General features: G+C 42.8%; 1 protein-coding gene across 1 annotated transcript; it reads right to left on the bottom strand.

The window, feature by feature from the left end:
• Window positions 1–29,136: 29,136 nt before the first annotated feature.
• On the bottom strand, window positions 29,137–60,716 carry LOC147462623 (uncharacterized). Its single transcript, XM_086526831.1, has 6 exons — window positions 60,547–60,716; window positions 60,123–60,384; window positions 30,557–30,634; window positions 30,417–30,471; window positions 29,705–29,754; window positions 29,137–29,595 (listed from the first exon to the last, which is right to left on the bottom strand). The coding sequence occupies exons 1-6, from the start codon at window positions 60,632–60,634 to the stop codon at window positions 29,556–29,558; spliced, it is 573 nt and encodes a 190-aa protein (XP_086382957.1). The 5' UTR covers window positions 60,635–60,716; the 3' UTR covers window positions 29,137–29,555.
• Between the last annotated feature and the right edge of the window lie 11,373 nt (window positions 60,717–72,089).

Below are 72,089 nucleotides of genomic sequence, written 5' to 3'. Positions count from 1 at the left end.
GTGTGTTCGCAGCCAAATCGGTTGTTCCGACCTACTTTTGGTGGTCCAAACCTGGAGATACTCCATGGTTGCATTGCCCTCGATGTTGTTAAGCTTCCTGAGAAGTTTTGTGTCGTTTCGACAACTTTTTCTGTTTGTCTCTTGCAGGCTCTGTTGACCTAGGGTTTTTCCAGTCGTTCTTTCTCGAGCTTTGAGTGTTAGAAACCCATCTTCTATACTAGGGTAACCCACCTATAAGTTCTTGCAAGGTTTGGTTAGACGGTTGTGCCACTACCTAGCATTCTACCGCATTCCCCGTCTGCTCTTGTTTCTTGGTTTTGGTCAGTTTTCGCGACAAAAGTTAATGATAAGCATCAAAAGATTATGGCAACGAGTCTACCTCTCATGTCTGGTGTCCTCTGAGCTCTCGTAGCAGTCGTAGAAGGCTGTAGAAGGTTGGATGCTCCTGTGTGCTCTTTGCTCTCTCCAAGAAGGTAATAGTGGAAATGAGCTTGAAAGTGAAGTGAAAAATACTTAACTTCGGACTTCCCGGATCACTTGTTACCAAATTTGACATGTGCTCCTATCTCGTCGTGAAATGCACTTTAGGATTTGAAATTTCTCAATTTGGACTCCGTTTGACCTGTTTCTGAGAAATCTGTCCACTTTGCCAAAATTCTGTCATTTCGGGCTTTCTGCAACTTTTCCCGAATTGTACTCAATTTTTACCATGGGTTGCCCTTGTCATTAGGATCATCACCATCTATTCTTTTCTTTTTTCTGATCTCGTTTCACCTGCTTTTTTTTTCTTTTACTTTTATCAAGAAAATCATAAAAAATAAAGGAAAATAGCAAATTGAAGCCAAAAAATTCCAAACATACACAATAAATAGCTGGTAACTCTGTGTATATGAATATACAATTATTTGTGATTTCTGGACTTGGATTACTACTTTTTTCCACTTTTTAGCTCCAAACACACTCTTATTTAGTGATATTTACACGTTTAGAGACCCAAATTCATCATTTGATCTCTTCTTGTTGCAAAACAAGATATATAAGGGCATAAATATTATCAATATCCGCAATTAAACATAAAAATTGCAAAATCATGTAAGACACTGCCCTTGTAATATAATTTTTGTTTTTCTTTGTTTTTGTCGCTTGTAGCTGCTTTGTAGCTCCTGTATACCTGTATACCTCCCCCCCTCCTAGTCTGAGTCCTCCCGGACGACTATGAAGTGTCTGTGGGCGAAGCATTGTAGTTGTTTTGGTCATAAGTTCCCAATGCAATTGCAGAGCGATGATACAACAGTCTTTCCAATAAAGCTGCTCTTTGTTTGATTGAAGGATTGGTGGTCGGGTTTTGGGTTGGTTTTGGCACTTCGGTAGTAGAATCAGTAGACGGATTCTTCTTTACCTTGTTGTTCTTTTGCACAATCCAAATCTGCTTCCCCTTCGCTGGTGCTTGCCACAAACTCTTTGCGACCCAAACCTGCTTTGTTCTTTGTGTTGATTTCCTCGCCTTGAAATACCTAGGAGTTTCCTTTGATTGTACTGAAGGGAGTTCCTATTTACAAATCTTTGGGATCCAAATTTGCTTGCTATAGCTTTGTGCCGTCATGAACTTCTTTGGAATCCAGATCTGTTTCACTGTCCTTGATTGTCTGGAATCACTCTGTTGTCTGGTATTGAAGACTCTGTTTTCCACCTTTGTTTCCTCTGTCACAACCTTTTTTGGTCTCCATACCAACTTTGACTCCGTTTTTTCCCAAGGTTGAGCTGTTGTATTATTGCTTGTCTTCCTTATCCACTGTTGAGAGTTCCTCGTCGAAGAGCAATCCAGTTGTATAGAAACTTTTGGTCGCCATTGCTTCTTCTTTTTCTCTGGTTGTTGTTTACCTTTGTTCTTGGATTCTTCCTTTGGAGTTGGCTCTGCTTCTTTGGTGAACTTAACTGATTGGCTTTCACCTTCGTATTTGATAAGCACAGATTTAGAACTCCAGTCAATCATTGCATTGTATTGCTTCTGCCATGGTTGTCCTAGCAATAATGGATGTTGTGTAGCTTGGTCTTCAACCACGTAAAACATATGAGGATACACATACTGGTTAATCTGTATATGTAAAACTATGCATCCGACAGTTTTGATTGAATTCTCAGAGTAACTCTTTAACTCTTGCTTGGCAGTTTGTAATTTAGTGTCATTTGTCAATTGTCTATACAAACTGAGTGAAAGTAGGTTAGTTTGAGCTTCTGAATCCAATAGTGCTCTTGCTTTGATTTGGTTGGTTCCTACTTTGCATTCAATGATGGGTTCTTCTTTGTCATTATCCATTTCTGTTATACTGACTGCGTTTATTCGTATTGCTCCTTCATTGCGCTGTTTCTGACGCAGTAGTCTTCTTTTCTCCATTCTTTCCTTCGTCTCGGCTTGCGCTTCCTCCACAATCTTTTTCTTTTTCTGGACACGCAGCTTTTCTTGATGTATTTTGAGAAGCATGTCTTGGGTTAGCGGCAAAAGATACTTTTTCACTCTGCATCCACCAATCCAATTGGGCATTTCTTCTCCGTCTAATGTAGCAAGCTTGACGGCTCCACTTGGTGATAGATCTTTAATCACCAGAGGTCCCATCCCTCGCTTTTTAAGCTTCTTAGCATGCTGTTTCAGAGTGTAAACTAGGACATAGTCCCCAACCTTAAACTCTTTAGTCCGCACATGCTTATCAAAAAATTCTTTTTGTCGCCTTTTTTGAGCGTAGATAGAAGCTACTGCTTTTAGGTGAAGCTCGTCTAGCTTTTCCAGGTCATCTATTCTATCAGAAAGCTCGTGCCCTGTCCACTCTAGATCCTTAGCCACCCTTAAGGTTGAAATCAAGAATTCTATTGGTAAGATAGCATTTAGCCCAAAAACCATGTTATATGGGGTCGTTCCTATTGATGTTTTATATGCTACCCTATATGCCCATAATGTTGAATGCAACTTCTGGTCCCAGTCAGTTCTCGACTCAGATACAATCTTCGTGAGGACCGTGCATATGGTTTTGTTTGTTGCTTCAGCTTGTCCGTTTGCTTGTGGATGATACGGGGCTGATTTCCTATGGATTACCATGAATTCATCTAGAAGGATCTCTATCACTTCATTTATAAAATGTGTGCCTCGATCACTCACAATTTCTATTGGCAATCCATATCGTACAAAGACGTATTCATATAGAAATTGTGCCGTGGTCCTGGCATCTGCTTTTTGAGTTGCCTTTGCTTCGACCCACTTTGTTAGATAGTCTGTAGCCACAACGATGTATTGTGCATGAGTCTTATATGCAGGAGGTGAAATGGGTCCGACATAATCAATCCCCCATTTTGCAAAAGCTCTTGCCCCCATCATTGGTCTAAGCGGCATATCATCTCTTTTAAGTGGTACTTTGGTCCGCTGACAGTCATCACACCGTTTAACGTATTCCTCAGCGTCCATATGTAATGTTGGCCACCATATTCCTGCGGCTAAGACAAGTTTTGCTGTCTTATCACCTGAGAAATGGCCTCCACCTACTCCTCCATGAGCTTGCTCTAGTATTATCACATACTCAGTCTCTGATGCGCAAATCCTAAGCTGGTTGTCTTTACCTCTCTTATAGAGTTGATCTCCTATTAAAGCGTAATCTCTAGCTTCTGTCTCTACAAATTTCTGACGAGCTTTTGACGTTCCTTTTGGGAAAGTTCTATTTGTGAGATATTCAACAATATACTGACTCCATTCTGGAGCGATCATTATCTGATATAATGTCGAATACTCTGCTGGCGGTTTTGATGAACATACAATACATACAGTGACATATTCATGTACGCTTTCTTTCATTCCTGGCCAATAGACTCCCAATTGTAACAAATTCCTATATGTGTTCCTTCTTGAACAATGAAATGCACATTCCTGAACATGTGCTTCGCGAAGATATATATTATATTCCTCAGGATTGATGCATAGTCGTAAAACATGATCATTTCCCAATTGATACAACCTTCCTGCAACCAATTGAAGATTCTTGGATTGCTGAATAGCAATATGTTTCTGGTTGTATTCTCTTCTATCAAACTCTCCTCCATAGGTTAATAGGCTAACGACATTTTGAGACCACTTCGGTATCATTTCTATGTTGAACAAGTACGCGTCTGGCATGTCGTCATCTACTCCTATAGGGTCTTCCCATTCGTCAATCGCGAAAGATGATCAGCTCTAAGATGTGTTTTTCCTTTCTTTACTACTACCGTGAAGTCGAATTCCAGTAAGATAATGAACCATCTCACTATTCTCCCGGTATTGCATGGTTTATTCACTAGGTAGAGCAAGGCTTGGTGATCCGTAAAAAACACAAACTTGTTGGCTAGAAGATAATGCCGAAATTTCTTCACAGCATATATCATTCCTAATCCTTCTCGCTCTGTTGTGGTGTAATTCTTCTCTGCATTGTTGAGCTGTCGACTGGCGTAACAGATAGGAAAATCCATGTTTCCTTCTTCTGGCTGAGCCAGAATGCATCCTATTGCATATGCCAAAGCATCTATATGCACATGGAATATCTTCTCCCAATCTGGTGATTTCAAGACTGGAGCAGTAATGAGTGCCTCTTTCAATTTCTTGAACGATTCCTCACACTCCTCTGTCCATTCAAAGTTCACTATTAGCCTGTAAAGTGGTTGGCCTATTATAGCGTACATGTAAATGAATCGTCTATAATATCCGCAATGTCCCATAAAGCTCTGTACTTGTTTCGCATTGGTTGGTCTAGGCATATCCACTATAACTTTTATCTTCTCTAAATCCGTGGATATTCCGTTTTGTGAGACAATATGTCCCAGAATTCTGCCCTGTCGGACCATAAACACACATTTCTCAGGATTGAGACAAATGCGATATGTCCTACATTTCTCAAATACTTTTCTTAGGTGTTCTAGATGCTCATCTCTCAGAAGAGAATGTACACATAAGTCATCCATGTATATTTCTAGAAACAACCTTAAGTATTCTTTGAAAGCATGCGTCATCAGCCTCTGGAAGGTTGCGGGAGCATTGGTTAGACCAAAAGGCATAACCCGATAAGCATAAATTCCCCACTCCGTTGCAAAAGCTGTTTTATGTTGATCTTCCAGTGCTATGGCTAGCTGGTTATATCCTGAAAAACCATCAAGAAAGGAGTATGCTGTTTTCCCTGATACACGCTCTAGAACATGATCAGTTATCGGCAGGGGATAATTGTCCCTGATTGTTGCAGCATTCACTTTCTTTAAGTTGACACACACTCGGAGTTTTCCGTTCTTCTTGGGTACTACCACAATCGGAGATACCCAATCGGTGTGTTCAATCTCGTATATGAATTCAGCTTCCATTAGCTTATCTATCTCTTCTTTGATTCGCTTAGCAAATATATCATTATATGTGTATGGTCTCTGTCTGCTAGGCTTTGCGTCTTGTTTCAGTGGGATTGTGTGTTGGCATATCGATGGGTCAACTCCCTTTAAGTCCTTATAAGACCATGCAAACACATCCCTGTACTCTCTGAGAAGACTCAAAAGTCTCTCTTCCTCGCCTGGAGACAAATCTGTGGCTATGTACACCGGTCTAGGTGTCTCACCTGGAGCTGCTAAATCAACTTTTTTTGCATCCTCCGGTCCGTCATAAGATTCGTTCTCCCTTCTCTCTCGAATAGGTTGGGTTAATACCACCTTCCTATCCTCTATTGTGAATTTCCTGTAGTGAGAGGGAACATCCATGTTTTCCTTGATTTTGGCGTTTTCGTCCTCTCCACTCTCAATTTCTGTCGTCCAAACTTCTTTCAGAGTTTTCTTGAGCTCTCTGTACTTGTTTCTACGTTCTAACTTGGACTCCGTGTGTTCTCTGTTGCGCTTGTTCTTTTCTGATTTTTCTGTTTCAGTTTTCGTTCCATTCCTTTGAACTTGATTTCTTGAGCCTCTTTTGTCTTTTCGTAAGCTCTTTTGATCATTGCCTCTCATTCTTCTAAAATCTTGTCCTTAACACAATCTTCCGCCTTTACTAGCATTAGGAATTGATTTTTTCCTCTTATTCTAGGCATCGGATTGGTTCTAACCCCCTTTGTTTTTCTCTTTGCTCTATAGCGTTTCTGGCGTTGTTTAGTTTGGTTCGGAAAATCATAAAATCGGACATCCGTTATAGTTTCTTCGTTTCCGCTTGAATTGTCCGTTGACTCGTTGTCTGCTTCATTTCCCCACTCTGGATGATCGGGAATGTCGTGAAACACCTCTTCTTCATCTTCCTTTTCCAGTGTATCGTTCTTTTCAGTTTCTTTTTCGAGTACAGTTCTCAACATGAAGTACGGAACCACGTCGTACCCGTCCTTGTCGCAAAATTTCGTTGTGGGACCATCCGGAATTGCACAAACATCTAGGGTTGCTAGAATGTGTGTCCATTCTAATGGTTCAAGCGTGTCCTCTGGAAAGGGTTCTCCTATATAAGTTTCGTCTTCGATAGCCCTTTCTAAAACATATTCTTCTCGCCTCAGACTTCCACATTTCGAGGCTCCACACATCCATAACTCCTTGGGCTTACCTAACCAAGCTGGAAATTCGGATCCCGCCAAAGTAGCTGAATCAAACTCCTCTACCGGTGTTCGGTTCACATCTTTGTAGCTATGGTCTTTCAGGTTCACACGTGTAGTGGTTTCCATATTTCTCAGGTATATGTGATCGTAGCCCCAATCCTGGACCATTTTCAACTGTCTCATGAATGGTCTTCCCAGTATGATATCATAGTTATTCTCCTTGCCAAAATCGACAATAGCAAAAGTATGTTCGTATTCAATGCCGCAAGAAGTCACTACGACTTTCTCTAATAACCCCATAGGTTTCTCCATGTGTCCATCTGCTAATTGGAGTTTCAACCTAGTCTTCCTTATTGCTGGTTTCCCCCATTTTTTCCAGATTTCTTTTGTAGCAATGGCTACCCCAGCTCCGCTGTCTAGTATTGCCATCGTGTTCACTCCTTGGAATTCAACTGGTAAGGTTGTATTCCCCTCTTCACCTTCGCAATACTCTCCGACCTTGTTTAAGGGTACAGGCTTAGCGTTCTTTTGTGGTTTACTCAGCTCTTGTATACCCTCTTGCAGTCTCGATGTTGGGTCTTTTATCCCAAATTTCTCCAAGCATTTTCCTACAGTGGTCCACATATGTGGTCTTAGCCTCAAAAGCTCAGCTAGAGTGATAGTGCATGTCACTGGTGTTGACAAGATCTCTATCAATCCTTGCGAGTCCATGACTTTTTCTGATGAGATTCTTCGTGAGGGAAGTGCTCTAATCTCGGATTTTGCTTCATACTCTCCTAAGTATGAAGGTAAGGTATTCAGTGAGTGAGGTTTGCTCTCCATTGTTCTAACAGAGCCCCCATCTCCCCAGTAAGATTGCAGATCCAAGTCCACTTGAGATCCTGCCTCAAATTCCACTATGGGAGGATTCCTGATGTCCTTTTCCCAATTTGTCTGATTAGCTTGGCAACTTAGCTCGTTTGCAAAGTTTGCCTCTCTCACTTGTTTCCAAAATTCATTGTAATCCTCATCTCTTCCGTAAGACCTCTGTATGACTGGATGAAAACTCTCTATCTCCTGATCGGTTGTGTTCAATACTATGCGGTCATCCTTGTGTGTATTTTCAGGCTTTTGTGCACTGGGAGTCTTTTCAGCTACCCGTGAAACGATAATCTCTTGCTGAATTGGGTTTTCTGTTCCACAATTCATTGTTTCTTTTGGTGGTTCTAATAAGGCTTGTGCAGTCTCGATCATTCTCTGGCACATTTCAAGTCTCTGCTTTTCCAATTCCGCGTTTGGGTATGTCATCCATCTCTGTTCTTGTGTTTGGTTGTTCTTTAACCTAGCTTCGTAAGCTCTCATCAGTGCGTCCAATGGTTCGTGTACTTTGTCGACTAGCACTGATCCCCCTGAGCTTAAGCTCGTTGTTTCTTTGATACTCTTTTGTTTCGTTCTTTCCGGGCTCATCTCTCGTTTCCCGTTTTGACTCTCAAGTTTTTCTAATCTATCTTTAGTTTGCTTTAGTTCCTCAGCTAGAATAGCGTCTTCACGTTCTTTTCTCAACTTCATGCGTGCTTTTCTAGCTTTCCATGTGTTTCTTTGACTCCGCGGTCCTTGACTAACCACTTCAGTCGCTAACTTTCCATTCTCAGGTTCTCTAGTGGTTTTCTTAGCTTGAGCTCTAGTAACAACTTGCGTTGGTATCAGAGTTTCATTTTCAGACCCACTGCTGGTAGGAATAGTTTCTAGCATATTCAATGTCGTCTTTTGCACTTTGTTTGGATTCTTTGAACAATCCTCAATGAAGTGAGTAACCCCACACTCAGTGCAATAAGCGTTAATTCTAATGATTTCCGTATGTGGACAAACATTCATCAGATGGTCACCTCCACACTTGTAACAGGGTCCTAGTGCTGGTCTTGGTCCCACTTGATTCGTCCTTTGTGGATAGGATGGTCTTTGTCCTGTTAACCCTCCATGAGCTATGAACATCAATGTTCTTGCGTCCAAATTGTATCTCTCTTCATCAGAAGCACTTGTAATTGTTGGTGTTCCAACATTCCCAATCATGCCCCATGGTTCTGGTTGTTTGGGTTCTTCTGGTGGGTAATACACAGTTGGAGACATGTGTGCACCAGATTCTTCATAATAGGCTTGAGCAGGCACTAGGGGTTGTTCTTCCTGATTCTCTAAGGTTGGTGCATATCTAATGCGCACTGGTCTTGCTCCTGGTAAAGGTGGTTGTTGTCCCAATATCGGTTGCGGTCTTTCTATCCCCATAGATCCTGGTACATTTCCCGTTGGGTATCGAGGTACTGGATGTACCTAAGGTGGTGCTAATTGAGCAGGAGGTGCATACTGACGTTCCCTTACATACCCTTTGTTGTAATAGCACTCCTCTGTTGGATGGTTTTTCCATTTTTGTTCAATAGCACACCATTTCAGTGTTTTTGGCAATGGTTTTTGGTATGGTGCCATCCTTTTTAGAGCATCTTCTATCATTTGCTCTACATTTGGCATGGTTGTTGTTTGAACATTCTTTTTAGTGGTAGTCTCGCTCGCTACGGAGGAGGAGCTACTGGATGCAAAATCTGTATCCGCTGACACCTCTCCATAAACCGTACAGTTATCCACTAAGTACAATGCCTCTCTCGTTACTTGCTCGAAACTTGTACAAGCTTTCAAGTGCAAGTCCTTCTTGAGAGTGTCGTTTCTCAATCCTTCAATAAAGAGAACAGATAGTCTGTCATCTTGTGGTCGTTCACGTACCGGACATCTCTCAATGTATTGTTTGAAGCGAAGTGAAGCTTCCTTCACTTTTTCGTGTTCTCTCTGTTTGAAAGCATATATTTGTGAGACCGTATTGTGCTTAATCCCTCGTTTTGAGAATTCCTCAGCAAACTCTCTTAGCAAATGGTCAATGTCATGGAATCCCCCTATGTTCATTGGTTGAAACCATGTCAATGCAGTACCTTCTAGAGTAAGACCAAATCCCTCGTATTGTGTATGGAAATCTGTTATCTGCTCAGCTCTTAAGACTTGCTTAAAGAGTGACACATGTGCATACGGATCTCCTGAACCACCATACTTCTTTGGCATACACTTGGCTACTTGAGATGGTCTCATACGTCTATGGTCTGCTACCAATCTCATTGCTCCTGTGTCCCGGCTAAAGCTTTCTCTAGCATCATGGACTTCATGGGTTACCCTTGTCGGTTCCCCTGCCTGAATCTACTACTAGGAGGTAAATGTGATGGTTCCGCTTCGAACCTTGGACCTGGAGTGGTATACGTGGGGATTGGAACTGCACTACCTCGATTCGTATCCATTGACTCTCTGGAATGTAATGATCCCATTGGTCCGGGCTTCGAGTACTGAGGTTGACTGAAAGAGTCAGCAGCCTGAGTTCTTTGTCCTCCTGTCGTCATTGGGTTTTGCACTCCATTTGTTGGTGCTGGTCTTTGTGAGCTAGAAGTAACATAATACTGATGTAGTGGTCCCCCAAAGTATGTATATCCTTCTAATTCTTTCTTGCCCATTGTTGAGTATTGCCTCCCATACTTGTCGTAAGCGGCAATTTTCACTTCCGATCCCTCTGTGTAGGTAAAGACATAAAGTCTTTTTTGGTCTGTCAACTCTCCGGTGTAGGGTTCTTCACATCTATAATAGAGATCTTGCTCCCCATTATTATATTTGTATAGCCCCACATAGATGTTATCAGTGTTGATCCTTGTAGTTTCATTCTCTCTTCTTAACCTCGCATCAGGGAAGTTCATTATTGGTGCTTTCTCCTCGAGTTCTTCATCTACTTTGGCTTTGGTGCCCATCAATCCCCACTTGTCCACAATGTTAGGGTTTAGGACTACCAAGTACATGGTACCCTCGTCATCTAGATATCTATCTCCGCTATAGCTCACAGGCACTAAGTCCTTGAACTCACTAGGTCTCTCTCTATCTTTACACAATAGCGGTCCATTCCATCTTTGTAGATCTTGGCACCTTGCTCATTGTCGTACTGGTATTTTATGAACAATAGCTTCATTGTGGCGGAAGGGTTTGATGATCCTGCTGCCATATTTTCTCTGTTGTTCAGGTTCAAGTGTTCCAAGTGTTCGGTGAAAATCTCGTAAGATCTCTCCGAAGAAGTATCAGAAACACTTCCTTCAAAGATCGGCTCTAATGGTTGCACCCAACTTTGGTTTACACTTCCCTCGGTTGATATGACACTTGCTTGTTCCCCTTGTTTTGGTTGGTTATTCTGGAGATTCCTGCCCGATCTCAAATTCATCAATTCCCCTAAAGGACTTTAACTTTTCCGTCTCGGCAATTTGTTTTCCCCAAGTTTTTGTGGTCAGAATTGATCCAAACTGATTGATACTTGGTCAATTGTTTAATCTTGTCAGTTGGACAACTTCTGTTTCATCAAGTGAGAATTTTGTTGCAGTTATGCTGAAAAAGACATTATACGCGTATGATGTCTTTTTTCACAGATTTGGACTATTTTGGTTATGCTCACTCTCAGTAGCCCCCTTATGCTCTGTCCACTCACAAAATTCAGTTTGAACTCTGTTTGAGCAAGTTATGGCTAATTTAGGCTTTTCTTGGCAATTTTCCGCTTTTGACTTGTTTTGGGTCAATTGTGATCCAAATGGGATGAAACTTGAAATATAACCTCTAGACAGCTATTACAATGGATCTGTGTTGGCAAAGTATCAAAATATGTCCAAAATTAGGTCAAAGACATCATACGCGTATGATGTCTTTTTCATCAATTTGGGTCAAGACTTGATATTTATGCTTTCTACAGTGTTTGTAACAATCTTGTCAGGTCAGATATCAAAAATAAGCAGTGGATGTGCTAAAAGACATTATACGCGTATGATGTCTTTTGTCCCAGATTTTGACTATTTTGGTTTTAAGCCTTCTCCAATGTTTATAATTGAGTTTCAAGTGTTTTTGTCAGGTTTGAATGTAAAAACAAGATCTGAATCCAAAATTTCCTATTCTTTGCGTTTCTTGGACTCCGACTTGTCTTTTTGGGTTTCTTTGAGTGTTAATGCTCTTGTTTTAAGTTGAAATTAGGGTATAACCCCCCTTTTGAACACTCTGGTAAAGTCAAAATTTTTGTTTTGGTCTCTGTTTGGTCATTTAGACATCATACGCGTATGATGTCTAAAGTTGCAGATTTCCAGTTTTTTGGCACAGAAACCTTCCTAAAGCTTTCTCAAGTGCTCAGCAACTCCCAGATACACAGAAAATTTCTCTGACTTTTGTTTATTGCAAGTTTCACTACTAACTCGACGGTTTAGTGATCTAACATGCAATCAACCATATCAAGCAAATACTCCAATGATTACTAGCTCTAGATCAGGATCAAATGAAGTCCTACCTAAGCTATTCCTAATCATAAAATGGGTTTGGTAATTGTGATTTTAAAGAGATCCACTGTCACTCACGGACTAGCAAATTCTTCTTCTATCAACAACTACTCAACACCAACAAAACAACAAACAAATCTAAGCTAAACTAAAAATACTGTCAACACGGAAGACCCAGGAATACCCCACTTCCTAGTATCTCTCGAGATCTTCGGAGTCCACCACTCCTAGATCTTTTCTAACTAAAGTATACAAAGTAGTTTATACGACTCACCTCGTAGGATTAGTCTAAGGTCACCTACTTAGGGCTCTCGTCCCCGGCAACGGCGCCAAATGTTAAGGCGGTTACGCCGCTAGCGGAAGCTAAATAGCGAGAACTCAACCAACAACAGAATTTGTCAGACGAGGACGGAGCTTGACCCGCATGCGCATGGAAACAACTAGGTGGGTGTCAAATCACCTACTCGACCTTCTAACGACAATCACTACTAAGAAAATCAAATCTAAGTTCTAAAATACGCAAGTGACTGAAATCCGTACTACGAACGAATACTATATGAAACAGGATCTAGGATCATTGAATCGATCTCAAACTCAAGGGGAAGTCTATTCACTAAGTAAGAACAACACCCTAAAGACTTGAACTGCAAAATCAACCTATAACCACTCCGTGCGGTAAACGCGTATGAAGACAGGTCGAAAAATACAAGTGATCGAAACTTGACCCCGATGGTACCAATGTGTAGCTCTACTCATTGTGATTCTATAGATATGCTGCACGCTCCATTCCGACACACGAGTTGGAAGAAAACTCACACCGAAGCTCGTAGGAACTTACCACACATAGAAGCCGATAGCACGCACTCTTCGTATCTGTGCGTAGCTCTCGCCGTTGCTAACACAATGGCGGTGTCGCTTCTCCAATGGCGGCTCCGTAGCTCGCGTAGCAAGTAGATAAGACTCTCTCTCTCTCTCTCTCTCTCTCTCTCTCTCTCTCTCTCTCTCTCTCTCTCTCTCTCTCAGACACAGTCACGGCGCTCAAAAACTCACTTTGATTAATAATCCGAATCTCCTTAGGTTACAAAAACTTTGGCTTATATACCTCAGCCTTGGAGGTGAGAACATCTCTAACTAATTACATCAGCAAGTGAAATTACTTCGGGATTACAAGCTGGAAACTCAATTGAGTCCCGTTACCTAATGAATGGCTCAAATCAAAATCAATGTCGAAAAGACATTTATTACAATCAATGGTTACAATTGATGAGTGTGAGCAAAAATGTGGGTGTGATCCTCTGCTGGCTCAACAATGTGAGAGAGCCTTTGGAGATGTGAACAAGAACTTGGCTTGATCAAAGGTGTGATGGGCTACTAACATGCAAAGCAACAGTTTTTCTTATAGAGTATATGAAACGACTTTAAGTAAGGGAATGGAATTTGGTCTTTGTGTGATTTTTCTTTTGGTAAAAAGGTCATTGGTGTTGAGTGAGCTTTTAAGTTGGAAGGTAAGCAATTTGATAGCATTGAAAGGGATAAAAGTAGATTAGGACAAAAAATTATGTTTAAATATGGGCATTGATTTTGATGAAACTTTTGCTCTATCTTATTATATGACTACCATTCATACTATTTGTGCACTTGCAACTCAAATTGGTTGGAAATGTGCATCAATTAGACATAAAGACTATGTTTTCAAATGATGCCTTTCAAGAGGAAGTGTATGTAACAAAGCTTGTAGTTTACTTTGGACGTGTTTTTTTGGCAAGCACTTTTTGACAACCATTTTTGCAAATTGGGTGAGCAAATTTCAAAAATATTCTCGCCCTATCTCATGTTGTGTGGCATCAACATTGCTTATGCAACCTATTTTCCTCTCGATCTATTGCTTCATGTCTCTCCTTCTCTCATTCCCTTGGCATTGTCATTGCCCAAGCAAAACACTAATTTCTCTCTTCTCTCTCTCTCTCTCTCTCTCTCTCTCTATATATATATATATATATATATGGTGAGAAATTAACAAAATTAAGATGCTCTCTTACTCTCTTATGCCATTCTTAGGTCCTCTTCTCTCTCTCTCTCTCTCTCTCTCTCTCTCTCTCTCTCTCTCTCTCTGTGCACGGTTCATCTCTATCTCTATAACCCTAGCCCCAACAGAACTCTGCCTCTTCTCCATATCGGCAGCCTCCTTGGGGTGAGGGGAAACCTTGCAGGAGAGCCACTAGCACCCTCAGCTTCACCCCACCACCTTCTCCCATACCATACACACTCGGCATGTGCTCATAGTGCGCATCTCGACCCCAGCCAATGGTGCTTCTTCTGCATCTCGGATCTTTGAGCCTCATCAAAAGCCCGACTTTGACAACCCTGCTTCACTAACTATAATGCATAAGAACCCATTCAAACAACAATTGGCCCTTCAACCCTTAGTATAGGAGCCCCTTCCCATAAGAAAATAAAGCCTCCCATGAGCAGTTCCATAGGAAACCTCCTAAGTGGTGGGGCTTCTCCAACCTACGATGCAACATAGGGGCTCTCTCTCCCTGATCAAGCGGACATGTCTTTTTGTGCCCACACACAAGTGGATATGATGGACTGCCTTCACTCTCAAATTCAAGAACTCAAGGTTAGGAACATGGAGCTCAAGGCATGCGTTGCAGTCCTTGAGACAAACCTCTCCTCCCTGGAGTCTCAAAAGCAAGCTGATAATGAGCACCTTCTCGCCAAAGCAAAGGGGTCGACCACACCCTCATCGTGAGTGTGGCTAGCCTTGCCACCGAAGTTCAAGAAGCAACTGTCACCATCTCCTCCAAAGTAGAGGAATGCATGCAAGAGCATCATCGACGGGAAGGACTAGCACTCTCTGTCCGAATAGGTGGCTTGCCCTCTACTTGGTGGGGAGAGATCGAAGACTACACCTCGACACTAGTCAAGCTCAACCAAGCCATTCACCCAGCCGAGTTTGACCCCAACATAATTGAGAAGGTTCACCATGACAACCACACCAACCAAGGCGTCCTGGTCTTCAAGACTAACATAGCACTTCTACAACAAGCACGACTTCTCAAGGGCACCAAAGTATGGATCAACGAGGCCTTGACCCCCATCCAACTGAAAGTCAAGAAATAAGAACTCCAAAAGGTTCAAGAAGCACGGGCAACCAGCAAATGGCCCGTCTATTGAGGTGGTAAGGCCATCATCGAGGAATTTTGGACTCCAAAAACACCCAAGCCACCGTCCCCTTCCTCTTCTCCTTCTCCCCCCCCTAAGTGAAATATGTCACAATTTTGTCGTATCCACATTAGTTATGATTTCCCATGTACACTTCTAGTAAGAGGTCCAACCATGTATGCTTTCTTGGTCCCATAGGTCAAATTTGACCTCCGAGGATGATAATAAAATCTATCTATCATCTATATGTCTCTCATGTTCAGTACCACCAACACTGCCCATGCATGCGATTTTCCTCTCCCTATCTTGCTCTACATCTCTCCCTTTCTTCTCTAATTCCATTTTCCATCATCATTGCCCATGAAAGCTACCAACCTCTCTCTCTCTCTCTCTCTCTCTCTCTCTCTCATTTCTCATTGCCCCCAATGGAGGTTCCCTCTCTCTCCCCCTCTCCCTCCCCCTCCCCCCCTCTCCCTCTCCCTCTCGATAATGCTAAGTAATTTAGCAAAATGCAAGCCATTTCCCTCTCTCTCTCTCTCTCTCTCTCTCTCTCTCTCTCTCTCTCTCTCTCTCTCTCTCTCTCTCATCTATGTTCAATTCACCGGCATTGCCCAAATAGGCTATTTTACCCCTCCTTCTCTTGCTCTATGTATCTCATATCTTACAATCTCTTTCCATGTGCCACCACCATTGCCTCTTTTGCTCTATATTACTCATATTTTACACTCTCTTTCCATGTGCCACCCTCTCTCTCTCTCTCTCTCTCCACTTGCTAATGGTGAGTATTAGCAAATCAAGATGCTCTCATTATTTCTTATGCCATTGCAAGGTCCCTCTCTCTCTCTATCTCCATGTTGTTCTTTGGGATCTCTCTCTACATGCCCTTCTTTGGGATCCCCCTCCTTCCCAACATTACCAGCACAACCTTGATACAAAACATAAATGAACATCACTTTTCATACTAATATTTCAATTTTCTTCTTTCATATAGCTAATGTCTATGTATCAAGCAATAACAAGGAATAGCTAGAATAACTAACCATAGTACTATCCTGTTAAAAAAATATGTTATGTGTACATTGAAGACCATGAACCCATGAAAGAGATTAATTATCATGAATATTTCATCCTACACTGTTAGTTAATGCACTACTCTCTCTCTCTCTCTCTCTCTCTCTCTCTCTCTCTCTCTCTCTTTGCCCTTCATACAAGCTATCCCTCTCCCTTACTCTCCTTAGCTCACTCTTTCTCTCTTATGTACTTTCAAACAAAATAAATCGAACACTGCATTTAGCAACACCAACATAACCAACAAAACCTTTATACAAAATAAGTACATACAACACTCATTTTGGACTAATATTTCAGTTGAAATCTCCCAAATAGCCTGTTGGAATATCAAAATATATCAAGGAATGTGGCTAACAAGAAATACAAATAATTGTTAATTAGAGTGTGGCACTACTCTCTCTCTCTCTCTCTCTCTCTCTCTCTCTCTCTCTCTCATGCAACAAAATGTATATGAGGATCGCACTCTTATGCAACAAAATGTACGTCGCAAAGCATATGAGGAAAGAAGCAAGAAGGTTAAGGTATCACCTTAAGAAGAAAAGCCACTTAACGAGGATGCAAGTCCACCCAACAAATAGGGACACATGATCTATGAGACCAACTCACGCTTGCGAATAAGCTTTTGGAATTGTAACGGGTATCCATGGAATGCGGGAATTGGCATTGATGAGCTTACCAATGACTCCGATGTGATACTTCTTGTCGAAACATGGGAGCATGATGCGCAACGAATTCTTGGATTTGACAAATACGATGTGCATTCTTTGATGTGGGCCAAAAATGCAAAGCAATGAAGAGGCCAAGGAGGCGTAGCATGTATGACCAAAAAGGGTTTGAAAGATGTTTCCATTGTCAAAGAAGATAAGTATAAACGCTACTTATGGCTGAAAATCATCCCACCAAATGGTCAAGTCATGTTTGTGGCCGGTTGCTACATTCCTCACTATGACTCCAACTTTTATGCTTGCTTGAATATGGATAGAGATCAGCCCTTTGTTGAACTAGAGGAAGACATTGCTCATTACAAGGATCAAGGTGAAGTCATTGTTTTTGGAGACATGAATGCTCGCACAAATATGTTACAACACGACACACAACAAGTAGACATGCCGTATGTCTCAAGAAGAATGGATGACTCATACATGTATAATCGAAGTTCTAATGATGCAAAAGAAGTGGATCACTATGGAAAGTCACTTCTACATATGTGCAATAGTACCGGAATGCTCATTGCAAATGGTGTATCTCTATGGAAAGGCACCAATGACTTTACATGTAGAAAGCACAACGGTGCTAGCGTGATTGACTATATGTTGTTCTCAGAAGCCACTCTAGAATGCATACAAAGCTTTACACTTGGTGAATGGAATCCGGAATCGGATCATAGGATGTTATGTATTGACCTCAAGTGTGGTAAACGGCCCGAGCATGTAGCCTCCAATCATGATGTGAATCATTTGTACCTACGTCTAGACTTCAAACGAGCACTTATATATGCTGATATGGTGGACCAAATGTTAAGCATGATAGAGAATCAAGAGAGCCCAACATTAGAATGCAAGTGGAAAGTTTTCAAAGAAGTAATTTTCTCTTGTGCGAAGGAATGCTTTTCGGTGAAACACATGTCTTGCAAAAGGTCTAAGAAGGGGCTACCCAAGAAGAAATGGTTTGACATGGAATGTAGTCAAGCCCGAAAACACTTGCTAAGATTGGATGCAATCAAAGACAAGGAAGTTACTTGGAATGTTCACACACATACAAAGCACTTGTTCAAAAGAAGAGGAGAAGGTGGGAAGTCGAAAAACAACTTCTTTTAGCACAAGAGAAAGCACATGCATGTGGCAAGTTTTGGCAAAATCTAAAAGGCAAGCGCGTTGAGAGCTTTGGTGACTTGACTCTTGAGGATATGTATATGCATTGTAAGAACCTCTATGAGCAACCCAATGTTGATAAGATGGAGTGTTGTAGCTCCCTTCCGTTTATGTCTCCCTTCTTTACCATTGAAGATGTATGCCGCACGCTTGAGAAACTTGCTACTCGCAAGGCAGGTGACCTTCAAGGTGTCAAGGCTCAAATGATTAAATGGACAAGCAAGAAAACACGATATTGGATATGCGATATGTTTAACCTTGCACTTCAGTATGGCATGCCTCATGATTGGAGTGCAAATTGGATCAAACCTTTGCACAAAGGAGGAGATGTAAACAATGTGAACAACTATCGCACTATAATGGTTGGTTCTTTAATGGCAAAGTTATTTGGATGTATCATGGAGATGAAGATAAGTGAATGGGCTGAAAAGAATGGCAAACGTGCACTTGGCCAAGCAGGTTTTCGAAAGCATCATAGCACTATTGATCACCTTGTCACTCTTTGAGTTCTTATGGAAGCGTCTCGATTGAAAGGAAAAAAGTTGTATTGTTGCTTTGTGGATTTCAAGAAAGCTTTTGACATGGTACCGCGAGGAAATCTTTGGAGACGTATGCAAAGCCTTCAAGTGCAGAGAGAATTTATGCATGCAGTCTTTCGCATCTACCAAAAAGTGATATGTCGATTACGTATGGGAGATGGAATTTCAGAATTTTATCAATCACTATTGGTGTCAAACAAGGATGCCCACTTTCCCCAACCCTCTTTGGGCTACTCATTGCTGAATTGGAATGCATGGTTCTTGACTTTATGCAGCAAGAAGGCATAGAAGAGGTTAAGATTGGAAATGCGGTGATCATGCTTTTGCTTTATGCCGATGATGTAGTGCTCTTGGCACATACCTTAGAAGATGCACAAAAGATTATGAGTGTCTTGGAACGCTTTTGCCTACATAGCGGGCTGATCGTGAATGGATCAAAAACCAAGGTTATGCTTGTAAAGACCCTCAATGATGAAAATCCATGCATTGTATATAACAATGAGAAACTTGAAGTGGTAGATCACTTCAAGTACCTTGGCCTTGAGGTTCCATCCAATCATAAATGGAAGGATTGTGCAATGCGTCGCTTGGAAGCCGGAAAGAGGGCCTATTATGCATTTGAGAACATGTGCAATGTAGGAGAGATCAAGTGTTGGGCTCTCAAAAAGTACCTCTTTGACACATTGGTGACACCGGTGCTTCTTTATGGAGTGGAGGTGTGGGGTGGAAGCATCGGGAAGTCTACTTGGAAAGAGTTTGAGAATGTCCAAAAGCGTTTTCTCACCAACTTTCTCCAAGTCAAGACACAAACACCCTACATGCTCTTACTTCTTGAGTCCGGATTGCTTCCCATTGAGGTCTTGGGCATGCAAAGGGTTGTGGAGCACATGCGTAAGACACAACGTAGCCCTTTGCATCGACTTCCTAGAATCGCATATGAAGCAAATCAAATGGTTCAAAAGACATGCAAGAGCAAAATACTAAGTTCGGGGTGGATTCTTGATATCAAGAAACGGTTTGGAAGATGGGATGCATGTCACTTGGTCAAGGATGCGTCGATCGACTCCCAAGTTAATGAGGCCTTCTTACAACGCCAATGTATCACGGCTTGGGAGAAATCCGGAGGTTCTCACTTCAGCCATTACACCACACACGTTGCCCCAAACTACAAATCTCTCTTCTTCTCGGAACGAGGTAACCGAACCCATTCCTACATCCTTGAGCCCATCCCATTGAGTGCGATCCGCACCATTGCCTCCATTCGTCTTAGCTCCCATTCTCTACGCTGCGAGACAGGACGTTGGGGCACTGGCGAGGAGTGTCATCAACTTTGCACCTTATGCCCTCGTCAAGTGCGAGAGAGTGAGTACCACACACTACTTGAGTGCTCAGCTTTTGACCACATTAGGTCCTCTTTTCCCCATATATTCAGCCATGATCTCTCCCTACATACCTTCCTCTCCCAACCACGATGTGGACTCTCTATTGCGACGCTCATTTCAGCCATTTTTGAGCATCGAGAGTCACTTATGAACTCCACTCACACCACGTGACATGTTCATTTGGTCCCATAGGTCATATTTGACCTCCCAGGACGATAATAGAACTATCTATCTCTCTCTCTCTCTCTCTCTCTCTCTCTCTCTCTCTCTCTCGCCCCCCCTCCTCCCCGCAAAGACATCCACAATTGACCATGAAGAGAACAAATGATGAGTGCAAGAAAATTTATGTTGCATTCAAAAGCATGCATACAATGGCCTCAATGGTGAGGTGGAAGGGAGTAAGGAAACGGTGGAAACATCTATGATGGAATGCCATATGGTTATTGGTATAGGGAAAAACCTCCATATCCATGAAAAAATGGAAGGCATGGAATGCCAATTGATGAAGGTGAGAAGAAATTTCCAGCCATGTGGTTCTGAGATGCAAGTGCATACTCCAATTGAACGTCAAGTGGCATGGTGGACGTGGAGTGTATGCGACTCATGGAAGGATGGGCAACAGGAAACATGGGTGGATGGTTGGATAGGCATTATGCTCAAACAGGAACCAAATAGAGCAAACAACTCAAGATTTTCTAATCGTCCACCTCAACTAAATATACATCAATTACACATGAGGCGCATTAGTGATCAAAAGAGCAAAAACACATTGCTAAGAGTGATCAAAGCTATTGTATACAAGGATCAAAAGACTAGAAAGATGCTTACATTGCCGTAAGCATGCTACCAATTGAATAAAACGTCAAAAGTGATCACTAGTATCCAATGCTCAAGTTTCAAAGCATAACTGCTTCTCAATTGCTTGTATAACCATAAACTGATATCAATGCTCACACATAAAGAAAGCAAGAAAATCGCATGCATGCACAAACTTACTACGCAAAACCATGAGCAAAGTCTCTTGAAAATCCACAAGTATCATAAATTGACGATAGCATCAAAGTGCTCTAATATTGCATAAAGAGAGCAAGGCTTCACTGAGTGTACAATTTGGTTTCAATGCGCAAAATGCACCAAATGTTGTATCAAAACACTAACATATACAACAAGATCACGTGTACATTGAGAGCATAATCATAAGGAAAAAAAATTGCATCCAAAATGTCAATGTCAATCATAAATAGCTCATCACAAATGGCTCATATAAAGTAGCGCAATGTGCATAACTTATCACAAATGACTCATATAGAGCAGCACAACTATCGTACATATCGCCCATCGCAACATTTTTGAATGCTGGAATCCACATTTTATATCTTTTGCATGCAAATTCGACCACTTGTAGCACTTTCAAAACACTTGCACAATGCAAGAAACAAAACATCTTTTTTTTTTTGCACATAGTCAATGTGCAAATAGCTTCAAAATAATGTAGAATCTAAAGAAATTACATTCTACAAAGTTGTAGATCTCATTTGGGTGGGGTGCTTTTGTAGAATTCTTAGATCTGCATTCTATTAGGAAATATTTGACTTTCAAAAAAGTGATATTGCATGCACAGAGTTTTAAGACCACATGCACTTGCACACTTGCTCTCTACTGAGCTTCCACAATAGCATACATCTATCTAAATGGAGCTCTCAATATCCCATTTAATTCCTGCAAAGCTCTTAAGCTATGGTGACCTGCCTCCATGCCCAAGCTCTGACAACCAGGGTTATGGTACCACTCGATGCACTTATAGTGCATGCACAGAGAGAGAGAGAGAGAGAGAGAGAGAGAGAGAGAGAGAGAGAGAGAGGGGGGGGGGGGGGGGGGCGGGGGGGGGGAACACACACACAAAAATGGCAGAGCATGCCTTCACTTGTGTAATCTAAAGCAACTAGGCTTCATTGTGTGCTCCTTATTCACTTGTATAGAGATATGAATAATAGAATGGTTAGTGAGGTTAATAATGAGAGGGTGGTTGGACATGTCTAGCTCAACGACAAGGTCCCTTTACCCAACATTAAGATTGATATTGGGTTGGTAAATATGACACTTGTCCATTAGTGGTTTTTGTTTTATTCTTGGAAACTCATGCATAATGTGATTGAGCAGGAAGTAGCCTCCTCTAGCAACTTTTAATTGTGAGGCTAAGTACAAGGTAGCTTTCAGAGCTAAGATTGTGTTTTATATTAGATTCCTTTTGAATATTTAGGTGTTGGGTCACCACCATCTGCGCTAATAAAGTGCATTTTCCATGTGAGATATGGAGCCACATGCTTGCACCAAGCACACTTAGGTGCATTATTATTAGGCTAGGGGGAGACTTGACCTAGCATGTGCCAATAGTACCTTCCTTTGCTACCTTGTTTGACAGGACTCATTGGTGTGTATTCAAAATCCCCCTAGACTATTGCATCAACATCTAGGAAGGTCGTTAGGATACCCACATTTTGAGTTCTTAATCAAGATCCCCATGTTCTACTAAGGCGATCCTTCTATCAATGAAGATAAAGGATTGTCCTTGTTGGAGACCTTTATTATATGTAGTCTTAGACTTTAACTTAGATTTGGCTGACACAACCAACAAACTTAGGAGAAACTTCAACGAATTTAAAGTGGTCTAGAGAGTTGCATAGGAGGCTTTTATCCTTGAGAGGATCGGTGGAAGTAGCAAGTCCGTAGTCCACCACATTTTCTCAAATTAGCATATCAAGCCTTGTGCTGATCAAAACTAGTCCAATCGTGGGTTTCCAAAAGGAATCATTTTGACACCTTCAAACAATAAGAGCAACCCATGCAAGAGGTTGCCTCTACTATAGCGCTAAGCAAACATCTTATCTAAGAAGACACTGAACACCTAATGATACCACTTGTTTACTTCCATTTTTTTAGACCCTAAAATAGTATACATCCAAGGAACTCCTTTATTTCCTCTCCTAGCAATTTTCGTACACTTTCATGTATTGACCTCACGTGTTGTGTTCACATAATTAAAAGTGATTCTAGAAACGAGGAATGGACAATACACCTAGGACTCACACGATTGCCTTTCTATAGCCTAGGATACACACTACACCCCAATCCACTTGCAAACACACAGAAAACCACACAATCTCTCTCACTCCATATACAACTGCTCACAAATATACCATCCCACACTGCCAAACAATCACAATCCCTCCTCTGTTGGCTCAAATTCTCACAAATTCTCTGACACAATGTACCAACCCCCCCCCCCCCCCCCCCCCCCCCCCCCCCCCCCCCACACACACACACACACTCTTACACTTTTTTTGGTAAAGCTTTGGGATAAATTTACAAGTGGGAAACATCAAGGCAAGGAAAACCCATAGAAAGAGTAGATACAGAAGCGTGAACACAGAAGTGTTCATCTGTAAAAGAGGGCTAAAAGCATTCATAGGAAAGTTGATGCATGTCTGAAGTGATATCACCCACTTCCTAGGCAAAATGTAAAGATTGCCTAAGGGAAAGCTTGAAAGACGAAAAGGGATTTGCATCAGCATGAGAGAACATGCAGTTGTTGAGTTGACGCCACAGGGTCCAATAAGCCCAAAATCTGACCCCCTTAAAGAAAATTGTAAATCGCTGTGAGGAATGTGAGAGAATGCCAAATGCCCAAAACCTTTTGTGGAAAACCATTGAGGGGAATCGGAGCTGCATGCTAGCTGCTATACCATAAAGGAATTTGCTAGTAATGCAACAATCCAGAGGAGATGACTAACAGTCTCCTCCGAAGCCGAGCAATGAACACAATGGGAGGAGCAAATATGATCTGCACTGAGAAAAGAACCCACTGAAAGAAAGAACTCCAATCAAGCATTGCCAAAGGAACAATTGCTCCTTCAAAGGCAAATGGCTCTTCCAAAGGATAGAAAGTGCTTTCTCCCACCAAATATCAGACTTTTGCGACCATAGGGCACTACAATAATCAGCAATCCATAAAAGAAGAGCATAAACCTTACTAGCATACATATTTTCAAAGGGCTTGTCCCAGAGACATCAATCAGACATGCGATCCCCATCAAACAAAGGTGGAACATGCAAAAAGTCAATCAACATTTGTTGAATCTCTCTCCAAAACTGACAGTAATGCATATCCAATCCAAAGCAATGAGTAGCAAGGGGAAACTGGAAAGTGTACCCCGCGTCAGTGACCATGTCACCAACTACTCAAAAGCCATGACACGAGAGAAAGTAGGCCTGGCGAGGCAAGTGGTCGACCAAAATAAGAGAGAATATCCGAGTCCAATGAAGAGTCTCTAATCGAAGCGAGTTGCCCTCCTGTTTTTGCTGCCGACATGCCATGGTAAATGCATTGTAACTTTCCTTCCAATCAAAAATTGGGCTTGAGGTGATATGGCATCTAGGAATGTACCCTCCCATCTTGCCAAATACAACCTCCCAAAAAGCTGGCTACCAATGGCCAAAGAAGTAACAACATGCCGACACAATCAGACAAGCATAAGAGCCCACGACCGAGTTTGGTGCACGAGACTCGGCAACATCATAGCTTTTTGGGCAAGAACATGCTGGCGCAAGTCCAAAATATTAAGACCACCATAGCTCTTGGGAGTGCAAAGTTTCTCCATTGACATCAAACGCAAGCCTTTTTTGTGAGCATGAGTATGCCACAAATGAGACAAAATTGATGACATAAGTGAAGTGAGACAATGTTGAGGCCACACACACACACACACACACACACACACAAAATGAAAAAGAGGTCGAGAAAATCATAGAGACATTACTAGAGAGGAAAATTTGGGCTATGGAAAGCTTGATTCCATAGAGTGTATGTGTGCAAGGGTAGGGAAGTTCTCCTTGCTCCCAAGACTCTCTCTTTGTCCTCTCATTTCTCTTCCCATAGCTTGAAAAACTTCAGAACCAAAAAACTTAAATATCTCCTCCATTGCCCAACAAAACAGGTTGAGCATTTATGCTCAACCGTAGCCAAGCTTGTTGAAAAACAGTGTCAAACCTGGAAAAAAACCTACAAAGTAAAAAACACCAAAGACATGTACAAGAGTCTTATTGATAATTATCATCTGAGCCTGTAGCTAGGTGGATTGCCCACCCCCTTATATCACTTCCTGATATCCACCTGGATCAAATGGCCAGCTATTTGTAGCACACTATAAGCACCAAGACTCACCACCCATGTCAAAAGTAACACTCCTACTTTCCACAAGAAACATAGGCCTCCTCCTAGATCAAACAAGTAGCTCTGACTACATCCATACATCTACAAATCATCTTGTGCTACCTCATCCAAGCACCAACCTGTATCTTCAAGCTACCTCCTATCACAGCATTAGCTTGTACATCAATATATGAAAAACCGATACCTGACCCTCCTGCAGGGAAAAGATCTCCATGAAAAAAATCCCCTCAAAAGGGCCTTAAATTTATTACAAATACCCTTCAACAACTAATTCTGCATGCATAAACATAGTATCTAGCAATTGCTTTCCCAAAGGAACCTACATTTGTCAAGAGGCAAGTCTCGCTTAACCCGTATCTTGGCTAAAGCTTTATCAACAAGTACATATGATGCTTCATCCATGTCGACCATTGGGTCATCAAACCCCAAAAACCTCATCATCAATGCATGCATAATAAAAAAGAGTGTGCTTGTGGATTCACCTCATTGGTATAAGCATTTGGTACCCATTGAAGCTTAGAAATATATTGCCGAATGCCATAAAAAGTCATGCATAATATAATTCTTGCCAAAAGACTTTACACAACTCCTTTTTGCACTAAGGCCATTGAGAGCAAGAAATTAAGCCTCTCATCCATAACAAGAGCTTCACATGTTTCCATAGCATCCTAAGAACAAACCATATGTATTTGTGCTTGCTCAACTACTAGCACATCACAAGCACAAGAAGGTTTTCCAACCCCCTAGGGAATGGTCTCATCTTCTCCTTCATCTATAGATGTTGAGCAATAGTGCTTGGCCATTCTCTAGAAATTGCTTGGATGCACATGGCCTACCACCAAATCATCAAATCAATAAGGAAGGGATCCATCACACACCGGCTTGCCTCATACCAAAGAATCATCAGTCTTTGTTTGCCAGTCTGTGGATGTGGATTCATCTCCCAACTACCATCACTGTTTAGCTCCCAAAATCTTGAATGTATGTCCTCCTCATTGTAAGCTGATTTTGCATCTACATATTCATCTTTATGCTGACCTAGGTAGGCTTTTCCTCCCCCTTGGTATTTCACATAATCTTGTTCTCCTTGAAAGTCCATAGTTTTTGCAATCATTCTACAATATACTATGTTGGCATGCATAAAAACCATAGAAACAAGCTCTTCTGCCAGCTTTCCTACTTTCCATCTGCTTCTTCAATAGCCTCTATAAATTGCTTGGATGCCTTGGTGTCATCTACCGCTTGATGGACTTCACAATCCATCAGCATCTTGGAATCCATAGCATTTGCTACCTTCTTCACATGCATACCCTCTTTGATCAAGCCTTCATCTTCATTGATGAAATCATCTGCTTTGGAATGGATACATAGAAATCAAGAGATAGCATCTGCTACCTTCTGCATGCCCCTTGTGATAAAGCCTTCATCTTCATTGATGAAATCATCTGCTTCTAGATGGATACATAGAAATCAAGGGGCACCAATGACATAGAATAAGGAATACTGCTTACCCATGTCAACTTTTCAAGTTTAGCATGTTGGCAATCTAGAATCATTTCCTTGTTGCACCGCTTTGCAGAGGCAACATCGAAACAATGGCATAATCCTCATGCTTAAGCAAGACCATATCTAGTTTTTTCTTAACCTTTTTTCTCTTTACTTTGTCTAGGTAAACGACATCCACATAACTCTCTACACAACCAAACTCCACCTTTTCTTTGATCTTTGGATGTAGCAAACAAGCTAGAAATCCCTCCATCGTGAAGAAATCGTTGCTTTGTGATTGCATAGAAGCTTCCAAGTACCACCAAAGATCTTCAAATTGCTTTAGCAATGTTGCAAAAGCACTACTTAAATCTTGTTTCAAGACGTTTAGCTTCACGTCCAATTCTGGCAGGAGAATGTTTTCTTGAAATCTTGGATGAATCTTACGTGTACCATCTTCAAGTTGCTTTGGAAATATTGCAAAAATCACCACTTAAATCTTGTTTCAAGACCTTTAGCTTCACATCCAATTCTTTGAGAGAATCCTTTTCTCAAAATCTTGGATGAATCTCACCTGTACCATCTTCCATGATTGACGACCTATAATCTTCAAGTCGTGGAACCAACTCTTGGCCTTCCCTCACGTCACAAGCGGCACAACCTTCAATTTGGCTTTATTGATCACCATTCGCACTGACATCAGGCATAACTTTACGTCCAAAATCCATTCTTCAACGTCTTCGTCTCCTATGAACACGAGACGGTAATCCAACATCATCTTCGACCACGAACACATTACCAAAGATCAATTATATGCTCCTCAATGGGGCATCAAAATTTGCAATGAGGGAATGGAGAACATACCTAAAACACACACAAATACCTCTATATAGCCCAAGATACACATTACACCCAATCCACTTGCACATGTAGAACCACACAATTTCTCTTACCCCACACACAACCACTCATAGATATACCATCCCACATCATCAAACAACTACAATCCGTGCTATGTTGGCTCAAACTCTCTCTCCTTTGCACACACTGCACCAACACAAGGGAAGACACACACGCAGCCACGAACTCGCACAAAACTAAGAAAAAGATTGAGCAAACCATTTAATTGGTCAAGTACACACATGCACACAATGGAGATGGAGGTTGAAAATTGCTTCTTGTTCACTGCTCAAAATAATGGTAAGGTCTCCAAAACATAAGTGGGAAATACAACATAATAAGAGCCTATGTGCAACGTTCAATGTGAAGCCATTAGGGAGTGAGCTTATAAACGAAGTAGTCATCACTCACAATAGGTAGACCAAGTTGGAGAAGTCGATTTGCCGTACGATCATGTGTGCCTCTCATGTTTGCTACCTCGTGTTAGTGACAAACATGGGCAACAAGTCATCCACATGTACATTGTGTTGAGCTTGATATTTCAACAATACAAATTAATTGTTGGTGAATTTCAAAACGAATGTCCGAAATTTGGATAAGCAACAACTTCCATTTCCTTATTACTAGAACTAACTTCACCATTTGGTAGACCACTCCACCATATACTTATTACTCTCTTTCACAAACCCATCCCTCAAAATTTTTCTCACACAATTAGCTCAATTTACACACTCCAATCTCCCAAACACAACATCATCTACGATGATTAAATTCTTTTAACATGCCATTGTGATTCTTTACCTTTTTTTATCATCATGTAAATATGTATTTCTAGTAGTAACCATGCCACCAACACTTCTAATCTTACTTGCAAGCACACATACAAGCACGACAAGTCACTTACATGCATCCTAATCTTATACAGTTGGTTATTCTAAAATCAAAGTTTGTCAAATTTTAAGTTGTTGGCTTTCTCTATTTTTCCTCTTGGTTTCTACCCTCAACTAGGCCCCCTCTACATGTAGCCATGGCAAGACAACTCTCTATTTGCACAACGTTTGCACATTGCCATGTTTGAAAGATTGTTGATGATTGATTGTCAATAATCACTTGTGCCAGAAGCTTATTGTTTTCATTCTTTCAACTATTGCAAGCAGAGTTGTAGTCTCCAAGATACAAGTGGTTCTCTGCTATGTTATTTCAATTGCAACTTTGGTGGCACGAGATTTAAATTGTGGTATAAGTTTAAATAGTGGGTTGCTATGTTGCCCTGTCAATGAAAACTTGTCTTGACATCCCACAAACACTCTGCATTGCAACTATCTTTCCACATGTATCACTCTCCCAAAGTTGACGATCTCCTTCATCACCTTCATGGGGCAGTAGCAATAAAAATAAAACCTTCTCCAAAGCCATAGGTATATGTCTATCTCAATTTTAAACCATGAGTCATTGTCTTTGGACACCTCGACCTTCTTAGCTTATTAAGATAAAGCAAATCATTTTTCTGCTAGTGCTGTTGATTTCCTTAGACTATCCAGAATCCTTTTTTTTGCTATTGCTGTTAATTTCCTTAGACTATCCATGTAGTGGATACATATCAATCCACTTAGCGGATACAAAATAAACAATGATTAATGACAAATCAACATGCCAACCCAACTGCAAATCAGCGTCCATCAACATAGAGGTGTGCCAGAGCAAGGGGGTGAAGAATTCCAACAGAGGACTGCAGTCACAGATGGTCGTCGAAATGCTGCCACATGTTTGCATATAGGTGCACCTACATCACGATGTAGGTGTCCTACCATTTGGATGCATCAAATTAAGGCTTTTGATGACAATAGAGTGCAATGCAGAGCTCTAACTACCAAATCCGTATTGGTACAACTTCAAATCAGTTTAAAGGAGGAAGAGTTGAAAGAGAGATTTTCAGTAAATTTTAGGCTCTTGACGCTTCACACTCTTGTAACTAACTTGAAACTCCATCGAAGACATTCAATATGTATCGGACTTTGCCAAACGCAGGCCATGTAGACTGCACAAAATCAGAGAGAGAAGACATGTGATGAACTCATGGTGATCTCAACTTAGACCATGTCTGCGTGCATACAATAACCAATGTACCCCAGCGTTCAAGAACTTGCCTGTGTCCACAATGCAAGGAGCAGCAAGACAACAGCACTTTGAACCGAATCTGAAAGTAAGCTACAAGCTAGTAGAAATCATCACAATTCAACATGGTTCCAAAATGCCTTGCTGTCATGAATGTTTCCGCCCCATATGAATGCTTACATCTTTTACTTGCATGTCGTAGACCCACTAATCAGGACAGCCCCTTCAGGAGGTGGGTTACCCTCAGCATCCACCCACAGGCATGGGTACAATTTTGCCATGCATAATGCATATCATCGAATGTACTCAGATATCTAGAGTCAATGCCATTAATCAAAAACATGTGACAGGAATATTTGTACGACACTTTTTCGCTTCACAAGTGACCAGATGACTACTGTAAGACCCTACGGTATGCTGTGCAAGGGAAACCCTCACCTCTCCAACAAAGGCAAGCGCTGAACTATCTTCTGGTAATTAAATTCTTTTACAGTTGGAGCAGTTTCAATTGCAACCAGCTACTAGATGGGCACATCAAATAGGGAAAGCTCCAAGAAGAACTTGCACAATGTACATTGGGTAACTAGGTTATAACAAGAACTGTGACAGTACTCCATGAAAAAATTTGTCATGTATAAACAATCACTTTTTTAAGGGCTTGAATGTGTTGGCTGCATTATGACCATAGCACAAAGTGGAAAAACAATTCACCGAGATCTGAAAGGCCTATCTGGAGGTGGTTACCGGGATGGATGAATAGCAATCCAGACAGAAGGCCCGGTCATATCGCTCGTTGAAACTGGTGACACAGCCGTACACGTGTTAGTCCAACTCTTAACTTTAATCTAATCTAAACAATCTGGTCTGTGGTCTGCAGAGCTTACTCCAATATAGAACACACAGAACAAAATTCCTCTTCGCATTGAACACATTGTCGACGACACCTAGTGCATGTAATCCTCCTGCACTTCAAGAATATGCACACTTAACAGCTGTTCTGAACACATTAAAAAACAAACATTTTTTGTGTTTATCATGGCAAGCAGACTATAATTGCATGTCGTGTAGTCAAAACTCCGCAAAACAGATTGGCAAACTACTAGAAAACCAGCAAAGTTTGGAAACTGAAGGAAACTTTGGTACATATACCTCCTGCACAGGTCGACCCTGAAACATGTTTCAGTTTTGCTTCAAACACAATGCAGTTACAACGGCTGAAAGCTTTAGCCCATGCCCTACGGAGCTATGAAGCTAGCAGGAACAGAAATTCCAAGCTCCGGAAGCCCTAGAGCCCTTTCAAACATTCAAAAGCCGCTACAGAATTTCTGCAAAGATTCTGACATGTTTTCCCAGATCGAAAACTGACGTCAAAAAAGGCACTCTTAGTGACAGGAAGCACTCAGAAGTGGGTGAATGTGACGTAGCGGTGGGGATGTGGGTAAAAGACCCCCAACTGGCCGCTAGAGTCATTGCCTAGCATTCTCTCTCCAAGGGGGCACATGGAAACTTTGGCTACAGGAAATTTTGCATAGCCTAGAATTCAGGAAGTTACCGCGAGGGCCTCTTCACTTACAGGATTGTTAATTGAGAGAGAGAGAGAGAGAGAGAGAGAGAGAGAGAGAGATGAAATGAGATGTTATATTAACGTCTTCAAAAGGCCAAAGTGACCTATGAGACCAGAAAGTTACAATGTGGTGGATCTGATACAAAGTCAGAGTAACAAGATGACAAAATGAAATACTATGGAATCATGAATTGCTAGGTGTGAACTAAGCAGCTAAACAGCTAGCCGGGATAGCTAGATCACACGAGATCCAGCATCGGTCACTGGTGGATCTCATCAATCTCCTCCATGGTCAGTAGTCTGACCGGGCGTCGTGCATGTCGAGCCAAAGTGATCCGAATCCTCTAATGCAGCCTCCGTCGATGCTGTGTAGTCCTCCGCAGTCGTGGGCGTCTGGATTTCCCCAGCTCAGTCGCTCGGTCGATCAGTGTGCCTCTGGTGTGAGGCGACGAGCTCTGCCGTGGTGGTAACTCCTCCGGGTGTCCAGTGGCAGTTCTAAAGAAGTCTGTGATCCGTCTCTGAGACTAGCTGGCCTCTCCTCTCATTAGGCTCTCTCTGTGTCTGCGCAACTCGAGCAAAAACAAACCCAGGCATCTCTGATCCTTATACCGTATGACTCTAGAGAATGGTCCAAAGCCCTCTCTGAACAAGCAATGGAAGCGGCCTCGTATCTCGTAGTAGACGGGGCAGTGGCATGTGTAGTGCAACTCTGTCTCAGCATCGATGTCACACAGGGGGCATGTCCTAGCCTCTGCTGGTACTCCGCTGTATCTCCCAGTCTCAATCCGCAGCTGGTGTGAGGATGTGCGTATCTGGCCAATAGCACATCATATCCCATGAGACAAGTGGGTGTCCATGTATCTCGGCCTCGTCACAAAACCATCCTCCGTAAGCTGGAGGAGATGCTCTCTGTAGAAAGCCATCTTCATGCCCAGCTCCTGTGCCGGCTGTATCCATGTCCTCTTGGTGTCTAGCTGAGTCAAGTCCTGGCGAATGAGCCTGGTGATCTCGGACTGTGTAAGAGTCAGAGAGGGCACATCCAGAGAGTACTGGAAGGGAGGCAATCTGTCTATGCTGAACCCATGCACTTGAAACCATGATGCCATCTCCCCATACCAGCATGCTGTGTCTCCCTGCATGGCTAATTGTCGAGAGGACTCAAGTGCAAGGCGTGCATATCTGTCTCTAGGAAGTTCCCACATGCGGTGTATGAAGGAGACAGATCTGGTGAGCGCCTCAACCACTAGTGGGGGGGCAGCTAGCTCTGCTCGTACAATAGCACGTGGTACTGAAGCCTTGGCTCTAATAATGAGCCGCGAGATCATAGAGACCAGAGGCTTCTCCATGTTCCCCCAGCCATCACTGCGGCCTGTCCTCCCGTGATGATCCAATGAAGGTCCCCAAATCTCAGCTCCATAAAGCAATGCAGAAGCCACCAAAGTGTCAAAGAGCCAGAGCTTCGTCCAAAGCTCTTGAAACTGAACCTGTGAACATATCCTTTCCAATCTACCCAATGTTGCATGGGCTCTGGTCAATCTAGTCTCTGCTGCCCTCCTCAATGAAAATGTTGGCCCACTAAAAACCACTCCAAGGTAAGTGTAAGCATCTGTATACTCCACCTTCTCTTGGCCGTATGTGAATGCTGGCGCTGACCTGATCCACTATGGGGTGGTATTAAATACCATGACCTTGGTTTTACCAAGGTTGATGGACAAACCACTTTCCTGGGCAAACCGATGCAGAGCATCCAAGTGACGTTGTATCCCCTCCGGAGAGTCGGAGATCAACACAATATCATCAACATATAACAATAGTGGAATCCATGTCCCTGCCAGCTGTGCACCTCTATCACCATCTCTCTCAATGTAGTCAAAAACCTCATCCACATACATACCAAATATAGTAGGAGAGAGCGGGCAGCCTTGCTTCACCCCAATAGTGGAGTAAACCGGTGTGGATAGACCCTCTGGGGTGCGTACATGCCCTACTACTGACCTGTATAATGCCATGACCCCCCAGATGAGCTTTGTGGGTACTCCCATCTGCTGTAATCTGCGCATCAATCTATCTCTGGGAACTGTGACAAATGCTTTGCAAAAAACCACAAAGCTACAATAGATCCGTCTCCCACGCGATCTGCCCTCCTTAATGATGGTTCTGAGTGTCAAGATATGGTCAAGTGTAGAAAAACCCCTCCTGAAACCTGCTTGCCCGGCTGCGCGTATCCCGTCCCTCTTTGCCCATCTACTCAACTGCTGCTCAAGAATAGATGCGTACAACCGTGCCAATGTGTGTCCAATCATGATAGTGCGATAATTCCTTTAGGTTCCATAGGGTCCCCCGACTTGAAGATAGGTACAATAGTAGATAGGCTCCAAGTATCAGGCAAGCCCTCACACATGGCACGGTTAAACATAACTGCTAGAAGCTCTGCTAGTAAATCTCTGGCATGCGTGAAATGCTCAGCCACTAAGCCATCATGATCATATGCTCTCCCAGTCCTCATCCTGTCAATGGCCTTCCTCACCATCTCAGCGGTGAAAAAAGCACATGTGTGTGGGCATGGATCGGGGGGGCTGCTGAGGAACTGTGTACAGAGATGATGCATACTGGCCCCAGGCCTTTGTAGAAGTGATGGCAGGGGGGGGGGAGTGCTCATGAAAGAGCAGTCATGCCTCACGCGAGTCCTGACTCAAGAATAGCTGGTATAGATCCTGCTCTAGGCGAGCCACTAAAGACCCTAGCCAACCTGTAGATCCTGGCCAAGGGGCCTAAACCCTAGAAGAAGAACAAGAAGTCCTCACCAACTTATGGAACCCCGGCTGATGGGGGATAAAGTAAACCAAGCACACAAACACACACTTCCAACAATGCGTAATAAGTGATGACATGGCTTGTTGTACGAACGCCCACGATTTGCGTTGACATGCTGGCGTGGCAACTATATGAAAATCCATAAATTACGCTGACAATTGATGATGTGCTGCTGCTATATGGACAGCCCCTGAGGGAGCTAGCTTTTGGGGATCAGATGCTTTTAGAACCTATTGCTTTTCATATAACTGCTTTTGAATGGCCAAGGACCTTTGAATATGTACTATGACTCACTCTCTCGCATGCTACCCACGGAAGATAGAGAGCAAAGTCGCACGTGTTGAACCTTGTCGAAGCAATATAAAGAAATACCGAAAGGGGCGCCACAGTTTGGGGCCAATGCACTCTTGGTGGGGGGGACTATGGGACTCCGTGTCTCATGTGAAGGCTTTCTTTCGATTCAATTGTTTTGAAGTGCCTAAAAGTCTATTGAGTTTGTACTTTCAAGTTGGCAGGTGGTTCTCGTCCCATTACATTGGGCTTGCTGCCTCTCTGCCCACCCCATGCTTGTGGTCACTATCTAGTTGTCCTTGCCTTTACTTGTTCATGATTCGCAAGTGCTGCCCTCCCCCCTCCCCTTCTTTTTTCCATTGTCTGTGCTGTGTGTTGTGCTTCTTCTTGACTGCATATGTAGGTGTGTATTTTGCCTGAGTCCATGAGTATGTGTTGTGTCTGTTTGTGTTGTGTGTGCTTGCCTATGGAATATCTGTTTTGTGTGTGGTATGCACTATGCATATGTTGGGTGTGTTTGTGAAATGCCTTCTTAAGTTCTTTTGTCTTTTGTCTGTGTGCTTGTGTGAATGTTGAGTTGAGGGCATGTGTCAGTGTGTGAGAGTTGGATTGCTTGAGGGTCCCCTCCCCAACCCCCTCACTATCCCTCCTCTCGTCCTTTTAGTTTTTGTTACCTCCTCCTGTTTGCATGTGGTTTGTTTGGAAGCCTGTTTTTGTGTGCGGGGGATCCTCTTTCCCCTCTGCTGAGTACTCCTCGAAGCTTCTTCTCCAGTTGAGTCTTCAATTCTCTCTGCTACCTTCTTCGTTGAATTGCCCTCAACTTCTGCATTTTTCAACAACCACCTTTAGAGTTCAAGAATTCCTCCTTGGTTGTTCCTGTTTTGCACTTTCGGTGCCTTCTAGTAGTAGGGAGACCCAATTTTGGAAAAACACACTTAGACTCTCTCTCTCTCTCTCTCTCTCTCTCTCTCTCTCTCTCTCTCTCTGCCTCAGCCCACGCAGCCCCACCCCTCACGCTCTCTCTGCACACCCGCCGGCTGGTCAGAGGCTGGAAACAGGGTACGCAGGAGGCAGCAGAGACATTTGAGGGCGAAAGGAAGCATACACAGGAGCACCGCGGGCACTGCATGAGAATGCGCAGGCTGCAGAGGCTTATGCGCAGGGCTGCTCACTACTGAAAACCAGTAGCGCGCAGAGGAACGATTGCAGGGCTGAGGGCGTTGGCGACGAGGCGGAGGCTGCAGAGCAGAGCACGACAGGGCCTCTCTCAGCGCTGCCCTGAGACCTGCACGCACTGCCCTGCGTACTCCTGCTGAGGCCTACGCGAGAGTCCCGCGCTGTTCTACGCGTAGCACGTCCGACAGACCTACGCACGCCCCAGTTGTTCTACGCGTAGAAAGTCAATATCTCCTACACAATTTTATTTTAAGCCTTAAGGAAATTTTAAGATAAAAGAGATTTTAAGCCTTAAAGTTTAAAGGCCTTTAAGCTTTGAAATAAACTTTTAAAGTTTAAAGGTTTTTAAGCTTTTAAAATAAACTTTTAAGTTTGCCTTACTCTCAGTCCCTCACCCTAGTACCCTACCCCACATTTGTGGCTCGGGTCGATGGATCCGCCTACCGAAGGGGAAGGCCCGGGTGTAGATAGCTACACCACACCAAAAAAAACGACGGCTACTTTCAAACGGAGAAACAGAGATACTGTACTATCACCAGGATCCTTACGAGTCGGGAAAACCTCCAGGATACATGATGAGCTACTAATGGAGAAGGTCCAGGTGATGCTCAAATCAGAGCTAAACTATATGAGGGATGACATCAGGAAGGAAATGCACGCGACGCTGAGAGCTACAGGAACTCCATGTATGGAGACATGATGAGAGAACTAAGGAGAGAGATCCGGGGGATACAGAATGAGGAAATTCAAACCGTGAAAACGGAATTACGAAACCTAATCAAGGCCGAAGTAAATGTAACAGAATGCGTTATGCAAAAGAAACTCGATGAGGCAGTAGCAAGTTTTGAAGCATGGAAAACAAATATGGAAAAGCACATGGGGGGAAAAGATGCACTAATCGAGGAGCTAAAAGGAGAACTTGCGGCTTGCAAATCTGCAACTAAGGAGAAGGGAGACGACCAACCTTCGGTGCTAAAGGAGCTTGAGAACATGAAGGATCAGATGAAAGCTCTACGGGAAGGAGATGAACAGAAATCGAAAACGGCATCTTCATGGGCGGAACGTCTTGTTAAGACACAAGAAAAGGTTGATGAAGCAGAGAAATGGATTGAGGATGCGAAGAAAGGGAAGGCCCAGATGCCTGAGACCACACCTACCTCCACCATTATTAATATGACCATTGAGGAAGAGCAGAAAAGGAAGAATCGGGCTCTGTATGTGCGGGTCACAGGAGTCAAAGACAAAGAGAATGTAGATGAAGAAGTGAGGGAACTGCTACAACGCATGGGCATCACAGAGCCTACTCACACAAGTGCATGGAGAGTGGGCAAGAAAGGAATCGACGAGAAGGGAAACGTAAAGGATAGGGCACTTGTTCTCCGCTTCCCGAATATAGAAATAAGGAAAGAATTTCTAAAGAAGAGGCCAACTCTTAAGAAAACCGGTATTTTCCTGGGAGATGACCTTACATTGGCAAAAGTGGCACACATGCAAGAGTTGATGCCAGAGATCAGGGCAGCAAGAGAAAAGGGGAAAATTGCCTTTTATAGAGGAGGGAAAGTAGTGGTTCTGGAAAAGCGCTCATCATGACAGTGCGAGACCTATGGGGCGACGCTCCGGATAGCGGCGTGGAATTGTAATGGATCATATAGGCTAGATGTAGGTGCCTTTGAAGACAGCTTTAGGGACAGAGACATAGTTTTCTACTCAGAGACACACCAGATACCGGGACAACTTATGCCACACGTGAAGGGGTATTTATGGGAAACAGCTGGTCGACCAGACAAGAGATCTCTACAAGGTAGCCGGGGTTCAGGAGGAGTAGCAGTCTTATTTAAAGAGGAGCTGAGACCACTACTACAGATTATCAGGAAAGATGAACAAGCAAGGTATATGTGGGTGAGAATGAGAGCCGAGACAGGTAGATTTCTATATATCGCTATATGCTACTTCCCTCCAAGTACATCAGTCTACTCCTCACCTTAAGGACAGTCCCCTTTCTCCATATTGAATAATGACATATGGGAGTTCTCTAGAGATGGAGACATCGTTCTCTTAGGAGACTTTAATGCCAGAACGGCCAACTCTCAGGCAGTATTCTATGATACTTCTGAGGAAATGCTCAGAGAAGTGGATTTATCACAAGAGGGGCTTACTAGAAATTCACAGGATAAAGAACACACTGAATATGGGAGACATCTCATGGAGATGGCAACTACACATGGCTTGGCCATACTTAATGGTCTAGAGAATTTCCCTTTATCTGGGGGATTCACATGCTTCCCGCACAAGCATGGGGCCAGTACAGTGGATTATGTCATGACTTCACCAAGCTTTATTTCTAGTATCCAAGACTTTAAGGTGGGACCCAGACCGGTTGGGATTGCAGTGGATCATGCTCTCTTGACCTTATCAATCTCCTTCCAATACAATGCCTCTCAAGTACAAAGGAAGAAGACACACACAAGATATACTTTCACGCCAGAGACTAATGCAGTCTATGTGGAACAAATCTATAATAGGATGTGGGCAGCCGAGCCAGTATATACTGTAGAGGAGATTACTTCTCAGCTAACAGAGATACTACATGGAGCAGCACAAGAGGCATACCCACATACTCAACCTGATCAGAAGAGAGGATCTGGGAACATGCCTCAAAACAGTTGGTACGACGAGGAATGCAGAGAGACGAGAACCCACGTCCAGAAAGAGCTTACACTTGGGATCATCACATATAAGCAGTCTCGGATTGCTCTTCGGCGTATAGTACGTCGCAAGAGAAGGGCATTTTTAGCCAAACTGGAGAAGGATTTATATCAGCTCTTCTTGAGTCAGGACTCACATGAGGCCTGGCGTTTATTTCACGAGCACTCATCACCTCCGACAATTACTTCTCCTGAGATTTGGGGTCAATATGTAACATCATTATATACGGTATCTGGACAACCTCCATTACCAGATCCGCTAGAGCCATGCCCTGCTACTAGTACTTTCTTTACTGCGGAAATGGTGGAAAAAGCCATTGATAAGATGAAGACAAGAAGAGCATATGATCATGAGGGTTTAGTAGCAGAACATCTGATCCATGCAAGGGATCTACTTTCAGAAGTCCTTGCTCGTCTGTTTAATCGGGTCATGTGTGAAGGATTACCTGAATCTTGGAAATTATAAGTCAGGGGATCCTATGATACCCGGGAACTACCGTACCATTATGTGGGTCACACATTGACCCGACTGTACGCATCCATTCTGGAACAAAAATTGAGTAGATGGGTAGAGAATGAGGGCATAAGGGCAACAGGACAAGCTGGATTCAGGAGGGGTTATTCCACTTTAGATCACATTCTTACGCTCAGAGACATTATTGAGGAAGGAAGAGCAAGCGGGAGAAGGATGTATTGTTGCTTTGTGGATTTTCGGAAAGCTTTTGATACAGTACCAAGGGCCAGATTGCTGCGCAGAATGCAAGAGTTAGGGGTCCCCAAAGAGATTATCTGGGGGATCATGGCCTTATACGGGTCAGTAACTGGTTATGTACGTACTCCAGAAGGGGATTCCGACATTGTTCATTCCACCGTTGAAGTAAAGCAGGGATGCCCACTGTCCCCTACTTTATTAGGTATGTATATAGATGAGGTATCTGATTACATTGATAGAGAGGGTGACAGAGGTGCTCAACTTGCAGGGTCATGGATCCCTTTGTTGTTGTATGCAGATGATATTGTATTGATAGCAGAATCACCAGATGGAATGCAGAGGCAGTTAGATGCATTACATAAATTCGCGGAGGACAGCGGACTGTCGGTAAATTTGGGTAAAACAAAAGTTATGGTGTTTAACACCACACTGCAGTGGGTTAGGAGATCGGCACCTACATTTGCATATGGCCAGGATACAGTAGAGTACACAGATGCATACACATACCTTGGTGTGGTATTTCCAGGATCGAAGTTTACTCTTAAGAAAGCAGCGGATGCTAGATTGTCCAGAGCCTCTGCGGCCTTGGGAGGGTTGGAGAGGATGTATTCACAAGTGCAGTTTCAGGAACCACGAACAAAACTTTGGCTCTTTGATACTGTGGTGGCTTCGGCTATGCTTTATGGGTGTCCAGATTTGGGGACCATCTGTGGATCAGGATAATTGGAAGTCAATGGAGAGACCTTTGGAATCTATGATTTCCCGAATGATTAGAGCCAAGGCCTCCGTACCACACGCGATTACCCGAGCGGAACTAGCTGCCCCTCCAATAGAAATTGAAGCTCTTACCAGATCAGTGTCCTTTATACATGGTTTATGGGATACAAATAATTGCCGATATACTAGATTGGCCCTCGAATCCTCTCGACAGTTAGCAATGAAAGGAGATCCATCATGCTGGTATGCGCAACTGTCCTCGTGGTTTCAGAGACACGGGTTCAGTATGGAAAGATTACCCCCCTTCCAATACTCTCTTGAGGCTCCATCACTGGCAATCACACGAACGGAGATTAATAAAATCATCCGCCAGGATCTTATACAGTTGGACACTAAGAGGACATGGGTAGACCCTACACAAGAATTGGGCACGAAGATGGCCGACTACAAAGAAAACTTCCTACAGCTATCTGAAGATGGCTTTGTGATTCGCCCGAGCTACATGGATACCCACTTGTCTCATGGTTTGAGATGTGCTATTGGTCAGATTCGTACATCCTCACACCAGTTGGAAATTGAATTTGGCAAATTTAGGGGAATCCCACTTGAGAGCAGAATTTGCAAGTTATGCGGAATGGAGCCGGAGACAGAATTACACTACATATGCCACTGCACCGTATACTATGAGATACGTGGGCGTTTCCATTGCCTATTTAAAGAAGGCTTTGGACCTCTAGATAGAGTCATGCAATACCAAGATCAAAGGTGCTTAGGCCTGTACCTACTGGAACTACATCGGCACAGGGATAATCTAATGAGAAGACAAAGAGCACTACAGCCTCAGAGGCAGATCACAGATTTCTTCGGATCGAGAGAAGCAGGAATGGAAGGAGAAGCCAGAGGCCAGAAGCGAGCACAAAGGAGTACCCACATTCATACCAAAGGCACCCTCATTGATAGGGCAATTGAGCTTAGGAAATCGAGACGACCACGACCGAGATGCAGAAGCACACTTCACCGGAGGAGACTACAACAAAGGATTAGAAGCATTCTAGCCAGACACCCAGAATGCTCCTAAGAAGTTTATCTAATACTTTGTATTTAGTTTTTCGCATTTATTTTCACATTTTCACACTTTTCAGACATTGTAACAGACTCACCACTTTTGTATCAGTTTGGTCTCATAGGTCACTCTGGCCTTTTGAAGACGTTAATATAACATTTCATTTCATTTCATTTCTCTCTCTCTCTCTCTCTCTCTCTCTCTCTCTCTCTCTCTCTCTCTCTCTCTCTCTCTCTCTCACACACACACACACACACACACACACACACAGCTTTCTACAACACCTCAAAGGAAATGAGAGAAATGGATGTCAATGATATGGGATTGGCCAGGTGTTCGCAGGATGAGGAGCACACTGGATATGGAGGATATCTGACACATATGGGGAATGCACATGGGCTGGCCATCTTAAATGGCCTCCAAAGATTTCCATGTTGATGTAGCGCTCTCTAGCAGAGGCAGATTAGCCGATTCGGCACTAATGGATCTTGTTCTTGCAAAGAACTTAAAAATTGGGGCATGATCAGAGAGCACCGTAGCAGGCTAGATTGTAACTATCCCACCATGAGATGATGCCCAGAAATGTAATCTATCTAGTCACTCTAGAAAATGACCTGACTGCCTCTTGAAACCTCACGAAAACAACAACGACTGTGGAGTGCAAGTCACAGATGGGATATGCCGGGCATCTATACCAGAAACTGTAGAAAGGAATCTGCCACAAACGGTATAGATGGAGACTGAACGGCTCACCAATCCTCAAAAGTCTTTACATTGTTGATATCACCTCCAACAACCCACGAATCCACAATAGGCAATACATTCACAATATGTGCCAATACTCCGCTCTCCTGAGCTGAAGTGGATACATAGATACACATCACACCAATCAGAGAGTTCCTGTACGTGGCTGTGACAACCGCTAACTTTAGTTGTTGGGTTCTTTCCCTTGATTTTTATTTAATTTTTGGGACCCTCTTGTTGAAGTCACAAATGGCCGAAAATTGTATGGCCAGTGTGAAACGATCGATGGCCGAGACTTTCACTCGCAACAGTGAAGGCCAAGTAGTCACGAGATGGTTGGGCCGATCAGCACTGGAATCCGAGTAGTAAAAAGGTGGCTAGGCTCAGTTCAAAGTCATTTAGGCCCCACGCGACACTTTATAAGTTGATGGGTACTCGGAATTTAACTCATATGGGCATAAAGGACACTTGGTGGCTCCACATTGAATCTGCAAGACACCTCAGCTGCAAGGGGGCGCCCAAATCGATTTGGGGCTACCCTCTTCCTCATTGTGAGCCTAAAATGTTTGTGAGTGTGTGTGAGTAGTGGGTGCAAGTTTACAGCTTCAATGGAAAGCTTGCCTACTCTTCTTACTTATGTAGCACGATGTTTTTGGCTCTCGTGCACCTCTCTCCCCTCTTGAATACAAAATCGTGATGTCAGGTGCAACGGAAGTGTTTAAGCATTTAGCTCGGATCTAGTACTCTGCACAAACACAAGGTTACTTTACTTCACTTGAAAAGAGAAATTGAACTGAACACAATGAAAGAGAGAGATGCAGAGAGAGAAAAGAGAGACGACATGAAATGTCGGGTCCCCACCACTCTCAACGGCCTCCTTGCTTTGTTGCCAAAGCAAGTACTTGCTTTATTACTTGCACAAATACTGATACAATGACTAAATGTTGAGGTACTAACGGGTACTTGATGCTACTGATGCTGGGTACTGCTGAGGTACTAACGGGTACTACGGTAGATGCTGAGGGGTATTGCGGTGGGTGCTTGGTACTTGAGAGGCTAAGTGCTGGGTACTGCTGGGGACTTAAGGTGCTTAGTATTGCGGTGTTGCTAAGGTGCTAATGGGTGCTGCTAGAGATGCTTGGTACTGTGACGACGACGAGGTGTACTTCGACGACGATACTAGGTAGAGATGCTTGTACAGCAAGGCTATGGCTGATTGCTGAAAACGCTAGGGACTGATGGCCTGGATCTGCAAATGCTAAGGGCTGAAGATGCTGATCTGCTGCCGATCATAGGGCTGAAAATGTTGGTGGATGACAAGGCTGTGAGGATTAGTGATGCTAATCCTATAATTAAGACTTAAAAATTCATACTTAAGATCAAACTGAGACTCAAGAGACTGAATGTGTGTTTGATTGATTGAATGAATGCTTGAAAACTGAGTACAATAGGCTCCTTATATAGGAGACAAAGAGACACAAATGAAAAGACACGTCTCATGGTGAAGAGACGCGACTTTAGACATAAAGACGCATCCTTTCGGCGAAGAGCTGCAACCTTTGGACGAAGAGTTGCAAACGTAGAGCGAAGGGGTGTGACCAATCGTCGAAGGAGTGTGGAAGAGGCACGTCTCTTGAGCGAAGGGTCGTGACCATCCAAGCGTAGGGGTTCTCCTTGGCATGGCACTTTGCGTATCTGCAACTAGGAGTAGATGTAATACTGTAACATAGTCACAATCGTGACATTCCCTCCCATTTAAAATGAGAGCCTTGGTTAAAGGAACAACTTCTGATTTTGATAGAATTCTGAAAAAGCATTGAATCTTCGAAAATCTTCAGTCTTTAAGTTATCAGAAACCTTTGTCTTGAACCTTTGCTTCTTGCAAAACCTTTTTGCTTTGACTGCTAAATCCCATGTCATTGCATTATTCAAAGACTTTTAGAGAAATCTGGCATAATCAAGTTGACTGCAACAAGAGATTTATCTTCAAAATCCTTCACGTGATGTAAGATTTATGGTTGAAGATCTTCCAATAACTGCGAAATATTTGCCGAAGAGGAAATCTTCTCAAGACATTCTTCAAAGGGTAACTTCATCTTTACAAATCACTGGAGAGGAATTTTGATTGAGACTGAAATCATCTTCCAATAATGAATCCCAAAAGTCTTCAGAATCGTCTTTAGAAATTGCCACTTCATGACTTGCAATTGGCACATCATCATCCAACAAAGAATCAAAGAAAGCATAATCGTCTTTGGACTCAGAATTTGCAACTTTATCTTCATCTTTGTCTGGTAACAAAGTATCACTTGGAAAAACTTCTTGCTCGAAATCAACTTTGCCTTTCTCAATTGAATTAGGAGAAGTTAACGTATTTGCTTCATAATCCACTCTATCATGTCGTTTGACTAGTACACGTGAGGCTTGAATCACTCGTTCCGCATGATAAAGCCCGTGTAAAATCAGTTCACGTCCATCTTTGAACAAGTTGATAGTCTGTCCTTGAAAGCTAATAGCAGGATCATATTGGAATAACCAATGCTGACCAAGAATCATGTCGTAGTAAGATAAAGGCATGACTTCAAAATCCCATTGATCTGCATAAGTTTGAATCTTGAACTGCAACTGTCGAACTATCTCATCACAAGTTAAAACCGATCCATCTGCAAATTCCACATTATATAAGTGAGATGTCTTCTGAGTTGGCAAGCCAAGCTGTCGAACTATCTGAGTGCTGACAAAATTATTCGAGCATCCGCTGTCCACTAAAACATTGATGGAGCAACCATTGAGAGTTCCAAGAAGGCTTAGAACTTGCTTTGAGAGAGGCTCCAAAACTCAAGAATTAAACTGAGCATCCTTCATAAAAATAGTCATATCCTCTGTGAGACAAATTATGTTGACCACAGATTTTCCTTTATCTTGAGCAGAATTTGATAATGTTTCCGCAGTAGAATTTCTTTTCAAACTAGACGGATTTGGTTTCTTTGGACATTGATACCATCTATAGTCACCACCGCAAATTGTACATAATCCATCCTTCTTTGAGGTCGAAGAGGCATTTGACGAAGAGCCTTGCTGAGTATTGGAACGCCGATCTTGAGAAAATCACGGCCTTTACCACAATCAAGTGGAGCATTTGAAGAAGATTTGCTTTGAGATTGTCGATCTTGAGAATAAAACCTAGAAGTTGAATAAGGCTCCATTACTCGCTGTTTGAATTGAGATTGTTGCTGTTGACTTTGGCTATAGCTTTCTCTGCGATCAAGCAGTGAAAAGCGAGCATCGTTTGAAGATCTGTCACCAGGGAGAAAATTCCATGTAGGACACCGATTTTCGCCAAGACGCTCCACATAGGCAATTGCAACATCCAAGGTGGTAGGCTTGTTGTAAGGTGCAACGGAATGAATGTTGTTCTTTCTCAAGATGAGTGATCCATATTTGCTCAAGGTTCCTTTTAGTTCTTATGGAAGGGAGAGCCTTCCATTCTTAATGGAGAGTGCTATGATCAAGAACAAAGTGAGTGGACACTGTGCGTGCAAGTGTATGAGACTGAGAGATAGAGAGAAGAGAGAGATGACACCAGAGACGTTGTAAAACCCTCCTCCGAAGGCCCCACTCTCGTCGGCGAGAGTGGTCTACTAATGATTGCACAAAGTGGTACAATGTTGATGCATATAACTGATGCAAGTCTAGGCTATGTCGACGATGACGACGGGGATGACAAGGCGGACAAAGGGGCTGAAAACTGAAAGCTTTTGACGGCTGTCCAAAAATGCTCAAAGCTAAAATCTGCTACAAATCAAAAACGCTGAGAGTGGGGCTGATCTCTGCTGCTGAAAACGCTGATCTGGCAGTTAAAAAACGCTGATTGGTCTGCTGCGTTTTGCGGCTGAAAACGCTAGGTGACTGCTGACGATGGGGAGATCTGGAAACGCTGAGTGACTGCTGGTAATGCCGAGGTTGTGTCTGCTGAAAAACGCCAAGGCAAGGGGAGGAAAAACGCTAATGGTTCTGCAGAGGGAAATCGCCCAAGTGCTTGGGGAGTCTTGCTGAGAGAGGGGGGAACCTTTCGCCAATGGCCTGCTGTTCTCCTTGCTCATCTGCCATTTAGTGCTAGCTTTGGTTTGCTTATATATTTTCTTACCCAAATTGCCCTACCTACTTTTGTTGGGAAGTCACTTAAATTAATAAGTGAAAAATGTCAAAAATAGGAAAAATAGGCTGAAATCACTAGAAAATTCCCCTGACTGATTCTGATGGATTCTGATGGGAATGCTTATGATCATGCTGTGTGCAACCAGAGGATATGCATCTATACTAAGTGACTGGGCATGCACGGTCTACGAATAGACTCACAAAAAGTGCCAGATCACTTCTAATCTAGAGACTCTTCTAATCTAGAGACTGGACCGACTGAACCTTGATCATGCTGTAGCTTGTCTACGGACACATAGGGTTGGATGTGTCACGTGACACTTGTATTTGTGCACATCGTCCTTCAGGGTTGGTTCAAGCTCGTCAATGAAACTGTGTAGTTTATCAGAGGGGCTGAGATCCTCTATCTCTAGAGTCAATCTCTGAAACTCTGTGATATACGCGGCCAAGGAACCTGTTTGGCTTAGGCGGCGAAGAGAGGACTGGGCATGAAAATCCGCATTGGCAAGTTCGAACGCCTTGCGAATAGCACGCCGGAATTTGTCCCAAGAAGTGTGTGTTTACCATCAGCAACCCGTCGTTGCGACCAAAGAAATGTCGTCTCCTTGAGCAGAGAACTAGCAAGTGCAACTTTTTTTCTTTCTACTAAGTCCGTGTTGGACAAGTAGACCTCCATTTTGAATAGCCATTGATCCGGCACGTGCTTGTCGCGGCGGCCATTATACGGCTCGGACAGTTAGACATCCAGTTTCTTCTTCTATGTAGTAGCATTAAAAATTTTATAAAGTAATTGAAGTTCGCGATTGACTACTGTATTTAAGAATCATCTTTCAACGTACTTGATTTTTCCACATGCTGTTTCATATAATTGTCAGTCAAACTTATCTATGTTAGATAAAGAAAGGTCAGCATTTTTGCGAGAGTTTAGTGACTATTTTTCTGACTCATTACCGTCTCGGTTGCCGTCGGAGAGGCCTGAGGATCATACAATAGATTTGGTGCCACGTTGTAGCCCACCAAATAGACCTCCCTACAAGGTTAGTGCGGCCCAACAGAAAAAGATTATGAGCCAAGTAGAGGAACTGTTAGAAAAAGGGTTAATTCAACCTAGTTCTTGACCCTTTTTCTCCCCAGGGCTTCTAGTGCAGAAGAAGGATGGCTCTTGGCACTGTGTATTGATTACAATGCGTTGAATAATAATACCATCAAGAACAAGTTTCCTATTCCTAGGATTGATGATATTCTTGATCATTTAGAGGGTGCTTGAATTTTCAGAAGGATAGACCTTAAGAGTGGTACCATTACATTCGTATTATGCTAGAGATTGTGCACAAGTCTACGTTTAGAACGACATTTGGTCTATATGAGTTTCTAGTGATGCCATTTGGTCTTACAAATGCTTCCACTACATTCAATAGGATGATGGATCGGATCTTCCACCCACAGCAAAAGTTTGTTGGCACATTCTTTGATGACAAAGATAGTCTATTCGAAGAATGAAGAGGAGCATAGGCGTCACTTGACCATTGTGTTCAAAGAGTTGCGCAGTCATAGGTTGCTCATCAACCCCAAGAAAAGTGAATTCTTCTTGGAAGAGATCCACTTTCTAGGTCACATAGTGTCAAAGGATGGTGTCCGAATGGATCCTGCCAAGGTTGAAGCAATCAAGACATGGCCACACTTGAAGACTGTGCATAATGTCCGTAGCTTCTTGGGATTATATTGTTACTACAAAAGGTCCTTTGTCGAGATTGCTTCACCCCCACATGCTCTGCAAAAAGAAGAGGTCACTTTCAAATGGACACAAAAAGAGATTTCAGCTTTTAATTTCTTAAAGGAAAAGATGACTTCGGATCAAGTAATTGTTTTGCCAGATCTCAGGAAGTCATTTGTGGTCCAGTGTGATGCGTGGCAATAGTATTGGGGCAATGTTAATGCAAGACAGTCGGGTCGTAGACTATGAAAGCAAAATCTTGCAAGGGCCAGAAAAGACTATGCAAATCTATGAGAAGGAGCTACTGGCTGTGATTCATGCGCTTTCAAGTTGGAAACACTACCTACTAGGTGTTGCTGTTGTTGTCGAGACAGATCATCAGACCTTGCAATACTTCTTGACTGGGCAAACATTCTCTCTATGTTTCATTTTCAGATTGTGCATGTGGAAGGCAAGAAGAATGTTGTGGCTGATTCGTTATCAAGAAAGCCACAAATTCAGCTGTGTCAATTCCTTACCATCATGAGCATGATGACATGAAGGAACAGTATGCTACTGATGAAGATTTTGCAAGAATCTCATTGGAATTCATGCAAAGCAAACATGATCAGGCTTCCAAAGCTTGGGCAAGCCAATAACTGTATCTCTAAGATGTGCAAAGCCGCAACGGGGACATGAGATGCAAGTTATCATGTACCTGGTAAAACATTGCCTGTAGTGCCTTAGCACATACATCCAAACTGATTGCTAAGGAAGCAGCCTTTCAGAGTCTTACTAGTATACCAAGAAATTTTTTCACATCAACGAGTTTGTAATTCTTAAAATCAAGTATAAAATAACAATTCCTCTACGTAAATTACGAAAGGAGAACTACTACTAAAGATTAATGAAAAAATTTCGTCTACGTAAGGTACCAAAGCGAGAGTGCCAAAGGACACTCTCATCGTCTATGATAAGTGTTTCAAATTTGAAGAACAACTAATGCAAATGTGACTCCTACAACTACAAACTAGACGGGAGAATGTATACAATGAAAGCCGCCTTCTCGATAACCATAAGCCATTCCTTCTATCAATTACTTCAATACCTTTATCATAAAAATAGACTCCGGGACCTTTATGTAAAAGCCGACGATAGTGAAAGCGTAGAGACCAAGGAGAGAGAGAGAGAGAGAGAGAGAGAGAGAGAGAGAGTCTCCTGAACCAATCGACCTTGGCAATGAATAACTGAATGTGTATACAATAAGAATGGTAACTCTTCTAGCCCATCTTCCTCTAATCCTTCGGAAAAGAACTCTCAAAATGAATCTAAGGGTAAAACTAAAGCACCTGCAAAACCTAAGCTAACCCCGGGTGAAAAAGCCGCACAAGGAATTATAGGAGGATACATAACGGCTAAAGAACGAGTGATTTATGCTAAGAAAGGTAGATATTATCAATGTCACGTCAAGGGTCACATTAAGAAGGCTTGTCCTAAGACAACCCCACCTAAAGAACCTAAGGCACCCACAGCAACCACAAGCACTTTAATGAACTAAGCTGAATCTTCTCATGTCACTGACACACACATTGATGAGTCTCTCATGAAGTGTTATGGTTATGTAAAGGGTCAACGTTTTATCATATTGTTTGATCCAGGCAGTATGCATGATGTGATTAGTGCCTCTCTTGTTGAGAGAGCCAGCCTAGAGATTAGTCAGAAATCTCCTCTCGAGGTGTCTGGCTTTGCTCCCGGTATGGACTCTCTCATCACGAAAGAGTGCCTTGATTTGTTGTTTACAGTTCAACAAGCTGCTTTCCGTAGGAAATTTCTCGTGTCTCCTCTTTCAGGATGTGATATGCTTTTAAGCATTAGATAGTTTAGGGAGCATAACCCTCTCATTGATTGGGAGACCAACATTCTCACATTAAATTCCAAGAGTGACTCTCCCATGATCATTCGTGCTGAGGAGGGTCTGCATTCTTTGCCTCTCATTTCTCATGTGCAGGTAAAGCGTGAATTACAACGAGGAGCACAAGCAACATTCATCTATGCTGCTCCAGTTTCCCAGAGCATACAGGCTCCAGAAGGGTATTCAGCTTTATTTACCAAGTTTAAGCATCTCTTTTTGCAGGATGATCTTCCACCCCGCCTCCCACCCGAGCGGCCGGAGGACCATCGCATCGAGCTTACGAAGGGGGCACAGCCTGTCAGTAAGGCTCACGAAGTTGGTGGCTAGAGGATTCATACGTCTGAGTGTAAGTGCTTTTGCTGCTCCTATTTTGTTTGTCCACAAGAAAGATGGTTCGTCTCGTTTGTGTGTTGATTACAGGGCACCGTCAAGAACAAGTTTTTGATGCCTCGCATAGAGTATATCCTTGATAGACTCAATGGGGCAAAGGTTTTTAGTGAGGTCGATCTCAAGAGTGGATACCATTTTGTTGGGAAACTGGGTAGGGCAAATGAGCCAAGCAAATATAAAAGAAAACCTAGTGCTAGTAGAATCTGGCAGGAGAGGAAGAAGTGCACAGGCAAGTTGCTTGCAACAGGCATCTCTCCGTCTCTCAAAAGCAAGAACCCCTGGCGTTTTTCATCAAGCAAAGCCAGCGTTTTTTCAGCAGCCATCCCATCGCCAAGAGCCCCTCAGATCAGCGTTTTTAAGGCCAACAAATCAGCGCTTCCACAGTCAGACCTGCTTGATAGCGTTTTTTCAGCCAGCATACCAACGTTTTTCCATGCAGCAGATCAGCGTTTTGACAAACAGCAGATCAACGTTTTTGCACCAGCAGGTTCAGCGTTTTTCAGCAGCGAACTCAGCAATAGATTCAACGTTTTCAGCAGATAAAGAACAGCCCGAAAAGAGCGAATTCAGCTAGCCGTCGTCGTCGCCGCTCTCGTCGTCTCCAACCTAGACACACATTGCATCATAAGCTTCACGAGTTTGCATCAAAATCTTTGTACCAGTTTTGTGCAATCAATAGCATAAACTTCTCTCGCCACCGAGAAAAGGGCCTTCGGAGGAGGGTTTGACAACTTGTCTGGTGTCGTATTCTTCTCTCTCTATCTCTTAGTCTCAGCACCTTCATTCACAGTGTTTATCCACTTGTTTGTGATCATTTGCACTCTCTCATTAAAGGAACGGAAGACTCTCCCTTTCGTAAGTAAAAGGAACCTTGAGCACAGTTCGGAGCACTCATCTTGAGCAAAGTTCAACATTCACTTCCGCTGCACCTTACACTCATCCATAGTGTTTTAGATATGTCTGATTGGTTCCCTACCAGATGCATGTGCCTTGGAACTCCAACCTACGGGTTCAAACACCAATAACTTGAACTCCACCACAAGGGTCCAAATTAATTATAGGGAGCATTGCTTGCCCCTCACTGCCACTCACAAGCCTCTCTCTGGCTAAAGCTAGTGGTGGCAACTACCCTTTGACTAGAAATCTAACGTCGAGGCCACTGTGACTGCCGCCACATGTGCCATGCCGATCTCATCTGTCAAATCTTTATTACCGTAATCTCTATCTAGCTTGCCTTTGTCTTTGTCTATCTATGAATTCTTGCTTTTGCCTTTGGCTTCAAATTCCCAAGCCAAACAAGCGTCAAGTCACATTTATAACAATTGTGGTCGGACCTCGTGGGTACCGAGGCAGCTAACTGAGTACTGGTACCGTCATCCTTGTCAAGCTTGCCTTTGCCTTTGTCCTCTAGCAAACTCGTTCGTTTGCTTTTGGCTTCACAATCTCGAGCCAAACAATTTGCCGGTTTCCTTGAGAACTGTGTCGATGCATAGGCCGCTAACTGGATGGTGGTTGATCTGTTATCCATAGCCGATAGTTGGTTTTGGTTGTGGTCACGAGTGCTCGAGCAAGGGAGGGCCATGATGAAGTTGCGAGATTTGGAATTCGGGAAAACCTTCTCGCACTCCAAGGGCGGCCGCACTAACCAAGCCGCAAATATAACCAAGTGGATCCACTCCTTTGCCCTAACCAAGCCGAAAAAATAACCAAGCGGATACTGTCCTACTCTTCATCTCCCAAGACGATAGCTTCACTCCTTCGCTTCCAAGCCGAACACCAAGAAACTTCTTCAAAAGAATAGCCACATGGTTGGCTCAAAGCCACTCCCTTGAACCATGATCTCCTTTGTCCTTCTCGTGCCCACACTGCTTGGTTCCCTCTTTCAAGCCACTATTTTTATTCCCAAAGCCTTTTAAGCTCTGGCCTTTAAAAACGCAGCAAGAGAAAAGGGGAAGGGGTTGGTGCAGCATTTCAGCACGCAGGGGTAAGGGGACGAGATAAATGAGGTCGGCAAGGGCTTCTCTTGCGAGCGTTTTAGAACGCAGTCGGGTTTCGGGGGGGGGGGGGGGGGGGGGGGGGGGCGGGCGCCGTCAGCAGGGGGTTAAACGCTTGCAGGAGGCAACGTTTCAAAACGTTGTGGGAGGGCAACGACGACGGCTTGGAGAAACCTGCTAGGCTGCGTTTTAGGCAGAGACAGAGGCTGGAGACGAGACACCGGCAGGGCTGTGTTTTGAAACGCAAGGGAGCAGCAAAGGGTTGAACGCCGATCACAAGATGGTCTTCTCCAACTCTGCAATGCAGCTCCGTCTCCACCAAGATTCTTCAAGCATGACACGGCTCTGATACCATGTCAAAGTCAATGATGTGGAAGCGTAGAGAGAGAGAGTCTCTTGAACCAATCAACCCTGGCAATGAATAACTGAATGTGTATACAATGGAGGCAAGGGGTTGCTTATACAGTAACCTCACTAAATTGCCCTACCCAGACTTTGACAAATAAGTAAAATAAATACCTAAAAGCCAAACTAAATAATGGGATCACAAATTGGGCAATTCACTTGAGATGCCAAAACTCTTAACACTTTAGAGGTTGCCTTTGAGATAGAACAGAGGTCATCGAAAGATTGAGTGCATGTGGCACATCATTCACTATAAAGGATCAACTAACTAAATTCTAATAAAAGGACCAAGACAAAAATAATGGACCAAAATGGGCTAAAATGCATACGCAGGGCCAATCTGGCCATACAACCATGAGAAGCAAACTAGGATGCCACCATCTAATGATGACATATCTCCAACAATACAAAGTTCATACCTTGGAGGTGTAGATCCGCAAGAACCACTTTGCGTGCGGTGTATCCATCACAAACACGTACCAGATCCGACCTTTCTCTCTCTTACCACTATTTAAGCGACCTCTCTCGAGGCTAGGGACCGGATTCAGAAATGTGTATAGTTGTCGATGTAGCGACAGCTGGTCATAGGGTTTCCGAGAGGTTGATCATGAAAAATCTGGAGGCATTGTCACAAAGTGATGACGTGGCGGACAACAGAAACCCTAATTTCTGTCAGAAACCCTAAAATTCCTGCAAACCCTAATTTTTGCCAAAAACCCTAAATTCCGGAAATCGCGGAGGCGGATTATTAAAAATAAAAAATAATTTTTTATTTTATTTTATTTTTTTTTGGAAAATGATGAGCGACGCGAATTTTGCTTTTGCTTTTTTTTATTAAAAAAAAAAGAGAAAAGACTCTCTAAGAGAGAGAGAGAACTGATGCTTTTGATTTTAAAAGCTTTTGGGGCTCTGCTTTTGGGCATCCCTTGTAACCTTTAAATTAGTGGTGAGGGCCTCACTTCTCAGAGCATCTGGACGCAGAGTCTGAGAGTGAAACCCTAACCGCTCTCTTGTACTTTGATGATTGATTAATACAAAAAGAAATACCGAAAGGGGCGCCAGTCTTTGGGGCCAATATCTCTAGGCACGGAACTCCGCCGGGCCAGTGCAAATCTATTGTGATCTGTGAATTGTTTTGAAGTGGTTATTTGGTGCTGTCGCGGTTGATTCTTGACTTGGAGTGTCCAAGTTTGTTACAGTGGTATCAGAGCACGACCGATTTCTCTTCTACGGGAAATCCGATCCCCGAATTTTTTTTTTTTCCGCGGCACCTATGGCTTCAGGCAATGATCAGTCGACTCCCTCTGCATCTGGAGATGCGGGCTGGGATCACAACGAAGATTCAGACAGAGAGTATGGCCCGCCTCGGCCTACTCAGGCGGAGCAAACAGAGATGGAGCGTCGTCAATTGATTGGCGATGCAACAAAGATGATGCTCAATTTTGCCAAGGACCCGAAGATGGTAAAATATATGAACCAGACCTCTTTGAAAGAGGTACAGATGGAGTGGCAGAGAACCACAACACCACTCCCGAAACCCGCTCTCAAGAAACCTTCTACCTCCAAGAAATATACGGAGAAGGAACTGGAGAACGTGGTTGATGCACGGATTGCTCAGCTTTTCGACGTGCAAAAGAAAGGCAAAAAGCACGGCAAAAAGCACGGCAAAAAGCAGAACAAAGGTACTGACTTCCCGGGATATTTGGGTCGTCAGTCGACATTCGACAAAGCAAAGAAACGGAAGAAGCGTGTTCGATTTGAAGGAGTACCCAGTTCTTCTTCTTCTTCTTCTGACAGTTCTTCTAGCTCCTCGGATTAGAGCGAAGAAGACAGAAAAAAAGCAAAAAGCGAAGCAAGACACAAAGCTTCGGAACGGGCAAGAAAAAGGCAAAGAAGGCTACATCTCGCCCAGAGACTGACAGTTCTACTGAGGACTCGTCTACAGACAGCTCAGATTCCGATGACGGAAAGTTTTATGCGAACAAGAAGAATTTTTACAAAGCCAACCAGTATGACTTTCTCGAAGATAACAGCAAGAAAGTCCGAGAGTTTAAGGAAGGTGGCCACTCGATCAAGTTTGATACTTTTCAGGATACTCAGATGCTTCGAAGGCTTTGTCTCTTATACAGCAGTTTGACATCGCTTTCGCGGGAGGACGCTATTCAGAGCACTCCAAGATTCAGAGAGCTGCCTCTTACTCTGAGGGGAATGCTCGTACTTGGTGGTCCACGCTTCTATTAAGCAAGACTGTGCCAGTTACATGGCTGAAATTCAAGAGGCTTTTTATTTCTTCTTGGTTGACTCAAGAGTTTGAGCGAGATATACGAGCTGCTTGGAACCATCTCCGGATGACCAAGAGCGATACAGTGAATTCTTATTGTGAAAGATTCTGGAGCTCTTTTCTACCCGCCTCTTCATTCAAGAAGATCTCGTTCAGAGAACAAATTGAGCGGTTTACCTTGGGTCTACCTACAGAGATCCGAGATCACTGCTTGGAACAGAAGTCAGCTTCTATTCAGGAGTTGATGAGTCATGCGAAGCGGGGCTTTGCCATTCACTCTGGCAGTCTGACCTACCCCACAGATGAGGCCATGACACAACGAGCCAAACAGACTTCTGGGAATGAAAGTAGAATGAAAAAGAGCAACCCAGAGAAAAAAAAAAGGATGCACGACCCAAGCTTACTCCTGAGGAGAGAGCTCGCTTCATCAGAGAGGGGAAGTGCTTTGGATGCGGGAAACATGGACATATTTCCGCAAAGTGCCCTGATAAGGCACAGAAAGAACAGAATGATAAAGACGACGACAGGTCTGAGAGTTCGAGAGCAGCTGAGGAATGTGGCAGAAAAGGCAGATAGAAAAGCAGAACTGGTACCACATGGCGTGGGACTTGCACCGAATCAAATGAATGAAAGTACAAACTTTGCCGTTTTTTTTTTGGGGCAAAGTGAAGGATCAAGAAGCTCTTTTGAAGGAGCCAAGGCCAACTTCTTTTCACTTGGAATTGGCGGCTCGATTTGGAACTGCGCCCGACAGACTGACGCCACTGGCGGAGGTAGTTCGACTGGCACCCGGATGGGATGTTGCCATTACACCGAGCATTGGCAAACTTCGTTTGCAATGACAGGGGTGTTCAGGGCACGTGAGTGACGTTCTACTCGGGATCCCTTGGTACCACAAGAACTACGCCGTGGTTGACTACCGGGCCGAGAAAGCGACTTTGATAAATGAAGGGCTTAGAGATTGTACTTGATGAACTTCAGTTTTCTTACTCATTCTTTTGGGAGAACTGAACCATGGATAAAAGTTGAATATGTTTTGACCTGAAGAAAAGAACGCCAAGATTTTTTTCTCCACGCTCATGCCGATTGCTTTTGAGAGGGCCTGAAGATCATACCATTGATCTGATATCTGGAAGCACACCACCGAATCGGCCACCTTATTGTGTGAGCCGAGTACAGAATGAAAAGATTATGAACTCAGTGAAAGACCTCTTGGAAAAGGGTCTTGTCCAGCTTAGTACTTCACCGTATTGCTCTCCAGTGTTGTTGATTTTGAAGAAAGACAGATCTTGGAGAATGTGCATCGATTATAGCACTCTCAACGAAATCACCATCAAGAACAGATTTCCGATTCCTAGGATCGATGATATACTCGACAGGTTACAGGGATCCTCGTGCTTTAGCAGGATTGACTTGAAGAGTGGATATCATCAGATCAGGATAGCGCCTGGAGATGTCTACAAGACAGCTTTTCGGACGACTTTTGGGTTATTTGAGTTTTTGGTGATGCCTTTTGGCTTAACCAATGCTCCTGCGACATTTAACCGGATGATGGACAGGATTTTTCGAGAGTACAGGCTATTTGTTGGCACTTTCTTTGACGACATCATTGTTTTCTAGAAGAATGAGGCAGAACACAGAGATCATCTGCTTCAAGTCTTTTAGGCATTACGAGATCACACGCTAGTGATTAATGCAAAGAAAAGTGAATTTTTTCCTACCATGGATACACTTTTTGGGACACATTGTGTCAGCAACACAACAGGAGTGCAAATGGACCCGGCCAAGATAGAGACTATCCGTGATTGGCCCGATTTGAGGAATGTCCATGAAGTTAGAAGCTTCTTGGGACTATGTTCATACTACAGGCGGTTCATACGAAAGTTTGCAGAGGTTGCTTCCCCTTTGCATATCTTGACACAGAAAGGAGTACCTTTTTCGTGGGGACCCACAGAGGTGACTGCCTTTCAGACATTGAAAGAGAAATTGACTACGGGACCTATTTTGACTTTGCCGGACTTGCAGAAGTCATTCGAAGTATATTGTGATGCTTGTGGTCGTAGTCTGGGTGCGGTCTTGATGCAAGAAGGCCATGTCATAGCTTACGAGAGCCGTTTGTTCTCTAGGCCGGAGATGACAGCACAGATTTATGAGAAAGAGCTTTTGGCGGTTATCCATGCTCTTACTCAGTGGCGGCATTACCTACTCGGAGCGGATTTTATTGTCTTTACAGACCATCAGAGTTTGCGCTACTTCTTGTCACAGAAGCAGCTTTCGGAAAAGCAGATGCGGTGGGCGAACATCTTGTCACAGTTTCACTTCCAGATTGTCCATGTGCAGGGACAGAAGAATGTGGTGGCAGATGCTTTGTCTCGGAAACCGTTGGTTCTGGCTATTTCCGCGATACATCATAGGAGCTTCGAGGATATGGTCGATCAGTGTGCCACAGATACAGATTTTGCAGATATTTTCACACGGATACGGGATGGGGAGACAGTACCTGGATACTCCCTTCGGGAAGGCTACTTGATGAAAAAGACTATGTTGTGCGTTACACAGCCGTTGAGGGAAAAGGTTATGACTGATTGCCACTGTCCACCTTTTACGGGTCACCGCAGCATTGCTACCACCATGAAAGGGGTAGAGAGAGATTTCTTTTGGCGGAGACTGAAGAAGGATGTGGAAGAGTTTGTGCGCAGTTGCTTGGTATGCTAGAAGGTCAAGTTTGACAGGCATAAGGCACAGGGATTGTTACAGCCTTTACCCATACCCACCCACCCGCCCCTGGGAAAATATTGAAATGGATTTCATTTTTTTTTATCTCCCGAGAATACAGAATGATCACGATGATTTTCCGATTACATGGCACGCCTGAGACGATTGTCTCCGACAGAGACCCCAGATTTATGAGTTTGTTTTGGAAGGCAATTTGGGAGAACATTGGGACGCGGTTGCAGTTCTCGTCATCGTTCCACTTGCAGACTGACGGGCAATTTGAGATTGCCAATTCAGTGATTTTAGATTTATTGAAGTCTTGTATCTCGCATCAGAAGACTCAATGGGAAAAGAACTTACCTTTGGTGGAATTTGCCTACAATAACACGATACACTCTTCGACGGGGAAGACGCCATGAGAGATTGTTGAAACTGCTGCGAAGGTTCCATCCTTCCTGAGCACGAAAGATTAGAAATTTGAAGCGGATGAATATTCGCGAGATTTGGATACAGCTTTTGCCAAGGTTCACGAGACTTTACAGAAGTCTCAAGAACGACAGAAAAAGGCAGCGGATCGCCATCGTCGCGACTGGAAACTGAAGGAGGATGATTGGGTGCTCTTACTTTTGAGAAGGCACGCCTAAGAAAAAAAAAAAGGGAAAGGAGAGGCTTTTTCCAAAGCTTAGTATGTGATACTACGGACCTTTCCAGATTACTGACAAGATAAATGATGTCTCCTTCCGATTGGACCTGCCAGATACTTGGAGGATTCATAATGCATTGCATGTGAGTCTCTTGAACCCTGTTAAGGGTGATGTGCCTGATGATGGGGAGCCTGATGAGCAACCCGAAGTGGAAGAAAACGAGGAGATCCTTGTTCCTGAACAGATTTTGGCACATAATGATACGAAGAAAGGTAAAGTCCGAAGGCGGTTCTTGGTTAAGTTCAAGAACTTTCCTGCATTTGATGCGAAGTGGATGGAGGAGGAGGACCTAGCAGATACTCCTCGGATTGTGAAACTTTACCTCGATGTTTTGGTTTAGCATAGTCTACTCCAAACGGAACCCAGAAACTCAGCTTGGCCGAAGATCTGGTGCAGTGGGATGCACAAGAGGGGAGTCGCTCCACTCCTTTGTCAACAGATGCCTCGATTTTGATACTAAAGTCACTGATGTCTCTTTGAGCTTCAGGGATACTGAGAGCTGACAGTATTCTGCTGGATGACTTTATGAAATGGAATTCCTGATTATGATACTGATTTGTTCTTGACTTCTTGTGAGTGCAGGAACTGATAGCCGAAATGACTGCAGCATTTTGGTCTGATTGATCTCGAATAGACATGGTTGCAATAGGGGTTAGCCAATCGGACATCGATGAGGTCCCGATTGGACCTAGATGTGATTGCTAGCTACATTGCCGATAAATCATGGTCTAAGATCCGAATGAATGTTGAATGTCATGTGATGTCCTGTGATGTCTGGTGATGTCTTGTGATGTCATGTGATGTGACTGTCGATTTTGTACATGTGCTAGATGTGTGTTCCTAGTACGTAGGTACTAACAGTCAGTGTCTGCTAAGACGGTTTATGGCTTTTGTCGGTTTTGCAGGCGTAATCGCGGTCGATTACAATGCTTTCAAGAGGGGGGTATGTCACAAAGTGATGACGTGGCGGACAACAGAAACCCTAATTTCTGTCAGAAACCCTAAAATTCCTGCAAACCCTAATTTTTGCCAAAAACCCTAAATTCCGGAAATCGCGGAGGCGGATTATTAAAAATAAAAAATAATTTTTTTTTAATTTTATTTTTTTTTGGAAAATGATGAGCGACGCGAATTTTGCTTTTGCTTTTTTTTATTAAAAAAAAAAGAGAAAAGACTCTCTAAGAGAGAGAGAGAACTGATGCTTTTGATTTTAAAAGCTTTTGGGGCTCTGCTTTTGGGCATCCCTTGTAACCTTTAAATTAGTGGTGAGGGCCTCACTTCTCAGAGCATCTGGACGCAGAGTCTGAGAGTGAAACCCTAACCGCTCTCTTGTACTTTGATGATTGATTAATACAAAAAGAAATACCGAAAGGGGCGCCAGTCTTTGGGGCCAATATCTCTAGGCACGGAACTCCGCCGGGCCAGTGCAAATCTATTGTGATCTGTGAATTGTTTTGAAGTGGTTATTTGGTGCTGTCGCGGTTGATTCTTGACTTGGAGTGTCCAAGTTTGTTACAGGCATACTAACTACCCATTGCTAAGAATAGGCGTACTTCCACTTGTGCCGCTGTTGTCAATCATTCCCATCCATCTTTTGCTGCCACTTTTGACCTCTCCACCTTTCAACTTGTCGCTAGCTCTCTAGTCGTAACCATAATTTGTTTTCCATCATTGGCGGTTTTCTTCCTATAATTGGTCCACTTAATTAAAATTCCAAGGGTTTCTCACCAAGGTGTATTATGTATTTTAGATTGCAGTTTTTGTGAAAACAAAACGATACCAAGCTGAGTTTGCTTTGACCAAAAGAAGATAGAGAATTTGGCACGCCAAGATGGAGATTGCACCAAAAACTCACTCAAATCTGCTTGGACAAGTATAAAATTGAAAGCCATAGGGTGGTCATGTATAGAAGGCCTACCAATAAATGAGAGAATCACAACAAACCAATAAGTCATCAAATTCTGTAAAACTGTCCAGTAAATGGGAATTCACATGAGATGCATAACTTCAATATAAATTTCACATGAATTTGCAAGGAGAAAGGCACCATTTATGTGTGAAATTGAAATGGTAATAGGCAATAAATCTTAAGACAGATTCAGGGTAAATGGCTGCCTCCACACACAGACTGCCCGCTAACTCAAATACCTTTAAAACAAAGGTCCCTACACAAGCTGAGAGTTAAAAGCCCATTGATTCGTACTCACATTTTGTGGGACGGGGTCCATGTATCAAGACATTGGCATCCTCTCTAATTCTAAACAGGGGGTTGGGGTTGCCCAACGTTTAGGATGCCTCTGAATCCACATCTAAGATTTTTCATTGATTGTCATCCATGTGCTCACACTCAGTGTGTAAGTCACCTTATTCATTCACTGAATTGTTTGAAAGAAATCAGGAGAGAAACTTCACCTGCAATGGAAGCACATCTGGCCGTGAAAACTTGACATGCACTGACCCTGCAATGAGGATGAGCCAATGGACAAGTCTGCTGATCCTTGGCAAGCGGTGTTGAAGGTTGTCTTCTCTCTAATTACAGCTAATTCTTTCGGCTTGCAGAGGCATGTGTCTAGATCTTGGCTACATCCCGTGTGCTCTACATTTCCATTGACTACACGAGGGTGAGCAACTATGGGAGGAGGCTTATCAGAATGCAACTTGAGAAATGTGGACTCTGGCAACAACCGATTCGAAATGAGTGAAACAATACCTACATGCTAGTCACCCAAAAACATAAATGCAGATAACAGAAAATAGTGCTTGCGCGTACGTCTCTCCGTCTCTCTCTCTCTCTCTCTCTCTCTCTCTCTCTCTCGGGCCCGTAAATTTTCATTACCATAAACAGAGAGCGCGTCGTCTTTTATCAGTTTCACTGAAGGCCTGTCTGGGCAGACACCTGTTGCTTGCCTTTTAGCGCCCAGCATCTTCAGGCAATATGAGAAATGGAGCTGTGGAAGCTCTTAGCTCATCCCGGGAATGTGGCTTTTAAATCGTGGGTTTGGTAACCAAATTTCTCAACTTTCAAGGTGTTCAAAAAGGCGTTCCGTTAACCGAAGAGAGTTTATAGAGAGATTTTTAATAAATAATAGCTGCACCGCCATTGCCGCAACGCAAGCACGGACGGTTTTCGTACGATGAGCCAGAGCCTGAGCCAGAGCCCGACAATGGACACAAAGAGAAGAAGGGTTTCCGAAGGCAAAAGGGAGAGTCAAATGTGAGGAAGGGATTAGAGTGTGATATTTGAGGGTGAAAAAGATGATAATCCTATTAAGTCCACGTTGCTGCAACTAAGCGAGATGTTAAAAGGAGCTAGACTCTCGACCATCGTGATGACACCTCCATTCCAACCAAAATTTATGAAGTTGAAGAAGAGTTTGAGGATTTAAATTAAGAAGGAAAATGTGAAATTTCCTGTGACATAGCCTACAGAGTAGCCAAGATGTGTTCCCATCCAAAAGGCTCTACTCTTCTTGAGGAAATGGTTCTGGGATATAGTCCATATCCTCTATAACCTGCTCTAGGATACATTCCTCACGTTTCAAGCTACCACATTGTGAAGCTCCACACATCCACAGGTCTTTAGGCTTACTTAACCAAGCTGGAAGTTCTGATCCTGCTACTGTGACGGAATCAAACTCCTCAACCGGTGTTCTCGTCACATCCCTATAGCTATGGTCCCTCAAGTTTATCTTTGTTATGGTTTCCATATGTCTCAGGTATATATGGTTATAACCCCAATCTTGGACCATTTGAATTGTCGCATAAATGGTCTTCCTAGAATGACGTCATAGTTGTCCTTCTTGCCAAAGTCAACAACAGTAAAAGTGTGTTTATATTCAATGCCACAAGAAGTAACAAGTACTTTTTCTAGCAGTCCTAGGGGCTTTTCCTTGTGTCCGTCTGCAAGGTGCAGGGTCATTCGTGTGGATCTCAAGGCAGGTTTTTCCCACTTTTTCCAAACCTCTTTGGTTGCAATGGCCACACCAACTCCACTGTCAAGGATTTCCATGGTTTTTACACCATTGAATTCCACAGGAAGGGTGGTGTTTCCATCTTCTCCCTCGTAATACCCGCCTACCTTGTTTAATGGCATCGGCCTAGTATTTAGTTGAGGCATTTCAAGCTCTTTGATGCCTTCCTCGATTTGAGTCATTGGGGTTTTTACACTAAATTTCTCTAGAAATTTACCCACATTAGCCCACATGTTTGGTCTTATTCTGAGCAACTCGGCTAACATTATTGTACAGGTGACTGGGGTAGATAGAATATCTACTAGTCCCTTTGAATCGATGGCCTTGTTGGGAGACAGTCTCTTTGATGGGACTGCAACCACATCTGACTTGGTCTCGTACTCTCCCATGTAGGACGGTAGCGTTCTTAGCGAATGGGGTTGACTATCCATAGATTGTACAGATCCTTTGTCGCCCCAACACGATCGCACGTCTAGATTCATTGGAGATCCAGTATCAAATTCCTCTATTGGTGGTAGAAACACTCCTCGTTCATCACCAGTCTTGTCTACGCGTCTTCTTAGGTCATCGGCTTCATTGGCCTCTCTGACTTGTTTCCACAATTCGTCAAGACCATCTACCTCTTTACAATTCTCAGGTATAGCTTGGTGAAATCCCTCGGAAGAGTTATCCGTGGTATTCAGTACTATCCTTGGTTCTAATGTTGGGTCTTTGAGGTTTGGTCTGTGCTCATGACTAGAATCTGGCTCTTTTAGTTCCTGGTTTGGTGGGATTACTTGTGTAGGCATGACACGGATCACCTCCTCAGGTTTTGCAACTGGTGGTTCTAGTAAAGCTTGGGCTGTTTGAATCATTTTCTAGCACATTTCAAACCTTTGCTTTTCTAGTTCCGCATAGGGATATGTCATCCACATGTGTTCTTGGGTTTGGTTGTTTTTGAGCCTCACATCATAGGCTTTCAAGAGGGCATCTAATGTCTCATTAACCTTCTCTGCCAACACAGATCCTCCTGAACTAGCACTTCTCGGTTTCTCATCCGTGGATGGTTCATCTAGAGGTTTAACCATCTGTGTAAGAGAAGGTGCCTCCTTTTCCTCATGTTGTTTTATCTTCTCTTGAGCTTCAGTAAGCTTCTTAGCTAGGGATTTTTGCTCTCGTTCCCTGCATGCTTTCATCCTAGTCTTTCTAGCTTTCCAACTATTTCGTTTGCTCTTGGTTTTCTGACTAGGTGCGTTTGTCTTTGGTCCATCATCTGTCTTTGGACTCGTGTCACTTTCCGTGTTCTTTGTCTCTGGATTCTCATCGGATTTCTTTTGAGCTTGTGCTCTCGTAACTACTTGAATTAGTACAACATTTTCATTTTCTGAGCTACTAGGTAGCTGAACAATCCCTGATACATTTGTCGTGATTTTCCTGATTTGGTTTGGTTTTTTCGGGCAATCGGGGATCAAGTGAGTGATGCCACACTCAAGACAATAGGCATTTACTTCTGTGATCTCCGTATGAGAACATTGTTTGACCAAGTGGTTGTCACAACTTTTGTGACAATTTGTCTCTGGTTGAGGAGATTCTTTTAGCATTTCCTCTTGGCTATAAGCAAGCTTTGACCTAGATAATCCGTTATTTGTAATGAATCGCAATGTCCTTTCGTCCATTTCATACCTTCTTTCTTTCGACTGAAACCCAGGAGGTGGAGGTTGTCCCGGCCTCACCACTCCATGTGTTTCTCTCACATTTTGTTGCTCCGAAGAGTAGTACTCACTTTGGTTTCTATACCACATTGTAGCTGGTACTGGCGTTGGTTTATTTGATGCTTCCATCATTGGCATGTATCTCATGTCTACCGGCATTCTAGCACCTGGCAGCGGAGGTTGTTGTCCTAAGACAAGCTGTGGCCTTAAAACTCCTACTGGTCTTGGCGCATTCCCCATAATGTATCTAGGTGGAGTAGGTGCTTCTGGAACAAGTTGTACATACCTTTCCCTAGCATTTTCCATGCTATAATAGCACTCTTCCCCCGTATGGTTCGTCCATTTTCTCTCAATTTCACACCACTTCGGCTCTCCCGAATCAGACCTTACAAGAGGAATCAACCTCTTGACCAAGTCGTCGATAAGCTTTTCTTGATCAATAGGTGCAGTTGGCTTGGCAATGGACTCACTTATCTGTGAAACACTGTGCTGAGAGGATGTGTCGTCTCCTTGACTCTCTAAGTCCTTTTCTTTGTATGCCTCACAGTTATCCACTAGATAAAGAGCTTCTTTGATCAACTCGTTTAGCGTCATCCTCCTTATCATATGCAGATCCTTCTGAAGGCCCGCATGTCTCATTCCCTGGATAAAGATCAGCATCAATCGTGCTTGTGTAGGTAATTCCGCTCTCGGACAGAGCTTAACATATCTCTTGAGCCGTAATGATGCTTTGCGTACTGATTCATTCTCTTTCTGTTTGAATCTATGGATTTGCAAGACCGTGTTGTGAGCAATGCCTTTTGGCGAGAATTCTTCAATAAACTCCTCAAACGGCTCATATAGGGTCTCAAAATCCCATTTTTCCATCGAGTCGAACCATGTAGCTGCATCATCTTCTAGAGTCAATCCAAATCCCTCAAACTGTGTCGCAAAATCTGAAACTTCCTCTGCTCTAATCACTCTTCTAAAAGCCGCTACGTGATCTCTCGGATCTTTATCTCCGGAGTATTTTCTGTTTACCCATTTCTGGACTTGGGATGGTCTAACTCATCGATTGTCTACAAGTCTAACTAGAGACTCTCCCAAGCCTTCTCTCGTTATCTCTCTTGAAGGGAATCCTGGTGGCTCTCTTCTTGGAATTCCTATAGAAATTCTAGTGTTTGGTGGAGGCATTTGTGGTCCTTCATTGACCAAATATCCTCCTCTTTCTAGTACAGTCTGTGGATTTGTGCTTTCTACAACTCTGTATTCTCGTCCATACTTGTCGACAACTATAGATCTCCATTGACAGTCGACTCCGTATGTGTAGACATATAAGAGCTTGTAATCCGTTATCTCTTCTAGGTATGGATCTGAGCACCTATAAAGATTGAACTCATTGTCGTCAATGTATCTATATAGTCCTTCACTCTCATGACCAATCATCCAAACTCTCTCAACAAGATGGGTCTTTATCAATTGCAAGTTTGGAAGATCCATTATGGGAGGATATTCCTCTATCGTCGGGATCTCCAAGCTTGTGTAAGCTGCATTTGAATCTAGGGTAGACATGATTTCTGGGCTTAAGAGCTTTTGCTTGGTTCAAGTAGACTTAGACCATGTGTTCAAGTGCTTTGGTTAGGGAAACGTCGAAACTATGTCCAAAACCGCAACCGTTTCGTCACAATTCTCGCAAATTGTCGCTTTCAGACACCCCTAACTTGCGGATGAATTTTGAGGCCCTAAATGACGTTTTTTTCAAAGTTAAACTAAAAAGTTGCTCTAGCATCTGTAGAGCCGCTCTCAGGCTACGTTTTGATATAAAAACTTTTCCAATCCGATACCATTTGTGAAAGTTATGGCCAAAACAGTGAAATGCAGTTTAGACTGGTCAAAATGAGTCCAAATTCAATTTTAAAAGAAGATTTGGGATCTCTTAACACTGTGAACACTTCTGTGTGGTCAAAAGTACAGTTGGACCCTAAAACTGGCCTAGAGACATCCTACGTGTAGGATGTCTATATGCTCAGAATTATCCTTTGAACCACAGACTCTCCTTAAGGTGCTGATCACTGTGGTATGCTCAGAATTTTGTTTAAAGTTCAAAATCACACAGAAGACATCCTACGCGTAGGATGTCTTTTTGGCCTATTTGACCTCAGACTTGTCCCACAACTTCCCCTTGATGTCAGCAACCCAGTGGTATGCTCAGATTTTGGTTTGGATTTCAAAAGACCCGAATTTTAGATGTTCTAGTCTTTTTCAGTCAAAAGTGCTAAAGTCTGCTTAGGACCTCCGTTTCTCCCCCAAATGAGATGAAAACTCTCTCAGTCACTCAATATATCATGCAGAACATGCTTCTGCAGCCATCCTATGGTTTTGGTCTTGGAATAATGCCTTGGCACAATTTGGCCTCTCAGCAAGTGCAAATATGCTTCACAATTGCAAAAACATGCAAAAATCACTCAATTAAGCCTTTGCTGAAATTTTACGTTTTCTGACTCCGCCTTTTGGCTTTTGGTCAACAAAAATAGGGAAAAACACCCAAGTCAATATGTTACTATGGTAAAACCTACCTTCTGAACCCACTGGTGCAGTCAGAATTTTCAAATTTGGTCTCCAAAACCCCCTTGAGACATCCTACGCATAGGATGTCTATGTTTACAGAATTGCAAGTTTTCTTCACAGAACCCTTGCAAATGCTCTTTTATATACACAGCATCAGTCAGTCATACAAAAATATCCACAAAAGCTTGTTTAATGCATTTTTACCCTCAAAAGCACACTTTTCCGTGATTTCAAATGCAATCAAGCACTTTAGCAAATAATTCAGTGTTGAATAGCTCTAGATCAGAATCGGATCACTTACCTAAAGCTACTCCTACAAATCATATGGGGTTTTTCATCTATGAGTAGAAAAACGCTTCACTCCCACACATGGACTAGTAAACGCTTTTATCACCTCACAAATGACTCGACCACCAACAACTACTCTAATCCACAGATCCTAACTAAACCTATCTAGTCGCAGACCCTCGACAAGGCACACGCTTCCTGGCTATCCACTTGATCGCGGAATATCCTCTTCCGGATCCACTTAAGAAAAACACTTTCTTTAGCCGAAACTAAATCAAGCAACCATCACACGAGTGTTAGTAGGAAACCTACTTAGGTCCTTGTGTCCCCGGCAGCGGCGCCAATGTTGGACGGGGAGCGACTCACACACCCATGAAGTGCATGCAAACACTACCTAGATCAACATAATGTCAATCCAGGACACAGATGACACGATAGGCACACGAAGGAAATCTCTTAAGCTTGTCAGGCTGAGACCATCCTACGCATACAACACTCTGGAAGGCCAACTAAACCACAATCAAGAACCTCACTACCCTCAACTACACCACCTAGCCACATACACACATACGGAAGGTAACTCGATCACCTAATCATGCCAGATTCGTATGAAACTTAAGGAACATCATCTCCTCACTAGGATACACCTGTCCCTAAGCTTCTACACTCAAACCCTCACTCTAAACCCATTTGCAGAAAACGCGTAGGATGACAGAGCCGAATTTTGAAAGTGCCTCAAACTGAAATTTATGAGTACCTATGTGTAGCTTATGTTGCCACGATTCCATAGACTACTAGCACGCAGAAAACAGACATCGTTTGATACACTTACAGCCACAAATAGCTCGTAGATGCGTTGGCGTGTGCGCTTCGTCTCGCGTGGAATGCTTGGCGTTGTCGCGTAGCTCTCCTCGAGCCTACAACAATGGTGCAGTCGGATCTCCAATGTGTTGAGCGAGCCGGACGTAGTGAGAGGATGAAGCTCACGCTCACTCTCTTTCTCTCTCACACATAGTAGACGGCAACGCTCTGTTTTGATTATGATAAAAGTCTTTTTACAAAATGACCTAGGTACCTTATATACTAAGGCTACCTTAGGTTTGACCAAAAATGGGGTTGAAAGGGTCAAATGGCTTTGTATTTACAATCTGGAAGTGCCATTGCACCCTGGCTTCTGAAACTAGAATAACTACTCATTACCAATGACGTTTATAGCCATAATTCACAGCATTTCATAACTCACAAAAGATAAGACTTTGGTACGAAACTTGAGTTATGTTGTGTTTTTGACCCAGCGGTCAACAAAGCCTCAGCCGGTCTATATAGCAAACGATTTGGAGCCTGAAGAAGAAGAACGGCTAACACAACTTCTCAAGAAATATAAAGATGTGTTTGCATGGTCCTATAAAGACCTCAAGGGAGTTGATCCATCGATATGCCAACATACAATTCCTTTGAAATCGGATGTAAAACCTAGCAAACAACGTCCTTATACATACAATGATACATTTGCTAAAAGAATCAAAGAGGAGATTGACAAGCTGATGGAAGCTGAATTCATCTATGAAATTGAACATACAGATTGGGTGTCACCTATTGTGGTGGTTCCCAAAAAGAACGGAAAACTGCGAATGTGTGTAAACCTCAAAAAAGTAAATGCAGCCACCATAAGGGATAATTATCCCTTGCCAATCACAGAACATGTACTTGAGCGAGTGGCTGGAAAAAGGGCTTATTCCTTTCTGGACGGGTTTTCAGGATATAACCAACTGGCAATTGCAAGGGAGGATCAACACAAAACAGGGTTTGCCACAGAATGGGGAATTTATGCGTATCAAGTTATGCTGTTTGGCTTAACTAATGCCCCAGCTACCTTCCAAAGCTTAATGACGCACGCGCTCAAAGAATACCTAAGAATATTCTTAGAAATATACATGGATGATCTTTGTGTACACCTCTTCTACGAGAGGAACATATTGACCATTTGCAAAAGGTATTTGAAAAATGTAGGACATATCGAATCTGTCTTAACCCGGAAAAGTGTATCTTTATGGTTAAGCAAGGTCGCATCTTAGGACACATTGTCTCAAGAAATGGCATAACCACTGACCTAAACAAAGTCAAAGTCATAGTAGACCTACCCAGGCCTACGAATGCTAAACAAGTGCAATCCTTCATGGGACACTGTGGATATTATCGAAGATTCATATACATGTATGCAGTCATTGCACAACCTCTATATCGTTTGCTAGTTAATTTCGATTGGACTGAGGAGTGTGAAACTTCATTCCAAAAGCTGAAGGAAAACCTTATATCAGCACCTGTACTTAAAGCACCAGATTGGGAAAAGATATTCCATGTTCACATTGATGCTTCTGCATATGCAATCAGGAGTATTCTGGCTCAACTTGGAGACTGAACAATGGATTTTCTAGTATGTTATGCAAGCCGACAGTTAAACAGTGTGGAAAAGAACTACACAACTACCGAACAAGAAGGGTTAGGAACGATTTATGCTGTGAAGAAATTTCAGCATTATTTGCTCGCAAACAAATTTGTGTTCTTCACAGATCATCAAGCTCTTTTGTATCTGGTAAATAAACCATGCAATACAGGGAGAATTGTATGCTGGTTTATTATATTGCTAGAGTTTGATTTCACAGTGGTGGTCAAAAAGGGTAAAACTCATCTACGAGTGGACCATCTTTCAAGGATACACAACGGGGAAGCTCCTGAAGGAGTAGATGATGACATACCAGATGCTTATCTTTTCAATGTTGAAATGATACCCAAATGGTCACAAGAAATTGTTAGCATTCTTTCCTTTGGAAGTAGGTTTGATAATACAGAATACAGATCCAAACAACAAACAATTCGACAAACAAAAAACTTCCAGTTGATAGCAGGAAGGCTGTATCATCTAGGATCGGACCAAATCCTACGATTATGTATGAATCCGGAAGAATTCGAGTGCTACCTTGAAGAAGCACATGTCCAGGGTTGCGCATTTCATTGTTCAACAATGAAAACACACCAGAGACTGAAGCAGTTAGGGATTTATTGGCCAACTATGTATGCGGACACACATTCTTATGTTACCAATTGTACTATATGTAGTGCCAAACGACCAGTGGATCACGCGACATTGTTTCAAGTAAACATTGCACCTGCATGGAGTCAATATATCATTGATTTCTTAACCACCAGGACATTTCCTGAGAACATCACAAGAGCACGGAAAAGGGCTATAGAGCTGGAAGCTCGCGACTTTCAGATAATTGGGAACCAACTCTATAAGCGAGTAAAGGACAATCAACTTAGAATCTGTGCAAGTGAAAGCGAATACTTGCTGATTCTAGAACATGCACATAGCGGAATAAGTGGAGGCCATTTTTCGGGCGATCGGACAGCAAAAATTATCTTAACCCCACAGGAATTTGGTGGCCTACACTGCATATGGATGTTGAAGAGTTTGTAAAGCGTTGTGACGCATGTCAGCGCACCAAGGTGCCGATAAAGAGAGATGAGATGCCACTACGGCCAATGATGGGAGCAAGAGAATTTGCAAAATGGGGAATTTATTTTGTGGGACCTATCTCACCACCTGCATATCGCACCCATACCCAATATATCATTGTGGCTACGGACTATCTCACAAAATGGGTGGAAGCCAAGGCAACGCAAAAACAAGATGCACGCACCACTGCACAATTTTTGTACGAGAATATTTTTGTACGATACGGTTTACCAATAGAAATTGTCAGTGATCGTGGGACACATTTTCTTAATGAAGTCATTGAATATCTGCTAGAGGAATTCATGGTCATACATAGGAAATCTGCTCTATATCATCAAGCCGAGGCCACAAATAAAACACTATGCACCGTTCTCACTAAAATAGTATCAGAGTCAAGAACAGATTGGGATCAGCAGCTACACTCAACACTATAGGCATACACGGTAGCTTACAAAACATCGATAGGAACAACACCATACAACATGGTGTTTGGCCTAAATGCTATACTACCCATAGAGTTTTTAATTCCAACTCTACGTGTAGCGAAACTCTTAGAATGGACAGGGCATGAGCTCTCTTCAAGAATAGATGATCTTGAAAAGCTAGATGAACTCCGCTTGAGAGCTGTAGCTTCAATCTATGCTAAAAAGAGAAGACAAAAAGAGTTTTTTGACAAGCATGTGCGCAATGAGGAGTTCAAAACAGGTGATTATGTACTTGTTTATACTTTGAAGCAACATGCCAAGAAACTTAAAAAGTGAGTGATGGGACCGTTTGTGGTTAGTGACCTATCACAAAGCGGAGCTATCAAGTTTGCTACATTAGCAGGTGAAGAAATGCCGAACAAGATTAGTGGATGTCGACTAAAGAAATACCATCTACCACTCACACAGGATATGCTTCAACAAATTCATCAAGGAAAACAACGAATGAAGGAAAAACAGAGAGTACGAGAAGAAGCTCAAGCAAAAGCAAAAGAACGCATTGCAAAACGAAGACTTCTGCGACAACAACAACTAAGTGGAGCACCATTGCGAATCAATTCCATTCGACTAACAAAGCTGGATGAAGACACAGTGGAGCCAATAATTGCAGTCAAACTGGGTAGCAATCAGGTGATTATATCCCAATTCTAATGAAAAAGACAAAATTGTCATTGAAAAAAAGAGCTTTAACACCACTTTTTATAGAATGAAAACCTATTTTGAGTAGCGAATAATTTAGCATGCATCAAATCTTGGGCACCGAGTGCAAACATGGTAAGAAATAATATTATAGGCATGAAAAATTTACATTATAATTAGAGAAACGATATGCTAAAGAGTGAATAATAAACATGGAAAATATATTTTGGCTACAAAAAACTTATGGCATGAAAAAATATGCACGTAAAAAAATAGCAACTATTAATATTTATATCATGAAATATGCTAAGTGGAAAAAATCTTCATAAAGAAATGAGTCATTTTTCATAGGCACAAGCGTAAGAATGGTGACATGTACGAAAGATTTATATTATAATTAGAGGCTAGATAGTGAATAATTCTCATGGAAAAATTCTTTTGAATGCAAATATTCTATGCAGGTATAAAAAATTAGAGGCTAAATAATGAATAATCCTCATGGGAAAAAATTTATGGGTGCAAATATTCTATGGTATTAAAAATGTATATGCAAAACATTAGAGGGTATTAAATTTTATAGCATGAAACATTGCTAGGCATGAAAAATTATCATTGTAAAAATTACCAGTTTACATATTAGAGCGCTGCGGAAATGATTTCCATGAAAAAGTTAGTTCTAGTCTAATAAATAGATAGAAAATAATATATACATGTGAAAAAATAAGCACTATCAATGCTCATTGGGTGATATATTTATAGGTACAAATATTATCGATGTCTTTTTGCATGGATCAGGTGCGAATATTTCACCCTTAGTGCATTGGCGAATTTAATGGCATCAATATTTCATCACAAGCGTTATAAAAATTGTGCATAGGAAAATCAATTTTGATAGTGAAACAACAAATCTACACTCGTCGGACTTTTTCTAGTTGACAATAGAAAAATGGGTAGAAAAAGTGCCATTTTTCTTAAGTTGAGAAAAAGTCTAAAACTTGTAGTGATACCATCGTGGCTTCATGTTTACGATCACGCTTATTGAAGCATTTCTTGTTTCATACTCAGCGGGTTGACCAAAGTGAAGGTCAACGCGAGTTTGACACTCCTCGAACCCAACACTTGCGATGTCCCACATGTGAGTAGATGCACTCTCAGCGTCTCCTACTGTACTCAATGCTGAAAGCAGCACCAGCCCTTCAAAGATGTGCGTGACCGGCTGAGTCGGTCACCTGCACCTACAC

Source organism: Adiantum capillus-veneris, chromosome 2 (genome assembly GCF_014529385.1).
Source record: "Adiantum capillus-veneris isolate H3 chromosome 2, ASM1452938v2, whole genome shotgun sequence".
In the NCBI taxonomy this organism is placed as follows: domain Eukaryota; kingdom Viridiplantae; phylum Streptophyta; class Polypodiopsida; order Polypodiales; family Pteridaceae; genus Adiantum; species Adiantum capillus-veneris.
Note: the sequence above shows the minus strand (reverse complement) of the source record. Positions and strands in the feature narration are given on the sequence as shown.

Coding starts and splice junctions, on each gene's coding strand:
- LOC147462623 (XM_086526831.1), bottom strand. CDS start 60,634: ATGCTGGGCGCTAAAAGGCAAGCAACAGGTGTCTGCCCAGACAGGCCT. Junction 30,635..60,122: donor CAGATGTGCTTCCATTGCAG/GTGAAGTTTCTC, acceptor CTTGAAGTGCAG/GAGGATTACATGCACTAGGT. Junction 30,472..30,556: donor TCTGTGTGTTCTATATTGGA/GTAAGCTCTGCA, acceptor CTGTGTCACCAG/TTTCAACGAGCGATATGACC.